Source organism: Hevea brasiliensis, unplaced genomic scaffold, assembly GCF_030052815.1.
Source record: "Hevea brasiliensis isolate MT/VB/25A 57/8 unplaced genomic scaffold, ASM3005281v1 Scaf212, whole genome shotgun sequence".
NCBI classification, from domain to species: Eukaryota; Viridiplantae; Streptophyta; class Magnoliopsida; order Malpighiales; family Euphorbiaceae; genus Hevea; species Hevea brasiliensis.
In genome coordinates this window covers 1-72089 of record NW_026614710.1, presented here as the reverse complement: position 1 = coordinate 72089, position 72089 = coordinate 1, and the positions used below count along the sequence as shown (strand labels likewise).

General features: G+C 27.5%; 3 protein-coding genes, 1 non-coding gene and 5 pseudogenes across 4 annotated transcripts in view; all 9 read left to right on the top strand.

The window, feature by feature from the left end:
• Window positions 1–226, top strand: part of LOC131176652 (thaumatin-like protein) — a 492-nt gene extending 266 nt beyond the window's left edge. Inside the window, exon 1 of the mRNA XM_058141726.1 lies at window positions 1–226. This exon is cut by the window's left edge and continues 266 nt beyond it. Within this exon, the coding sequence (XP_057997709.1) occupies window positions 1–226 (226 nt within the window).
• A 5676-nt stretch (window positions 227–5902) lies between these two features.
• Window positions 5903–7664, top strand: LOC131176649 (elicitor-responsive protein 3-like; annotated as a pseudogene).
• A 7186-nt stretch (window positions 7665–14850) lies between these two features.
• Window positions 14851–16696, top strand: LOC131176659 (elicitor-responsive protein 3-like; annotated as a pseudogene).
• A 6067-nt stretch (window positions 16697–22763) lies between these two features.
• On the top strand, window positions 22764–24536 carry LOC131176661 (elicitor-responsive protein 3-like; annotated as a pseudogene).
• A 6116-nt stretch (window positions 24537–30652) lies between these two features.
• LOC131176658 (elicitor-responsive protein 3-like) lies at window positions 30653–32380 on the top strand (annotated as a pseudogene).
• A 14049-nt stretch (window positions 32381–46429) lies between these two features.
• Window positions 46430–46536, top strand: LOC131176662 (small nucleolar RNA R71). Its single transcript, XR_009146622.1, has one exon. It is a non-coding gene; the product is annotated as a small nucleolar RNA R71 (small nucleolar RNA).
• A 6539-nt stretch (window positions 46537–53075) lies between these two features.
• LOC131176660 (elicitor-responsive protein 3-like) lies at window positions 53076–54699 on the top strand (annotated as a pseudogene).
• Window positions 54700–60798: 6099 nt separating this feature from the next.
• On the top strand, window positions 60799–62527 carry LOC110652246 (elicitor-responsive protein 3). The gene is made up of 5 exons (XM_058141728.1): window positions 60799–61016; window positions 61341–61406; window positions 61670–61796; window positions 61914–62028; window positions 62279–62527. The coding sequence occupies exons 1-5, from the start codon at window positions 60950–60952 to the stop codon at window positions 62324–62326; spliced, it is 423 nt and encodes a 140-aa protein (XP_057997711.1). The 5' UTR covers window positions 60799–60949; the 3' UTR covers window positions 62327–62527.
• An 8009-nt stretch (window positions 62528–70536) lies between these two features.
• Window positions 70537–71492, top strand: LOC131176657 (elicitor-responsive protein 3-like). Its single transcript, XM_058141732.1, has 3 exons — window positions 70537–70826; window positions 70944–71058; window positions 71309–71492. Exons 1-3 carry the CDS (start codon window positions 70552–70554, stop codon window positions 71354–71356), a joined length of 438 nt encoding a protein of 145 aa, XP_057997715.1. The 5' UTR covers window positions 70537–70551; the 3' UTR covers window positions 71357–71492.
• Window positions 71493–72089: the final 597 nt, after the last annotated feature.

Sequence of the window (72089 nt, the reverse complement as noted above, 5' to 3'; positions counted from 1 at the left end):
TGATTGTAACAAGGCTCTAGAATGCCAAGGCTGGGGTTCACCACCAAATACCTTGGCCGAGTTTGCACTCAATCAGGCCAACAACTTGGACTATCTAGACATATCTCTTGTTGATGGCTTTAACATCCCAATTGATTTCAGCCCCACTACCGGTGACTGTCGTGGAATCCGATGTGCAGCTGATATTAATGGACAGTGCCCAGCTTATCATAAATTTAATATATAATATGCATCATAAAATTTATATAAAATAAATAAAATTTATATAATTATATTTTAAATTCATGATTGCCCAAATCAAAATAAATTTTCCTCAAAAGTTATTATTATATTTCTATTTTGATAATCACTATACGTGTTTGCTTCTTTCAAATAATGATTAATAGGAAAATTTTTTCTTTCAAAAAAAAAAAAGAAAAATATATTTTGGATTTTGTAACATCTTGATAAAAAAAGTCTTAGTTATTTTAATTTTAGAGAAACTTTGATATATTGTTATTATTTTTAAATATATCCATTTCGCTAGTTTATTATTATTATAATTAATTTATATTTATAAAATGTATTTTAATTTTTATCTTTCTAATTTAATGAGACTTTACAAAAACAAATTCTCCGTGCTTTCGTAGCAAAGTTTCGTGTATCATATCTTTAAAACAAATTTTAATTCAAGAGCAAAACTACTCGGAGATAAAAGGTCATCCCCCCCCTAGACAATTTTTAAATTACTATTTACCCTAGACAATTTTTAAAATTAAAATTTTAGTTTTTTTTACAAAATTATTATTTGTCCCTCCAATATTTTTATCTTTGTACAAATTTCATATAGTTTAATTTTGAAATCTTAATATTTTATATTTTTATTTTAGTCCATATATTTTTATAAAAATTATTTATTCTCTTGTCACGACCCAACCTATGGGCCGGACCGGCACTAGGACCTGGGTCAGCCTAAAGCCCCCGAGGCTCGTAGTAAGCCTAACTGTTCATTTACCCAATTCTAAGGCCCATTGGGCCCAAATTCAAGAAATCAAACGGACAGAGTCCGGTCATAAAATGGACTTTCCAACGGGGAGTTTTCGACTCACCCGACCTGTAAACACAATAAATACTCAATTGGGGAGCTCAGCTCACCCTCCACATACTCATCAGCATAAAAATAAATGAGAGCTCAGCTCCCTCATCCAATCCATCAAACATGCATAGAATATTAAGTTTACAGGTCCAAAATAATAATTTAGTTTACAGACCCACATCAAATAAACATTTCTAACACATGCGGAAATTCTAAGATTTAACCAGCTTATACAAACATTAGTAATCGACCTGCGAGGGAGAAAGCAGGTTAACCTCAAAAAATATCCTCCTGTGGCCTGTAAAAATTTTTGAACAGGAGTGAGCGTTCGACTCAGAGAGTAAAATATCAATTTTAACCATAATCTCTATAACTATCTAGTACTAATGCAACCTGTGGAGTGAAATGTAACAGCAACAACATTTTCACATCATAACATCAAAAAGGTAATTTGGAGCACTCACGCACCCTGTAGCATCAATCATAATATATGGGAGTGATCCCTATCTGACTCTCTTAAATCCAACTTTGGTGCGTGAAGAACTCAAGCGGACTTTCGCAATAAACCAAATCGAGGTCAATGAAGAACTCAAGCGTGACTACCCCAGAAGGATCGGGTTCCCAATGAAGAACTCAAGCGTGACTACGTCATCTGTCCATAGTCCACACCACATCACACGCACACCAACGCGCTGCTGCTCCAAATTACCACAACAACATCATGGCACTTTATGATTATCAATGCAACATAAATAGTGCCTAGAGTTTAACTACATAAATATATGCATATAAGTTATGCATGGGCATGATGAACATATAATAATATCGAAATTACAATTAAAATTAATATTTTACTCACAGACTTGGCGACAATCCTTTGTGGCGGTGGGCGGAGGAAGAAGGCATCTGACTCACGACAATTTTATTATAATCATTTAATAAATTTGACCCTATACAAACAAGGAAAAAGACCAAATACGTCCTAAGTCGTGCCGAAAATCCGGCAGAGTCTCCCCTATACCTAGGACCTACCCAACCTGCAAAATGGCTCAAAACACACTTCTATATTTACAATCCATATATCCACAGCTCAATCATATCACACAGCCCCTCCTGGGCCCATCAAATCAATCATCCATCAGAGTATGTAATATTTCAATTTAGTCCTTATAATTGACCATTTTTGCAAAAACTGCCCAAATAAGCTCTAAAAATTCTAAAACTTTGCCCCACGGTCCTTAGCAATATTACTAAGCTATTGCAAAAAGAATCATAATTTTCTAAGCTACCACGAATATTTTATGGATTTTCAATCCTATTTAAGCACTAGAAAATTATGAAAAAGCAAGGTTCGGGTTTACCTTTGCCGATTCCGACTTTGGGAACGCGCTCGGGACGTCTGACAATGGGGGGCTAGCCAAAACCTCGGTCCAATTTGGAGACTTTTCCGTGCAGTGCATGCGGCGAATTTCAGACTTGGTCAGCGTCGAATTTCCGCAAATCGAGGATACCTACACGAAGCCCATAACACGGGGGTTAGTACATAAATTTTTTCATAATTTTCTAAGCTTATTAAATGCTCGAAAAAACACTGCAAAGTTCCGTGAGACCCACCGAAAAACGGTGTCGGAAAAATTTGAAATTTATGTCGCCGCGAAGCTCTCGACGAGTGGAGCGTCTTTGGTACCTCGATTTCTCGTGTGATTCACGGTTTTCGTGAAATCTAGCCCTAAAGTCGAAATGGGCTAAAAACTTCGAGCAAAAATTGGACAAACATTGGATGGATTTGGCGTTCTTGGTGTCTATGGAAAGCTCTCGTAGAGTAGATGATTTTAGACACAAGACCGGTCCAATTGGTGGCGGATCGGCCGGATTTTGGCGAGAAGCCAAGCGCTTGCGCGAGGAGAGTGTGATTCCGGCCGTTAGGCGGCGGCCAGGTGGGGGAGGTGGGTGGCGGCCGTCGGTGGGTGGCGAGGAGGTGGTGGCCGTGGCGGGAGGAGGAGAGAGAGAAGAAAGAGAAAAGGAAGAGGAGCAGCGTGGGGAGGAAGAAAAAGGAAGGAGCCGGTCCGATTCGATCGGTCCGATCCGGTCGATTCGATCGGCGGTCGATTCAATATACAAATTTTGAATTTTTACTCTGCCTCGGGACCAGCGAGGTCAAAAATTTCGAAAAATTTGAAAACTTCGAGAAAAATACGTAGACTCCAAATATATTTTTAGTTTTGCCACGTGGTCTTTAAATTAATTTTTAAAAATCATCAAAGTTTATATTTTCGGAAAATCGAACCCGATTTTTAAAATCCGAAAAATCTCAAAAAAATTCCTAAAATTTAAATAAAATTAAAATACCAAAAATGCTCATAAAATTTAAAATTTTGGGGTGTTACATCTCTCCTCTCAAATGATAGATTTCTAGTTCTCCTAAAATTTAAAATTAAGTAAATATTTTTTTTCTGAGATTTTGCAAACATTTTAGCTAGAAAATTTTTATATATACTTAATTTATCATGAATTTAATAAATAATAAATATCATGAGATTTATATAAAAAATAAATAAATTTTATATAATTATATTTCAAATTCATGATTGATCAAATTAAAATAAATTTTCCTCAAAAGTTATTATTATATTTCAATTCTGATAATGACTCTACGAGTGTGGGTCTTTCAAATAATGACTAACCGTAAAATCTTTTTCTTCAAAAAAAAAAAAAAGAAAAATATATTTTAAATTTTGTGGCATCCTGATAAAAAAGTCTTAGTTATTTTAATTTTAGAGAAACTTTAATATATTATTATTTTTTAAAAAATATATCAATTTTGCTAATTTATTTTCATTATAATAATTAATTTATATTTATAAAATGTATTTTAATTTTTATCTTTCTAATTCAAAGAGACTTTAAAAAACAATTTCTCCATGCTTCGCAGCTCAACAGTTTTTCTTGAAATATTCCCCATTAGATTCTCATATTTTATTAAATTTAATTATTTAATCACTACTTTTTTAAAATTGAATTAAAATGTCAATGTATTTTGTAAAATAAATCTCTTTAATTTTTTTTATTATATTTTTAATAAAGAAAATATTAATCAATTTATTTTAATCTAAATCATAAAGACAGTTAAAATTAAGTGATTAAATAATATAAATAATTAAAACTATGGAAATTAAACAGTATAAATATCTAAGGCTAAATAGATAAAATTATTTTAATTGAATTTTAAAAAAATAACTAAATAATTGATCTTAGCCAATTATAAACCTAATAGTAATTTATTTATTTATTTATTTATTTTAGGTCTTTCAACTGTTCCCACTTTCATTTTCTTGCTTTTTCCTATCCCCCATGTCTTTATAGACTATTTAGATTTTATCATATCAGTATATAAAAAATTTAAAGTCACTTTTGAACGATTAAATTAAATTGAGTTTATGTGATGCCAATTTTCATATAGCAAAGAACCTTTTGAACAATTTATTCAAAAGTTATGTTTGTTTCATGAAAAATAATTTTTATATGAAAAATATTTTTTATCATGAAAATATTTTTTATTATTTTATTATAATATTAAATTAATGATATGTATTTATTATATATATATATATATATATATATATATATATATATATATATATATATATATATATATAAAAGTATGTCTACATTTTAATAAATTTATCAAAATTTAAAAAATAAAAAATAACTTTCTCTCTTTAAAAATAAAAGTCATTTTTTTTAAATATAAATTAATTTTCTCTTTGATTAGAAAAATATTTTCTGTTAATTAATTTTTTTGAGTATTCCAAATACTAAAAATATATAAAAAATATTTTAAAAAAATATTTTCTGTGAAACAAATGGAGCCAAAAATCAATTTTTCATACTTAATAAAATAAATTTTATTATTAAAAATAATAATTTTAACATTAAATAATTTTTATCTATATATTTTTAATTATTTTTATTTTAAAAAATAATATTTTATTATTAAACTTTCAATATAAAATAGCATTTGCTCAAAAATGTTTTTATTATTAATTACAATAAATATTATGTGTGAATTTTATAATGATTAAAAATAAAAATATTTATTATGAATATTGAGGATGAATAAAAATAGCTGTCTAAATAATGAAGAAAATCTCACAAAATTCACCTCTCTTATAGACTGATACTAGTGATGAATATTGAGGAGCTGTTCTTCTAAAAAAAAAAAAAGAAGGTAAAAGACATATATGCGATCATACTAGCGGATAGTTCTCTAAAAAATGATGAGTTATCCATGATGATAAAAAAATAATACTCTATGAAATGAAATTTAAATTTTTTTGATTCTATTTTTTATTGTCAGAGTGAACAGAGAATTGATTTAAAGCAGAAAAAATTATTATCTCTCAAAAAATAATTTATTATAAATTTAAATATATTATGCACTTGATCAAAGAAATTAGTGTGAATTCGACTGCAATTAAGCTTTTTATTTATCAAATTTTAAATAAAAGTGAGTCGAAATATAAAATAATTTTTTTTTATAAATTTTCCTACAAACAAATATTGAAAAAAAAATGTCTCATTAAGCTTAAAATCAATTTTTCATCACATAAGCCCTTATACTTTCCTAATTAAGTCTAACCAAATTTATACTTAATAAAATAATAATTTTTTATTAAAAATAATAATTTTAACATTAAATAATTTTTATCTATATATTTTAAATTTTTTTAATTTAAAAAATAATATTTTATTATTAAAAAAATTATATTTTATTAAATATAAATTTATTCGATCTTATCAAAAATTATAATTACTTATTTAACTCTAAACTTAATTTTTAAAAACATTATTAGCCTTCCTCGTTAATCATTCACTCTCCCTATAAGATGCACAGATACCCAAAGGGCAGAGATCCAAGAACTCATTTCAATCTAAATTCCTGTTGAGTTTTAAGTCTTTTCTTTTTCGCTTTTTGGATTCAATTCTGGTCCAAAAATGCCTCTAGGAACTGTTGAAGTCCTACTTGTTGGTGCTAAGGGTCTTGAAAACACTGATTTTCTCAGTAAGTTCAAATATATCTCGAAAAAATTTTTCGTTGTTTATTTGTTTGTTGATTATAAAATTGAGATGTGGGTTTTCAATAATGAGATCATTATGTCCATAATGAGTGATGTTAATAGATATTCATAAGCCTCTCTCTCTTTTATTTGTTCTACCTTTTTGTGTGTTGTTCTTGATCTGTAATTTTCTTTACATCGACCATTTTCCTTGTAGCTGAATCAATCGCTTTGGCCTACCAGTGGAATGTTGTTTAGGTGTTTTTCCCCCCCTAATAATAATAATTCTGGATTGATTTTTGACGAGGTTAAAATTCTTATGTGAGCAGATGGCGTGGACCCTTATGTCGTCCTCGCTTGCCGTACCCAGGAGCAGAAAAGCAGTGTTGCTTCAGGTATTTATGTCTCTAATCGCTCTGAATTCTTAGCTGCATTTCTAATTTTTACTTATCAGATTAGATTAGAAAAGATCAAGTAATATGTTAATACTTGCTTTGGTGTGGTAAGCACAAGAGATTATTGGCAAAACTATGCCTTCAATATGTATGCAATTGGCCTTGCAGTCAAGTGGAGCGTTTGTACCCAAGATGGAGATCATACCCTTCTCCTTAAAATTTCTGTTGTGCAAAAGAAAAGTTATACAATTTTGTGCAATATTGACAAATATAAAATCCTACAGGGAAAGGGAGTGAACCAGAATGGAATGAGAAATTCTCATTTGAGGTATCAGATGGTGACACAGAACTCACATTGAAAATCATGGACAGTGATGTTGGTGCTGCAGATGATTTTGTTGGAGAAGCAACGTGAGTGCAAGTTCCCCATCTATATGTAACAAATTAGAATCTTCATAAATTCAGTTGAATTTTCTATGCAACACTGAAAATATAAAATATTGATTACAGGTTCTGTGATCCATTCAGCATTCCCCTTGAGCCATTGTTTTGGAAGGAAACCTCCCATCTACGGCGTACAAAGTTGTCAAAGAACAAGAATACAAGGGAGAGATTACAGTGGGCCTCACCTTCACCCCAGAGGTAATTACTGTGTTTCTACCTAAGCATAAGGAAAAGGGAAGAGTGTAGGATTATTGAAGATGATTCAGTTGTCGATTACTTTACTCCAAGTTAGCAAATCATGTTAAGTCACTTCTTCTTAGTTTATGTCTTCGTGGACAAACATTGAATCGATAGATAAATATAGTTTTTCTAGTTTTTCCAGGCCGTAATGATAATAGTGTTGTTTCTTATTCCTCATAATAGTATTGTGAAAACATTGGTTTCCAGGTAGAGATGGACAACGTCAGGTGGATGGATACGATTTTCGGTTATAATGTTAACTAGCATCTTGGTGTGGAAATGGCAAGGACTGCTTTTGGTTTGGAGATGGCAAAGAGACTCTGTTTTTAACGTCGATGTGTTGTGAGAACTTGTTTTGATGTTGCAAATAATACCGATGTGTTTTAAGAACCTTTTGGTGTTGATTGATTTGGATTTGTGTTTGGCATTAATAATAGTAATTGTTTTTTTTTATATGTCTCAACAATTTTAATCAGAAAGTGTTAAAAATTTAAATCATATTTTAATTATAAAAACTCTAAAATAATAAAATAATTTTATTTTTCGTTCCCATGCCATGTTTTCCCTTCAAAATAATATGGTCTACGAAATCGTTTTCAGTGCAAGCCTTGCTGCTGGCTATATTGAACAATATGGAAAACTTAAGCGAGACAAAGGCATAGGAGTCCTCCATTTTCATGAAGACTGTACAAATGTGTGTAAAAATACTAAACAATACAAAACTATATAAACTACAAGACTAATAGATTAAGAAAATTATGGTCAAATGCTTCCTGCAAAATCATGAATCCTCTGTTCATTACACACATGGGGAAAATAAATCGTTTGGATCCTTGATGCTTCACTTTAAGAAAAGCCAAAAAAAAAAAAAAAAAAAAAAAGAACTTCGTTTTCTATTCATTGCCGTGAAAATGGAAGAAAGTACAACATGAACATATTGCATTTGGGAAAACTTTCGCACAGTTGTCGCCCCTACATCTTCTGAACAAACTACCAAAGTTGAAAGACTATTTTACAACGGTTCAAATTATAGTCAATATCATATTACAAAAGCTAAAATACAACCACAAAGGTTATTGTTGAAAAAGGCTGCGTATTATCACAGATAATTATAATACCTAAACTGGTAACAATTACCTTGACTCTAGGAGTTCACCCTCCCACGCAGTCCCTTATTCTCCTTCAAGTGTGGCGGTTGTTGAGAACCAACGCTACTGCAACTTGGTAAGCTCACACTTCCTGACGGCACGAAGGAAGGACTATTCAAGGGTACTTGTGTCTGGGAAGCAAGTTGCTTCTCCGGAGCATCAAAGTGAACTGATATATCAGTTTGAAAAAAGCTGGGTAAGCCAAAATCAGGAAGTGCCAAACTACCATCCTTCAGGGTCTGAGAAGCGTCAACTGGTTGCTGAAAGTAACTTTCCCTCAGGGTTTGAGAAGTGTCAACTTGTTGCTGGAAGTAATCCTCCCTCTGGTTTTGAGATTTTGCAAACATTTTAGCTAGAAAATTTTTATACATACTTAATTTATCATGAATTTAATAAATAATAAATATCATGAGATTTATATAAAAAATAAATAAATTTTATATAATTATATTTCAAATTCATGATTGATTAAATTAAAATAAATTTTCCTCAAAAGTTATTATTATATTTCAATTCTGATAATGACTATACGTGTGTGGGTCTTACAAATAATGACAAACCGTAAAATCTTTTTCTTCAAAAAAAAAAAAGAAAAATATATTTTAAATTTTGTGGCATCCTGATAAAAAAGTCTTAGTTATTTTAATTTTAGAGAAATTTTAATATATTATTATTTTTTTTAAATATATCAATTTTGCTAATTTATTATCATTATAATAATTAATTTATATTTATAAAATGTATTTTAATTTTTATCTTTCTAATTCAAAGAGACTTTAAAAAACAAATTCTCCATGCTTCGTAGCTCAACAGTTTTTCTTGAAATATTCCCCATTAGATTCTCATATTTTATTAAATTTAATTATTTAATCACTACTTTTTTAAAATTGAATTAAAATGTCAATGTATTTTGTAAAATAAAACTCTTTAATTTTTTTTATTATATTTTTAATAAAAAAAATTAATCAATTTATTTTAATCTAAATCATAAAGACAGTTAAAATTAAGTGATTAAATAATATAAATAATTAAAACTATGGAAATTAAACAGTATAAATATATAAGGCTAAATAGATAAAATTATTTTAATTGAATTTTAAAGAAATAACTAAATAATTGATCTTAGCCAATTATAAACCTAATAGTAATTTATTTATTTATTTTATGTCTTCCAACTGTTCCCACTTTCATTTTCTTGCTTTTCCTATCCCTATGTCTTTCTAGACTATTTAGATTTTATCATATCAGTATATAAAAAATTTAAAGTCACTTTTGAACGATTAAATTAAATTGAGTTTATGTGATACCAATTTTCATATAGCAAAGAACCTTTTGAACGATTTATTCAAAAGTTATGTTTGTTTCAAGAAAAATAATTTTTATATGAAAAATATTTTTTATCATGAAAATATTTTTTATTATTTTATTATAATATTAAATTAATGATATATATATTTATTATATATATATATATATATATAAATAAAAGTATGTCTACATTTTAATAAAATTATCAAAATTTAAAAAATAAAAAATAACTTTCTCTTTTTAAAAATAAAAGTCATTTTCTTTAAATATAACTTAATTTTCTCTTTGATTAGAAAAAATATTTTCCGTGAAACAAATGGAGCCAAAAATCAATTTTTCATACTTAATAAAATAAATTTTATTATTAAAAATAATAATTTTAACATTAAATAATTTTTATCTATATATTTTTATTTTTTTTTATTTTCAAAAATAATATTTTATTATTAAACTTTCAATATAAAATAGCATTTGCTTAAAAATGTTTTTATTATTAATTACAATAAATATTATGTGTGAATTTTATCATGATTAAAAATAAAAATATTTATTATATGTATAATGGTTATATTAAAAAATAATAATTTTTTGTGTAATCATGAAAAAATCGTGTAAGTAGTGTATCATTTTGCTTGAATCTTACATTATAAATAATGAAAAAGCAAAAGAAAGAAAGATTATTTTTAAATATAATTAAATAGAGTCTTATGATTTATATTTGGTAAATTAATATTTTGATTAAATTTGTTAATAAAAGTGTATTAGTAATGTCGATAGTCGTGACCCCACATTGCTCGGAGTTATTAAAATTTCCAAAAAAGGATTTGATAATTAAATAAATTCCACAAATTCTTGTAATTATCAACTATCTGAGTGACTTTATTCTACGTATGTATAGATATACTTTTTTTTTTTGTTAAAAATGCTAAAAAAATAAGCCCTTCATTGGAGTACCGCACAAATAAAATCTGTCTAAATAATGAAGAAAAACTCACAAAATTAACCTCTCTTATAGACTGATACTAGTGATGAATATCGAGAAGTTATTCTTCTCAAAAAAAATAGAAGAAGAAAAGACATATATGTGATCATGCTAACGGGTAATTTTCTAAGAAATGATGAGTTATCTATGATGATAAAAAACAGTGCTCTATGAAATGAAATTTAGATTTTTTGATTCTATTTTTTATTGTCAGAGTGAATAGAGAATTGATTTAAAGCAGAAAAAAATTTATCATCTCTTAAAAAATAATTTATTATAAAATTAAATATATTATGCATATGATCTAAGAAATTAATGTAAATTCAACTGTAGTTAAGCTTTTTATTTATCAAATTTTAAATAAAAGTGAGTCAAAATATAAAATAATTTTAAAGTTCTAAAAATAAAAAGTAATTGAATTGCTAATAAACATCTATCGCACTTATTTTGCATTAAAATTTTAAGACTAAAGCTATTTTTTAAGGAAAAAATATTATTTTAAATATTGTTAAAAAAATAATTTTAAAAAATATTTTACTATTTTAGAATTTTAATAATTAAAATTTATTAAATTTATTTTTAAATTAATTTTTAATTAATATTTAAAAAAATACTTTTTAAAACAACAATTTTAATAGTATTGCCAAACAAATCTTTAAACTTTCAATATAAAATAGCATTTACTTAAAATATTTTTATTATTAATTATAATAAATATTATGTGTGAATTTTATCATGATTAAAAATAAAAAATATTTATTATATGTATAATGGTTATATTAAAAAAAAAATAATTTTTTGTGTAATCATGAAAAAATCGTGCAAGGTGGGTATCATTTTCTTCTTGAATCTTCCATTATAAATAGTGAAAAAAGAAAAAAAAAGAAAAATTATTTTTAAATAAAATTAAATAGTCTTATGATTTATATTTGATAAATTAATATTTTGGTTAAATTTGTTAATAAAAGGTGTATTAGTAATCGATAGTCGTGACCTCGCATTGCTCAGGAGTTATTAAAATTCTCAGACAAGGATTTGACTATCAAATAAATTCAACAGCTTCTTGTAATTATCAACTATCTGAGAGACTTTATTTCACGTATGTATAAATATACTTTTCTTTCGTCAAAAATACTGAAAAAATAAGCCCTTCATTGGAGTACTGCACAAAGCGGCAATTTGTCAAAATAATGAAGAAAATCTCACAAAATTCACCTCTCTTATAGACTGATACTAGTGATGAATATTGAGGAGCTATTATTCTAAAAAAAAAATAGAAGAAAAAAGACATATATGTGATCATGCTAGCAGACTTCCTAAGAAATGATGAGTTATCTATGATGATAAAAATCATTGCTCTATGAAATGAAATTTAGATTTTTTAATTTTATTTTTTATTGTCAGAGTGAACAGAGAATTGATTTAAAGCAGAAAAAATTTATCATTTCTCAAAAAATAATTTATTATAAATTTAAATATATTATGCACCTGATCTAAGAAATTAGTGTAAATTCAACTGCAATTAAGCTTTTTATTTATCAAATTTTAAATAAAAGTGTGTCGAAATATAAAATATTTTTAATGTTCTAAAAATAAAAAGTAATTGTATTGCTAATAAATATCTATCGCACTTATTTTGCATTAAAATTTTAAGACTAAAGCTATTTTTTAAGGAAAAAATATTATTTTAAATATTGTTAAAAAAATAATTTTAAAAAATATTTTACTATTTTAGAATTTTAATAATTAAAATTTATTAAATTTATTTTTAAATTAATTTTTAATTAATATTTAAAAAAATACTTTTTAAAACAACAATTTTAATAGTATTGCCAAACAAATCTTTAAACTTTCAATATAAAATAGCATTTACTTAAAATATTTTTATTATTAATTATAATAAATATTATGTGTGAATTTTATCATGATTAAAAATAAAAAATATTTATTATATGTATAATGGTTATATTAAAAAAAAATAATTTTTTGTGTAATCATGAAAAAATCGTGCAAAGTGGGTATCATTTTCTTCTTGAATCTTCCATTATAAATAGTGAAAAAAGAAAAAAAAAGAAAAATTATTTTTAAATAAAATTAAATAGAGTCTTATGATTTATATTTGATAAATTAATATTTTGGTTAAATTTGTTAATAAAATGTGTATTAGTAATCGATAGTCGTGACCTCGCATTGCTCAGGAGTTATTAAAATTCTCAGACAAGGATTTGACTATCAAATAAATTCAACAGCTTCTTGTAATTATCAACTATCTGAGAGACTTTATTTCACGTATGTATAAATATACTTTTCTTTCGTCAAAAATACTGAAAAAATAAGCCCTTCATTGAGTCTTGCACAAGCGCAATTTGTCTAAATAATGAAGAAAATCTCACAAAATTCACCTCTCTTATAGACTGATACTAGTGATGAATATTGAGGAGCTATTATTCTAAAAAAAAAATAGAAGAAAAAAGACATATATGTGATCATGCTAGCAAACTTCCTAAGAAATGATGAGTTATCTATGATGATAAAAATCATTGCTCTATGAAATGAAATTTAGATTTTTTAATTTTATTTTTTATTGTCAGAGTGAACAGAGAATTGATTTAAAGCAGAAAAAATTTATCATTTCTCAAAAAATAATTTATTATAAATTTAAATATATTATGCACCTGATCTAAGAAATTAGTGTAAATTCAACTGCAATTAAGCTTTTTATTTATCAAATTTTAAATAAAAGTGTGTCGAAATATAAAATATTTTTAATGTTCTAAAAATAAAAAGTAATTGTATTGCTAATAAATATCTATCGCACTTATTTTGCATTAAAATTTTAAGACTAAAGCTATTTTTTAAGGAAAAAATATTATTTTAAATATTGTTAAAAAAATAATTTAAAAAAATATTTTACTATTTTAGTATTTTAATAATTAAAATTTATTAAATTTAATTTTAAATTAATTTTTAATTAACATTTTTTAAAAAAATTCTTTTCAAAACAACAATTTTAATAGTATTGCCAAACAAATCTTTAAACTTTCAATATAAAATAGCATTTGTTTAAAAATATTTTTATTATTAATTATAATAAATATTGTGTGTGAATTTTATCATGATTAAAAACAAAAAATATTTATTATATGTATAATGTTTATATTAAAAAAAAATAATTTTTTGTGTAATCATGAAAAAATCGTGCAAGGTGGGTATCATTTTCTGCTTGAATCTTACATTATAATTAGTGAAAAAGCAAAAAAAAAAGAAAGATTATTTTTAAATAGAATTAAATAGAGTAAGATTATTTTTAAATAGAATTAAATAGAGTCTTATGATTTATATTTGATAAATTAATATTTTGGTTAAATTTATTAATAAAATGTGTATTAGTAATCGATAGTTGTGATCCCACATTGCTCAGGAGTTGTTAAAATTTCCAGATAATGATTTTACTATTAAATAAATTCAACAGCTTCTTGTAATTATCAACTATTTGAGAGATTTTATTCCACGTATGTATAAATACACTTTCATTTCGTTAAAAATGCTGAAAAGATAAGCTCTTCATTGGAGTACTGCACAAATAATAGCTGTCTAAATAATGAAGAAAATCTCACAAAATTCACCTCTCTTATAGACTGATACTAGTGATGAATATTGAGGAGTTATTCTTCTAAAAAAAAAATAGAAGGTAAAAGACATATATGCGGTCATGCTAGCGGATAGTTCCCTAAAAAATGATGAGTTATCTATGATGATAAAAAAAAATACTCTATGAAATGAAATTTAGATTTTTTTTATTCTATTTTTTATTGTCAGAGTGAACAGAGAATTGATTTAAAGCAGAAAAAATTATTATCTCTCAAAAAATAATTTATTATAAATTTAAATATATTATGCACTTGATCAAAGAAATTAGTGTGAATTCGACTGCAATTAAGCTTTTTATTTATCAAATTTTAAATAAAAGTGAGTCGAAATATAAAATAATTTTTTTTTATAAATTTTCCTACAAACAAATATTGAAAAAAAAATGTCTCATTAAGCTTAAAATCAATTTTTCATCACATAAGCCCTTATACTTTCCTAATTAAGTCTAACCAAATTTATACTTAATAAAATAATAATTTTTTATTAAAAATAATAATTTTAACATTAAATAATTTTTATCTATATATTTTAAATTTTTTTAATTTAAAAAATAATATTTTATTATTAAAAAAATTATATTTTATTAAATATAAATTTATTCGATCTTATCAAAAATTATAATTACTTATTTAACTCTAAACTTAATTTTTAAAAACATTATTAGCCTTCCTCGTTAATCATTCACTCTCCCTATAAGATGCACAGATACCCAAAGGGCAGAGATCCAAGAACTCATTTCAATCTAAATTCCTGTTGAGTTTTAAGTCTTTTCTTTTTCGCTTTTGGATTCAATTCTGGTCCAAAAATGCCTCTAGGAACTGTTGAAGTCCTACTTGTTGGTGCTAAGGGTCTTGAAAACACTGATTTTCTCAGTAAGTTCAAATATATCTCGAAAAAATTTTTCGTTGTTTATTTGTTTGTTGATTATAAAATTGAGATGTGGGTTTTCAATAATGAGATCATTATGTCCATAATGAGTGATGTTAATAGATATTCATAAGCCTCTCTCTCTTTTATTTGTTCTACCTTTTTGTGTGTTGTTCTTGATCTGTAATTTTCTTTACATCGACCATTTTCCTTGTAGCTGAATCAATCGCTTTGGCCTACCAGTGGAATGTTGTTTAGGTGTTTTCCCCTAATAATAATAATTCTGGATTGATTTTTGACGAGTTAAAATTCTTATGTGAGCAGATGGCGTGGACCCTTATGTCGTCCTCGCTTGCCGTACCAGGAGCAGAAAAGCAGTGTTGCTTCAGGTATTTATGTCTCTAATCGCTCTGAATTCTTAGCTGCATTTCTAATTTTTACTTATCAGATTAGATTAGAAAAGATCAAGTAATATGTTAATACTTGCTTTGGTGTGGTAAGCACAAGAGATTATTGGCAAAACTATGCCTTCAATATGTATGCAATTGGCCTTGCAGTCAAGTGGAGCGTTTGTACCCAAGATGGAGATCATACCCTTCTACTTAAAATTTCTGTTGTGCAAAAGAAAAGTTATACAATTTTGTGCAATATTGACAAATATAAAATCCTACAGGGAAAGGGAGTGAACCAGAATGGAATGAGAAATTCTCATTTGAGGTATCAGATGGTGACACAGAACTCACATTGAAAATCATGGACAGTGATGTTGGTGCTGCAGATGATTTTGTTGGAGAAGCAACGTGAGTGCAAGTTCCCCATCTATATGTAACAAATTAGAATCTTCATAAATTCGGTTGAATTTTCTATGCAACACTGAAAATATAAAATATTGATTACTGGTTCTGTGATCCATTCAGCATTCCCCTTGAGCCATTGTTTTGGAAGGAAACCTCCCATCTACGGCGTACAAAGTTGTCAAAGAACAAGAATACAAGGGAGAGATTACAGTGGGCCTCACCTTCACCCCAGAGGTAATTACTGTGTTTCTACCTAAGCATAAGGAAAAGGGGAAGAGTGTAGGATTATTGAAGATGATTCAGTTGTCGATTACTTTACTCCAAGTTAGCAAATCATGTTAAGTCACTTCTTCTTAGTTTATGTCTTCGTGGACAAACATTGAATCGATAGATAAATATAGATTTTCTAGTTTTCCAGGCCGTAATGATAATAGTGTTGTTTCTTATTCCTCATTCTAGTATTGTGAAAACCGTGGTTTCCAGGTAGAGATGGACAACGTCAGGTGGATGGATACGATTTTCGGTTATAATATTAACTAGCATCTTGGTGTGGAAATGGCAAGGACTGCTTTTGGTTTGGAGATGGCAAAGAGACTCTGTTTTTAACGTCGATGTGTTGTGAGAACTTGTTTTGATGTTGCAAATAATACCGATGTGTTTTAAGAACCTTTTGGTGTTGATTGATTTGGATTTGTGTTTGGCATTAATAATAGTAATTGTTTTTTTTTTTTATATGTCTCAACAATTTTAATCAGAAAGTGTTAAAAAATTTAAATCATATTTTAATTATAAAAACTCTAAAATAATAAAATAATTTTATTTTTCGTTCCCATGCCATGTTTTCCCTTCAAAATAATATGGTCTACGAAATCGTTTTCAGTGCAAGCCTTGCTGCTGGCTATATTGAACAATATGGAAAACTTAAGCGAGACAAAGGCATAGGAGTCCTCCATTTTCATGAAGACTGTACAAATGTGTGTAAAAATACTAAACAATACAAAACTATATAAACTACAAGACTAATAGATTAAGAAAATTATGGTCAAATGCTTCCTGCAAAATCATGAATCCTCTGTTCATTACACACATGGGGAAAATAAATCGTTTGGATCCTTGATGCTTCACTTTAAGAAAAGCCAAAAAAAAAAAAAAAAAAAAAAAAAAGAACTTCGTTTTCTATTCATTGCCGTGAAAATGGAAGAAAGTACAACATGAACATATTGCATTTGGGAAAACTTTCGCACAGTTGTCGCCCCTACATCTTCTGAACAAACTACCAAAGTTGAAAGACTATTTTACAACGGTTCAAATTATAGTCAATATCATATTACAAAAGCTAAAATACAACCACAAAGGTTATTGTTGAAAAAGGCTGCGTATTATCACAGATAATTATAATACCTAAACTGGTAACAATTACCTTGACTCTAGGAGTTCACCCTCCCACGCAGTCCCTTATTCTCCTTCAAGTGTGGCGGTTGTTGAGAACCAACGCTACTGCAACTTGGTAAGCTCACACTTCCTGACGGCACGAAGGAAGGACTATTCAAAGTACTTGTGTCTGGGAAGCAAGTTGCTTCTCCGGAGCATCAAAGTGAACTGATATATCAGTTTGAAAAAAGCTGGGTAAGCCAAAATCAGGAAGTGCCAAACTACCATCCTTCAGGGTCTGAGAAGCGTCAACTGGTTGCTGAAAGTAACTTTCCCTCAGGGTTTGAGAAGTGTCAACTTGTTGCTGGAAGTAATCCTCCCTCTGGTTTTGAGATTTTGCAAACATTTTAGCTAGAAAATTTTTATACATACTTAATTTATCATGAATTTAATAAATAATAAATATCATGAGATTTATATAAAAAATAAATAAATTTTATATAATTATATTTCAAATTCATGATTGATTAAATTAAAATAAATTTTCCTCAAAAGTTATTATTATATTTCAATTCTGATAATGACTATACGTGTGTGGGTCTTGCAAATAATGACAAACCGTAAAATCTTTTTCTTCAAAAAAAAAAAAGAAAAATATATTTTAAATTTTGTGGCATCCTGATAAAAAAGTCTTAGTTATTTTAATTTTAGAGAAATTTTAATATATTATTATTTTTTTTAAATATATCAATTTTGCTAATTTATTATCATTATAATAATTAATTTATATTTATAAAATGTATTTTAATTTTTATCTTTCTAATTCAAAGAGACTTTAAAAAACAAATTCTCCATGCTTCGTAGCTCAACAGTTTTTCTTGAAATATTCCCCATTAGATTCTCATATTTTATTAAATTTAATTATTTAATCACTACTTTTTTAAAATTGAATTAAAATGTCAATGTATTTTGTAAAATAAAACTCTTTAATTTTTTTTATTATATTTTTAATAAAAAAAATTAATAAAAATATTTTAATCTAAATCATAAAGACAGTTAAAATTAAGTGATTAAATAATATAAATAATTAAAACTATGGAAATTAAACAGTATAAATATATAAGGCTAAATAGATAAAATTATTTTAATTGAATTTTAAAGAAATAACTAAATAATTGATCTTAGCCAATTATAAACCTAATAGTAATTTATTTATTTATTTTATGTCTTCCAACTGTTCCCACTTTCATTTTCTTGCTTTTTCCTATCCCCTATGTCTTTCTAGACTATTTAGATTTTATCATATCAGTATATAAAAAATTTAAAGTCACTTTTGAACGATTAAATTAAATTGAGTTTATGTGATACCAATTTTCATATAGCAAAGAACCTTTTGAACGATTTATTCAAAAGTTATGTTTGTTTCAAGAAAAATAATTTTTATATGAAAAATATTTTTTATCATGAAAATATTTTTTATTATTTTATTATAATATTAAATTAATGATATATATATTTATTATATATATATATATATATAAATAAAAGTATGTCTACATTTTAATAAAATTATCAAAATTTAAAAAATAAAAAATAACTTTCTCTTTTTAAAAATAAAAGTCATTTTCTTTAAATATAACTTAATTTTCTCTTTGATTAGAAAAAATATTTTCCGTGAAACAAATGGAGCCAAAAATCAATTTTTCATACTTAATAAAATAAATTTTATTATTAAAAATAATAATTTTAACATTAAATAATTTTTATCTATATATTTTTATTTTTTTTTATTTTCAAAAATAATATTTTATTATTAAACTTTCAATATAAAATAGCATTTGCTTAAAAATGTTTTTATTATTAATTACAATAAATATTATGTGTGAATTTTATCATGATTAAAAATAAAAATATTTATTATATGTATAATGGTTATATTAAAAAATAATAATTTTTTGTGTAATCATGAAAAAATCGTGTAAGTTGTGTATCATTTTCTGCTTGAATCTTACATTATAAATAATGAAAAAGCAAAAAGAAAGAAAGATTATTTTTAAATATAATTAAATAGAGTCTTATGATTTATATTTGGTAAATTAATATTTTGATTAAATTTGTTAATAAAAAGTGTATTAGTAATCGATAGTCGTGACCCCACATTGCTCAGGAGTTATTAAAATTTCCAAACAAGGATTTGATAATTAAATAAATTCCACAGCTTCTTGTAATTATCAACTATCTGAGTGACTTTATTCTACGTATGTATAGATATACTTTTTTTTTTTGTTAAAAATGCTAAAAAAATAAGCCCTTCATTGGAGTACCGCACAAATAAAAACTGTCTAAATAATGAAGAAAATCTCACAAAATTAACCTCTCTTATAGACTGATACTAGTGATGAATATCGAGAAGTTATTCTTCTCAAAAAAAATAGAAGAAGAAAAGACATATATGTGATCATGCTAGCGGGTAATTTTCTAAGAAATGATGAGTTATCTATGATGATAAAAAACAGTGCTCTATGAAATGAAATTTAGATTTTTTGATTCTATTTTTTATTGTCAGAGTGAATAGAGAATTGATTTAAAGCAGAAAAAAATTTATCATCTCTTAAAAAATAATTTATTATAAAATTAAATATATTATGCATATGATCTAAGAAATTAATGTAAATTCAACTGTAGTTAAGCTTTTTATTTATCAAATTTTAAATAAAAGTGAGTCAAAATATAAAATAATTTTAAAGTTCTAAAAATAAAAAGTAATTGAATTGCTAATAAACATCTATCGCACTTATTTTGCATTAAAATTTTAAGACTAAAGCTATTTTTTAAGGAAAAAATATTATTTTAAATATTGTTAAAAAAATAATTTTAAAAAATATTTTACTATTTTAGAATTTTAATAATTAAAATTTATTAAATTTATTTTTAAATTAATTTTTAATTAATATTTAAAAAAATACTTTTTAAAACAACAATTTTAATAGTATTGCCAAACAAATCTTTAAACTTTCAATATAAAATAGCATTTACTTAAAATATTTTTATTATTAATTACAATAAATATTATGTGTGAATTTTATCATGATTAAAAATAAAAAATATTTATTATATGTATAATGGTTATATTAAAAAATAATAATTTTTTGTGTAATCATGAAAAAATCGTGCAAGGTGGGTATCATTTTCTTCTTGAATCTTCCATTATAAATAGTGAAAAAAGAAAAAAAAAAGAAAAATTATTTTTAAATAGAATTAAATAGAGTCTTATGATTTATATTTGATAAATTAATATTTTGGTTAAATTTGTTAATAAAAGGTGTATTAGTAATCGATAGTCGTGACCTCGCATTGCTCAGGAGTTATTAAAATTCTCAGACAAGGATTTGACTATCAAATAAATTCAACAGCTTCTTGTAATTATCAACTATCTGAGAGACTTTATTTCACGTATGTATAAATATACTTTTCTTTCGTCAAAAATACTGAAAAAATAAGCCCTTCATTGGAGTACTGCACAAACGACAGCTGTCTAAATAATGAAGAAAATCTCACAAAATTCACCTCTCTTATAGTGATACTAGTGATGAATATTGAGGAGCTATTATTCTAAAAAAATAGAAGAAAAAAGACATATATGTGATCATGCTAGCAGACTTCCTAAGAAATGATGAGTTATCTATGATGATAAAAATCATTGCTCTATGAAATGAAATTTAGATTTTTTAATTTTATTTTTATTGTCGAGTGAGCAGAGAATTGATTTAAAGCGAAAAATTTATCATTTCTCAAAAAATAATTTATTATAAATTTAAATATATTATGCACCTGATCTAAGAAATTAGTGTAAATTCAACTGCAATTAAGCTTTTTATTTATCAAATTTTAAATAAAAGTGTGTCGAAATATAAAATATTTTTAATGTTCTAAAAATAAAAAGTAATTGTATTGCTAATAAATATCTATCGCACTTATTTTGCATTAAAATTTTAAGACTAAAGCTATTTTTTAAGGAAAAAATATTATTTTAAATATTGTTAAAAAAATAATTTAAAAAAATATTTTACTATTTTAGTATTTTAATAATTAAAATTTATTAAATTTAATTTTAAATTAATTTTTAATTAACATTTTTAAAAAAAATTCTTTTCAAAACAACAATTTTAATAGTATTGCCAAACAAATCTTTAAACTTTCAATATAAAATAGCATTTGTTTAAAAATATTTTTATTATTAATTATAATAAATATTGTGTGTGAATTTTATCATGATTAAAAACAAAAAATATTTATTATATGTATAATGTTTATATTAAAAAAAAATAATTTTTTGTGTAATCATGAAAAAATCGTGCAAGGTGGGTATCATTTTCTGCTTGAATCTTACATTATAATTAGTGAAAAAGCAAAAAAAAAAGAAAGATTATTTTTAAATAGAATTAAATAGAGTAAGATTATTTTTAAATAGAATTAAATAGAGTCTTATGATTTATATTTGATAAATTAATATTTTGGTTAAATTTATTAATAAAATGTGTATTAGTAATCGATAGTTGTGATCCCACATTGCTCAGGAGTTGTTAAAATTTCCAGATAAGGATTTGACTATTAAATAAATTCAACAGCTTCTTGTAATTATCAACTATTTGAGAGATTTTATTTCACTTATGAATAAATAAACTTTAATTTCGTTAAAAATGCTCAAAAGATAAGCTCTTCATTGGAGTAATTCACAAACAATAGCTTTCTAAATAATGAAGAAAATCTCACAAAATTCACCTCTCTTATAGTGATACTAGTGATGAATATTGAGGAGCTATTCTTCTAAAAAAAAAAAAGAAGAAAAAGACATATATGCGATCATACTAGCGGATAGTTCTCTAAAAAATGATGAGTTATCCATGATGATAAAAAAATAATACTCTATGAAATGAAATTTAAATTTTTTTGATTCTATTTTTTATTGTCAGAGTGAACAGAGAATTGATTTAAAGCAGAAAAAATTATTATCTCTCAAAAAATAATTTATTATAAATTTAAATATATTATGCACTTGATCAAAGAAATTAGTGTGAATTCGACTGCAATTAAGCTTTTTATTTATCAAATTTTAAATAAAAGTGAGTCGAAATATAAAATAATTTTTTTTTATAAATTTTCCTACAAACAAATATTGAAAAAAAAATGTCTCATTAAGCTTAAAATCAATTTTTCATCACATAAGCCCTTATACTTTCCTAATTAAGTCTAACCAAATTTATACTTAATAAAATAATAATTTTTTATTAAAAATAATAATTTTAACATTAAATAATTTTTATCTATATATTTTAAATTTTTTTAATTTAAAAAATAATATTTTATTATTAAAAAAAATTATATTTTATTAAATATAAATTTATTCGATCTTATCAAAAATTATAATTACTTATTTAACTCTAAACTTAATTTTTAAAAACATTATTAGCCTTCCTCGTTAATCATTCACTCTCCCTATAAGATGCACAGATACCCAAAGGGCAGAGATCCAAGAACTCATTTCAATCTAAATTCCTGTTGAGTTTTAAGTCTTTTCTTTTTCGCTTTTTGGATTCAATTCTGGTCCAAAAATGCCTCTAGGAACTGTTGAAGTCCTACTTGTTGGTGCTAAGGGTCTTGAAAACACTGATTTTCTCAGTAAGTTCAAATATATCTCGAAAAAATTTTTCGTTGTTTATTTGTTTGTTGATTATAAAATTGAGATGTGGGTTTTCAATAATGAGATCATTATGTCCATAATGAGTGATGTTAATAGATATTCATAAGCCTCTCTCTCTTTTATTTGTTCTACCTTTTTGTGTGTTGTTCTTGATCTGTAATTTTCTTTACATCGACCATTTTCCTTGTAGCTGAATCAATCGCTTTGGCCTACCAGTGGAATGTTGTTTAGGTGTTTTCCCCTAATAATAATAATTCTGGATTGATTTTTGACGAGGTTAAAATTCTTATGTGAGCAGATGGCGTGGACCCTTATGTCGTCCTCGCTTGCCGTACCAGGAGCAGAAAAGCAGTGTTGCTTCAGGTATTTATGTCTCTAATCGCTCTGAATTCTTAGCTGCATTTCTAATTTTTACTTATCAGATTAGATTAGAAAAGATCAAGTAATATGTTAATACTTGCTTTGGTGTAGTAAGCACAAGAGATTATTAGCAAAACTATGCCTTCAATATGTATGCAATTGGCCTTGCAGTCAAGTGGAGCGTTTGTACCCAAGATGGAGATCATACCCTTCTCCTTAAAATTTCTGTTGTGCAAAAGAAAAGTTATACAATTTTGTGCAATATTGACAAATATAAAATCCTACAGGAAAGGGAGTGAACCAGAATGGAATGAGAAATTCTCATTTGAGGTATCAGATGGTGACACAGAACTCACATTGAAAATCATGGACAGTGATGTTGGTGCTGCAGATGATCTTGTTGGAGAAGCAACGTGAGTGCAAGTTCCCCATCTATATGTAACAAATTAGAATCTTCATAAATTCAGTTGAATTTTCTATGCAACACTGAAAATATAAAATATTGATTACAGGTTCTGTGATCCATTCAGCATTCCCCTTGAGCCATTGTTTTGGAAGGAAACCTCCCATCTACGGCGTACAAAGTTGTCAAAGAACAAGAATACAAGGAGAGATTACAGTGGGCCTCACCTTCACCCCAGAGGTAATTACTGTGTTTCTACCTAAGCATAAGGAAAAGGGGAAGAGTGTAGGATTATTGAAGATGATTCAGTTGTCGATTACTTTACTCCAAGTTAGCAAATCATGTTAAGTCACTTCTTCTTAGTTTATGTCTTCGTGGACAAACATTGAATCGATAGATAAATATAGTTTTCTAGTTTTCCAGGCCGTAATGATAATAGTGTTGTTTCTTATTCCTCATTCTAGTATTGTGAAAACCGTGGTTTCCAGGTAGAGATGGACAACGTCAGGTGGATGGATACGATTTTCGGTTATAATATTAACTAGCATCTTGGTGTGGAAATGGCAAGGACTGCTTTTGGTTTGGAGATGGCAAAGAGACTCTGTTTTTAACGTCGATGTGTTGTGAGAACTTGTTTTGATGTTGCAAATAATACCGATGTGTTTTAAGAACCTTTTGGTGTTGATTGATTTGGATTTGTGTTTGGCATTAATAATAGTAATTGTTTTTTTTTTTTATATGTCTCAACAATTTTAATCAGAAAGTGTTAAAAAATTTAAATCATATTTTAATTATAAAAACTCTAAAATAATAAAATAATTTTATTTTTCGTTCCCATGCCATGTTTTCCTTCAAAATAATATGGTCTACGAAATCGTTTTCAGTGCAAGCCTTGCTGCTGGCTATATTGAACAATATGGAAAACTTAAGCGAGACAAAGGCATAGGAGTCCTCCATTTTCATGAAGACTGTACAAATGTGTGTAAAAATACTAAACAATACAAAACTATATAAACTACAAGACTAATAGATTAAGAAAATTATGGTCAAATGCTTCCTGCAAAATCATGAATCCTCTGTTCATTACACACATGGGGAAAATAAATCGTTTGGATCCTTGATGCTTCACTTTAAGAAAAGCCAAAAAAAAAAAAAAAAAAAAAAAAAGAACTTCGTTTTCTATTCATTGCCGTGAAAATGGAAGAAAGTACAACATGAACATATTGCATTTGGGAAAACTTTCGCACAGTTGTCGCCCCTACATCTTCTGAACAAACTACCAAAGTTGAAAGACTATTTTACAACGGTTCAAATTATAGTCAATATCATATTACAAAAGCTAAAATACAACCACAAAGGTTATTGTTGAAAAAGGCTGCGTATTATCACAGATAATTATAATACCTAAACTGGTAACAATTACCTTGACTCTAGGAGTTCACCCTCCCACGCAGTCCCTTATTCTCCTTCAAGTGTGGCGGTTGTTGAGAACCAACGCTACTGCAACTTGGTAAGCTCACACTTCCTGACGGCACGAAGGAAGGACTATTCAAGGGTACTTGTGTCTGGGAAGCAAGTTGCTTCTCCGGAGCATCAAAGTGAACTGATATATCAGTTTGAAAAAAGCTGGGTAAGCCAAAATCAGGAAGTGCCAAACTACCATCCTTCAGGGTCTGAGAAGCGTCAACTGGTTGCTGAAAGTAACTTTCCCTCAGGGTTTGAGAAGTGTCAACTTGTTGCTGGAAGTAATCCTCCCTCTGGTTTTGAGATTTTGCAAACATTTTAGCTAGAAAATTTTTATACATACTTAATTTATCATGAATTTAATAAATAATAAATATCATGAGATTTATATAAAAAATAAATAAATTTTATATAATTATATTTCAAATTCATGATTGATTAAATTAAAATAAATTTTCCTCAAAAGTTATTATTATATTTCAATTCTGATAATGACTATACGTGTGTGGGTCTTGCAAATAATGACAAACCGTAAAATCTTTTTCTTCAAAAAAAAAAAGAAAAATATATTTTAAATTTTGTGGCATCCTGATAAAAAAGTCTTAGTTATTTTAATTTTAGAGAAATTTTAATATATTATTATTTTTTTTAAATATATCAATTTTGCTAATTTATTATCATTATAATAATTAATTTATATTTATAAAATGTATTTTAATTTTTATCTTTCTAATTCAAAGAGACTTTAAAAAACAAATTCTCCATGCTTCGTAGCTCAACAGTTTTTCTTGAAATATTCCCCATTAGATTCTCATATTTTATTAAATTTAATTATTTAATCACTACTTTTTTAAAATTGAATTAAAATGTCAATGTATTTTGTAAAATAAAACTCTTTAATTTTTTTTATTATATTTTTAATAAAAAAATTAATCAATTTTAATCTAAATCATAAAGACAGTTAAAATTAAGTGATTAAATAATATAAATAATTAAAACTATGGAAATTAAACAGTATAAATATATAAGGCTAAATAGATAAAATTATTTTAATTGAATTTTAAAGAAATAACTAAATAATTGATCTTAGCCAATTATAAACCTAATAGTAATTTATTTATTTATTTTATGTCTTCCAACTGTTCCCACTTTCATTTTCTTGCTTTTTCATATACACTATGTCTTTATAGACTATTTATATTTTATCATATCAGTATATAAAAAATTTAAAGTCACTTTTGAACGATTAAATTAAATTGAGTTTATGTGATACCAATTTTCATATAGCAAAGAACCTTTTGAACGATTTATTCAAAAGTTATGTTTGTTTCAAGAAAAATAATTTTTATATGAAAAATATTTTTTATCATGAAAATATTTTTTATTATTTTATTATAATATTAAATTAATGATATATATATTTATTATATATATATATATATATATAAATAAAATTATGTCTACATTTTAATAAAATTATAAAAATTTAAAAAATAAAAATAACTTTCTCTTTTTAAAAATAAAGTCATTTTCTTTAAATATAACTTAATTTTCTCTTTGATTAGAAAAATATTTTCCGTGAAACAAATGGAGCCAAAAATCAATTTTCATACTTAATAAAATAAATTTTATTATTAAAAATAATAATTTTAACATTAAATAATTTTTATCTATATATTTTTATTTTTTTTTATTTTCAAAAATAATATTTTATTATTAAACTTTCAATATAAAATAGCATTTGCTTAAAAATGTTTTTATTATTAATTACAATAAATATTATGTGTGAATTTTATCATGATTAAAAATAAAAATATTTATTATATGTATAATGGTTATATTAAAAAATAATAATTTTTTGTGTAATCATGAAAAAATCGTGTAAGTTGTGTATCATTTTCTGCTTGAATCTTACATTATAAATAATGAAAAAGCAAAAAGAAAGAAAGATTATTTTTAAATATAATTAAATAGAGTCTTATGATTTATATTTGGTAAATTAATATTTTGATTAAATTTGTTAATAAAAAGTGTATTAGTAATCGATAGTCGTGACCCCACATTGCTCAGGAGTTATTAAAATTTCCAAACAAGGATTTGATAATTAAATAAATTCCACAGCTTCTTGTAATTATCAACTATCTGAGTGACTTTATTCTACGTATGTATAGATATACTTTTTTTTTTTGTTAAAAATGCTAAAAAAATAAGCCCTTCATTGGAGTACCGCACAAATAAAAATTGTCTAAATAATGAAGAAAATCTCACAAAATTAACCTCTCTTATAGACTGATACTAGTGATGAATATCGAGAAGTTATTCTTCTAAAAAAAAATAGAAGAAGAAAAGACATATATGTGATCATGCTAACGGGTAATTTTCTAAGAAATGATGAGTTATCTATGATGATAAAAAACAGTGCTCTATGAAATGAAATTTAGATTTTTTGATTCTATTTTTTATTGTCAGAGTGAATAGAGAATTGATTTAAAGCGAGAAAAAATTTATCATCTCTTAAAAATAATTTATTATAAAATTAAATATCTTATGCATATGATCTAAGAAATTAATGTAAATTCAACTGTAGTTAAGCTTTTTATTTATCAAATTTTAAATAAAAGTGAGTCAAAATATAAAATAATTTTAAAGTTCTAAAAATAAAAAGTAATTGAATTGCTAATAAACATCTATCGCACTTATTTTGCATTAAAATTTTAAGACTAAAGCTATTTTTTAAGGAAAAAAATATTATTTTAAATATTGTTAAAAAAATAATTTTAAAAAATATTTTACTATTTTAGAATTTTAATAATTAAAATTTATTAAATTTATTTTTAAATTAATTTTTAATTAATATTTAAAAAAATACTTTTTAAAACAACAATTTTAATAGTATTGCCAAACAAATCTTTAAACTTTCAATATAAAATAGCATTTACTTAAAATATTTTTATTATTAATTATAATAAATATTATGTGTGAATTTTATCATGATTAAAAATAAAAAATATTTATTATATGTATAATGGTTATATTAAAAAAAAAATAATTTTTTGTGTAATCATGAAAAAATCGTGCAAGGTGGGTATCATTTTCTTCTTGAATCTTCCATTATAAATAGTGAAAAAAGAAAAAAAAAGAAAAATTATTTTTAAATAAAATTAAATAGAGTCTTATGATTTATATTTGATAAATTAATATTTTGGTTAAATTTGTTAATAAAAGGTGTATTAGTAATCGATAGTCGTGACCTCGCATTGCTCAGGAGTTATTAAAATTCTCAGACAAGGATTTGACTATCAAATAAATTCAACAGCTTCTTGTAATTATCAACTATCTGAGAGACTTTATTTCACGTATGTATAAATATACTTTTCTTTCGTCAAAAATACTGAAAAAATAAGCCCTTCATTGGAGTACTGCACAAACGACAGCTGTCTAAATAATGAAGAAAATCTCACAAAATTCACCTCTCTTATAGTGATACTAGTGATGAATATTGAGGAGCTATTATTCTAAAAAAATAGAAGAAAAAGACATATATGTGATCATGCTGAGATAGTTTCCTAAGAAATGATGAGTTATCTATGATGATAAAAAACATTGCTTTATGAAATGAAATTTAGATTTTTTAATTTTATTTTTTATTGTCAGAGTAATCAGAGAATTGATTTAAAGCAGAAAAAATTTATCATTTCTCAAAAAATAATTTATTATAAATTTAAATATATTATGCACTGATCTAAGAAATTAGTGTAAATTAAACTTCAATTAAACTTTTTATTTATCAAATTTTATATTAAAGTGAGTAGAAATATAAAATATTTTTTATGTTCTAAAATTAAAATGTAATTGTATTGCTAATAAATATCTATCGCACTTATTTTGCATTAAAATTTTAAGACTAAAGCTATTTTTTAAGGAAAAAATATTATTTTATATATTGTTAAAAAAATAATTTAGAAAAATATTTTACTATTGTAGTATTTTAATAATTAAAATTTATTAAATTTAATTTTAAATTAATTTTTAATTAACATGTTTTTAAAAAATTCTTTTCAAAACAACAATTTTAATAGTATTGCCAAACAAATCTTTAAACTTTCAATATAAAATAGCATTTGTTTAAAAATATTTTTATTATTAATTATAATAAATATTGTGTGTGAATTTTATCATGATTAAAAACAAAAAATATTTATTATATGTATAATGTTTATATTAAAAAAAAATAATTTTTTGTGTAATCATGAAAAAATCGTGCAAGGTGGGTATCATTTTCTGCTTGAATCTTACATTATAATTAGTGAAAAAGCAAAAAAAAAAGAAAGATTATTTTTAAATAGAATTAAATAGAGTAAGATTATTTTTAAATAGAATTAAATAGAGTCTTATGATTTATATTTGATAAATTAATATTTTGGTTAAATTTATTAATAAAAAGTGTATTAGTAATCGATAGCTGTGATCCCACATTGCTCAGAGTTGTTAAAATTTCGGATAAGGATTTGACTATTAAATAAATTCAACAGCTTCTTGTAATTATCAACTATTTGAGAGATTTTATTTCACGTATGTATAAATACACTTTCATTTCGTTAAAAATGCTGAAAAGATAAGCTCTTCATTGGAGTACTGCACAAACAATAGCTGTCTAAATAATGAAGAAAATCTCACAAAATTCACCTCTCTTATAGACTGATACTAGTGATGAATATTGAGGAGCTGTTCTTCTAAAAAAAAAAAAAAGAAGGTAAAAGACATATATGCGATCATACTAGCGGATAGTTCTCTAAAAAATGATGAGTTATCCATGATGATAAAAAAATAATACTCTATGAAATGAAATTTAAATTTTTTTGATTCTATTTTTTATTGTCGAGTGAGCAGAGAATTGATTTAAGCGAGAAAAAATTATTATCTCTCAAAAAATAATTTATTATAAATTTAAATATATTATGCACTTGATCAAAGAAATTAGTGTGAATTCGACTGCAATTAAGCTTTTTATTTATCAAATTTTAAATAAAAGTGAGTCGAAATATAAAATAATTTTTTTTTATAAATTTTCCTACAAACAAATATTGAAAAAAAAATGTCTCATTAAGCTTAAAATCAATTTTTCATCACATAAGCCCTTATACTTTCCTAATTAAGTCTAACCAAATTTATACTTAATAAAATAATAATTTTTTATTAAAAATAATAATTTTAACATTAAATAATTTTTATCTATATATTTTAAATTTTTTTAATTTAAAAAATAATATTTTATTATTAAAAAAATTATATTTTATTAAATATAAATTTATTCGATCTTATCAAAAATTATAATTACTTATTTAACTCTAAACTTAATTTTTAAAAACATTATTAGCCTTCCTCGTTAATCATTCACTCTCCTATAAGATGCACAGATACCCAAAGGGCAGAGATCCAAGAACTCATTTCAATCTAAATTCCTGTTGAGTTTTAAGTCTTTTCTTTTTCGCTTTTTGGATTCAATTCTGGTCCAAAAATGCCTCTAGGAACTGTTGAAGTCCTACTTGTTGGTGCTAAGGGTCTTGAAAACACTGATTTTCTCAGTAAGTTCAAATATATCTCGAAAAAATTTTTGTGTGTTTATTTGTTTGTTGATTATAAAATTGAGATGTGGGTTTTCAATAATGAGATCATTATGTCCATAATGAGTGATGTTAATAGATATTCATAAGCCTCTCTCTCTTTTATTTGTTCTACCTTTTTGTGTGTTGTTCTTGATCTGTAATTTTCTTTACATCGACCATTTTCCTTGTAGCTGAATCAATCGCTTTGGCCTACCAGTGGAATGTTGTTTAGGTGTTTTTCCCCCCCTAATAATAATAATTCTGGATTGATTTTTGACGAGGTTAAAATTCTTATGTGAGCAGATGGCGTGGACCCTTATGTCGTCCTCGCTTGCCGTACCCAGGAGCAGAAAAGCAGTGTTGCTTCAGGTATTTATGTCTCTAATCGCTCTGAATTCTTAGCTGCATTTCTAATTTTTACTTATCAGATTAGATTAGAAAAGATCAAGTAATATGTTAATACTTGCTATGTTGTTTTAAGCACAAGAGATTATTGGCAAAACTATGCCTTCAATATGTATGCAATTGGCCTTGCAGTCAAGTGGAGCGTTTGTACCCAAGATGGAGATCATACCCTTCTCCTTAAAATTTCTGTTGTGCAAAAGAAAAGTTATACAATTTTGTGCAATATTGACAAATATAAAATCCTACAGGGAAAGGGAGTGAACCAGAATGGAATGAGAAATTCTCATTTGAGGTATCAGATGGTGACACAGAACTCACATTGAAAATCATGGACAGTGATGTTGGTGCTGCAGATGATTTTGTTGGAGAAGCAACGTGAGTGCAAGTTCCCCATCTATATGTAACAAATTAGAATCTTCATAAATTCGGTTGAATTTTCTATGCAACACTGAAAATATAAAATATTGATTACGGGTTCTGTGATCCATTCAGCATTCCCCTTGAGCCATTGTTTTGGAAGGAAACCTCCCATCTACGGCGTACAAAGTTGTCAAAGAACAAGAATACAAGGGAGAGATTACAGTGGGCCTCACCTTCACCCCAGAGGTAATTACTGTGTTTCTACCTAAGCATAAGGAAAAGGGGAAGAGTGTAGGATTATTGAAGATGATTCAGTTGTCGATTACTTTACTCCAAGTTAGCAAATCATGTTAAGTCACTTCTTCTTAGTTTATGTCTTCGTGGACAAACATTGAATCGATAGATAAATATAGTTTTTCTAGTTTTTCCAGGCCGTAATGATAATAGTGTTGTTTCTTATTCCTCATTCTAGTATTGTGAAAACCGTGGTTTCCAGGTAGAGATGGACAACGTCGGAGTGGATGGATACGATTTTCGGTTATAATATTAACCAGCATCTTGGTGTGGAAATGGCAAGGACTGCTTTTGGTTTGGAGATGGCAAAGAGACTCTGTTTTTAACGTCGATGTGTTGTGAGAACTTGTTTTGATGTTGCAAATAATACCGATGTGTTTTAAGAACCTTTTGGTGTTGATTGATTTGGATTTGTGTTTGGCATTAATAATAGTAATTGTTTTTTTTTTTTATATGTCTCAACAATTTTAATCAGAAAGTGTTAAAAAATTTAAATCATATTTTAATTATAAAAACTCTAAAATAATAAAATAATTTTATTTTTCGTTCCCATGCCATGTTTTCCCTTCAAAATAATATGGTCTACGAAATCGTTTTCAGTGCAAGCCTTGCTGCTGGCTATATTGAACAATATGGAAAACTTAAGCGAGACAAAGGCATAGGAGTCCTCCATTTTCATGAAGACTGTACAAATGTGTGTAAAAATACTAAACAATACAAAACTATATAAACTACAAGACTAATAGATTAAGAAAATTATGGTCAAATGCTTCCTGCAAAATCATGAATCCTCTGTTCATTACACACATGGGGAAAATAAATCGTTTGGATCCTTGATGCTTCACTTTAAGAAAAGCCAAAAAAAAAAAAAAAAAAAAAGAACTTCGTTTTCTATTCATTGCCGTGAAAATGGAAGAAAGTACAACATGAACATATTGCATTTGGGAAAACTTTCGCACAGTTGTCGCCCCTACATCTTCTGAACAAACTACCAAAGTTGAAAGACTATTTTACAACGGTTCAAATTATAGTCAATATCATATTACAAAAGCTAAAATACAACCACAAAGGTTATTGTTGAAAAAGGCTGCGTATTATCACAGATAATTATAATACCTAAACTGGTAACAATTACCTTGACTCTAGGAGTTCACCCTCCCACGCAGTCCCTTATTCTCCTTCAAGTGTGGCGGTTGTTGAGAACCAACGCTACTGCAACTTGGTAAGCTCACACTTCCTGACGGCACGAAGGAAGGACTATTCAAGGGTACTTGTGTCTGGGAAGCAAGTTGCTTCTCCGGAGCATCAAAGTGAACTGATATATCAGTTTGAAAAAAGCTGGGTAAGCCAAAATCAGGAAGTGCCAAACTACCATCCTTCAGGGTCTGAGAAGCGTCAACTGGTTGCTGAAAGTAACTTTCCCTCAGGGTTTGAGAAGTGTCAACTTGTTGCTGGAAGTAATCCTCCCTCTGGTTTTGAGATTTTGCAAACATTTTAGCTAGAAAATTTTTATACATACTTAATTTATCATGAATTTAATAAATAATAAATATCATGAGATTTATATAAAAAATAAATAAATTTTATATAATTATATTTCAAATTCATGATTGATTAAATTAAAATAAATTTTTCTCAAAAGTTATTATTATATTTCAATTCTGATAATGACTATACGTGTGTGGGTCTTGCAAATAATGACAAACCGTAAAATCTTTTTCTTCAAAAAAAAAAAGAAAAATATATTTTAAATTTTGTGGCATCCTGATAAAAAAGTCTTAGTTATTTTAATTTTAGAGAAATTTTAATATATTATTATTTTTTTTAAATATATCAATTTTGCTAATTTATTATCATTATAATAATTAATTTATATTTATAAAATGTATTTTAATTTTTATCTTTCTAATTCAAAGAGACTTTAAAAAACAAATTCTCCATGCTTCGTAGCTCAACAGTTTTTCTTGAAATATTCCCATTAGATTCTCATATTTTATTAAATTTAATTATTTAATCACTACTTTTTAAAATTGAATTAAAATGTCAATGTATTTTGTAAAATAAAACTCTTTAATTTTTTATTATATATTTAATAAAAAAAATTAATCAATTTATTTTAATCTAAATCATAAAGACAGTTAAAATTAAGTGATTAAATAATATAAATAATTAAAACTATGGAAATTAAACAGTATAAATATATAAGGCTAAATAGATAAAATTATTTTAATTGAATTTTAAAGAAATAACTAAATAATTGATCTTAGCCAATTATAAACCTAATAGTAATTTATTTATTTATTTTATGTCTTCCAACTGTTCCCACTTTCATTTTCTTGCTTTTTCCTATCCCCTATGTCTTTCTAGACTATTTAGATTTTATCATATCAGTATATAAAAAATTTAAAGTCACTTTTGAACGATTAAATTAAATTGAGTTTATGTGATGCGTCCCAACCGCAAGTGCACGGGTCGTACAAGTAGTATAGAAAAATATCGATCCCACGAGGAGTTGTGTTAATGATTGAATTTTCGATATAAAAGTTGACTAAATTGAAGTATTTATGAGATTAAAATGATGAATTAATGGGTAATGGAGTGTGAAATCTAATTGTGCAAAATTAATATTCTATTCAACAATGTATTAATTAAACTAAAATTGCATCAAATAGAAATAAGCAAGTTCAAATATGGCAATATTTAAATTGGCAAATGATTAAATTCGATTAGAAATTAACAATGGTAAAAAGGCGATTAGGAGTTCGGATTTCATATTCGAGCTATTTTGGGATTTTAAATTGGTTATCCAATCTTGTGAAACTAATGGGTTTTAAGGAGATTAATTCTTAAATCCTTTGAATTCCCTTTCGAGTGAGACAAAGAGTGCCTTAATCAAACTAATCCTACTTTCGTGGAGTTAGAATTAATTAAGACCCATTAAGTTCTTTAATTAATCTATGAATCCTCTTAATCCTTAGCCTATTTCTAGGTCTAAGTTAATTAAGTCCAATTTCCTGATTATCTATCACAAGGCCTTCTCCTTTCGGTGCTTCAACCATGGATTAAGAACATTACTCAATGGGATCCTACATTAAGCATGTCATTAAGCATACAAGAAATGAATAAAACTCATTAAGACCACAAAATATGGATTACCCAATCAAAATCTTCAAAATATCTTAAATATTACAACCCTTACTCCAGAATCAAAAGTAAACTACTCACTATCCATAATGCTTACAAGATATGATGAGTTTAAATGGAAATAAAGCTTTAATCTAAGCTAAGAAGTAAGAAATTAAACACTAGAAATGTAGAAAAATGTAAAGGAAGGAAGAAATCTGCAAATCTTGGTTAAAAATGGTGTGGAAGGTGAAAATGACTCCTCAAATTCTGCCTCTCTTCTCCTCTTCTTCTTTTCTCCTTGCCTCTTCCTTCTAAAATGAGAAAATAGGACTATTTATATCATTTTTCTGACATGGAGCCCTAAAATAGTATGTTCTAGGAGGAATACATTAAGGGAATCTTCTGCCAGCTCATTAATGAGCTCTTTTTGGGACTGCATAAGTGGACTGCATAAGTTATGCAGTCCCTTATGCACATTTCAGCGATTAGGTTACTTATGCGAAGTCGCGCATGACTTAGTGCATAGGTTATGCACAATTTCGTGAATCTGCATAAGGAGGTGAGAATGTGCATAAGTCGTGCGATCTCCTTATGCACATTTCGGCTGGTTCGAGCAGTGTTCTTCCTCCTTATGCGAAGCGCATAGCTTATGCGGCAAGTTATGCCTGCTTGTTCAATGCATATTTCAGCTTGAAAACTTGTTTTTGGCATCTTTTTGCTGTAGAAGACACTCCTCAATGGCAAAATTCCCTTTAGTCCTTCAAAAACACCATTTTTCCTACAATACAAAGCAAAAATTACAAATTAATCCAAAGTTGACAATTATGGAAAACTAACTAAATAACTAATGAAATTAGCTAAAAATGACTAATAACCAAATAAAATGATTGTGAAATTAGACCTAAATGACTATGCAAAATATGTGCATCAAATACACACAAAATCAAGCTTTTGCTTGTCCTCAAGCAAACTTTAAAATGTGATGCAAAGTTTTTAGGGGTGCCTTATCCAAAGAGTTATGAAAATCACTCATTAAGGTAACTTAACACACCTTTAGCCATACCAACAATCCATATACCCATCCTTCAAAATGCAAAGAATTTAATGCTTATCCAAGCTTTCACCGCTTAGCCATCAAGTCAATTATCATTCAAATCCCCAAACCAACTAGTCAAAAGAGAGAGTCATGCTCAAAAGGAATTCTAGGACAATTGATAACCAAAGTATCTCAACATGGAATGATAGAATTGAATGAATAGATGAATAGTTTTCCAATCCCATAGGCAAATTCCCTACTCCTATCTCCACTAATGTAGCAAGTACTATCAAGAGATCAAAGGTCTTTTAGGGATGTAGTGGGGCCATGGGGTTCAAAAATGAGACTAAGAAGAAAGATAGGTAAAAGGATTCAAAGCATGAGAATATTTTCAATTTTGAAACATAAGGTACGCTTTATTATATATATATATATTTTATTATATGTGAGAGAAGTATACACAATGAGGATTTTCCATTGCTCGCATAGTTTACAAAAAACATAAAATTGAGTGAAATTTTGATACTTTAACTTTTATTTTTTATTTTCTTTTGATGATTGTCCCTAAAATTGCCACCCCAAACTTATTTATTTTGATACTTTTGGTTGTTTTATTTCATTTTTAATGGCAATAGTGAAAAGCACATATACTGGCACTTTTACAAGGTGACAAGTATTTCTTCTCCCTTTTATTGTATTTTTTTTTTTTTATTTTTTTTTATTTTTTTTTTATCTTATTTTATGTACCTAATATTATGAATAATTATTCTCATGAAAAGGGTTGGAGTGTTTGGTTCATTGGCTAGGTAGTAATAAGGGTTTCAAGAAAAATTAGAGGTAAAAAGGCTCAAACGGGTTTGCAAGGATAAATTTTAATTAGAAAAGGGCCAAAGGTTTAAAATGAGAAGGTTTAAATCAATGAATGCCTAATCATCTCTCTTTTCAAGTACAAGTGGTATTTCGCCTTGAAAGGTTTAGAAAATTTGTTCTAGGATTGGTGAGACATCATTTGACTACCTTATATCCAATAATTCCTCTAAACACTTCCATCTCCAAATGACTAGTTGGGTGGCTTTTGGCTAAGAAGATATAGGCAAGGGATAGACACTTCAAAACCTTGCACCTTTTAGGAAACTTTCAATCCACAAACCCAACTAAAAGGTGAGTCAAATCACTTTCATAGGCACATTTTCAATACTCAAGGGATTTGGCAAAAGATTTTAATGCATGGTGTATGATTCCTAAAATGAGTAATGCATGAACTAAATGGAGGAAGTCTATTTGTATGCAATTTGTACAATTTCTAAGTGATGTATAATGTGTGTGTAAATGTGTAATGAATATGTATGGATGGATGTATATGTAAAATATTTACAATATATGTAAATGAAATGGGATGAGATGCTCTTATACTCAAAATGTAAAAAAATAAAGCTAAAAATCAAAATGTGCACCCCAAACTCAAAATTGGACATTGTCCTCAATGTCTCAAATGAGATATCCAAAACTCAAAGCAAATAATATTGTAAAAATAAGAACAAAAAGAAAGAGTTACCTGGTATGAGAATTCAAGGTAAAGGGATGCATAAGAAGCTGCACAGGTTATGCGGAGTTAAGTGCTGTCCAGAACATGTGCATAGGTAAGGTGCATAAGCCATGCAGTGCTGCATAAGAGGCAATAGATGTGGCATAGGCTATGCAGATTGCATAAGGGAAATACAACTGTGCGCTGTATAGCAGTAAAGGGTTGCACAGGCTATGCAAAGGTTATGCATGAGGAAATTCATAGCTGTGCAGGGTATACAAAAACTGCTGCATGGGAATTGGCAAGGGGAAATGTACAACCAGCAGTAAAAGTATGGGAATATAGACAGAGTATGGGCAAATATGTACAAAAAGGCAATAAGTGCAATAAAAATCAAAGAAGACGAATGTAATAGCTATTCAATAAAACTTCAAAGGAAACAGAATTTAAAAGAAACTAATTCAGAGCAAATCAACAAAATCCAAAGCAAAGTATAAATGTTTGAACATATTTACAAAGAAAAGGTCCTACAAGATTGAACAAAAGTAAACTAAACACTAATCTATGTCTATTGTTTTTCCTTTGTCCAAGGATGTTGCTAAGGTGGTAGCTCTACCATTGTCGAAATGATGGTGCAGGAGGAGGTGATGGAGGTGGGGGTGGCATGCCCAGAAAATCATGAGTTGCTTCACCATTTCCTTGATTCTTTCTGTTTGTCCCCGGTTTCCATGACAAGGTCAAACATTTGCTCATGACGATCCTTTAGTGTATCAAGACCATCAAGCTTCCTATCCACAAAGTAGATATCATCACTAAGCTGTCGAGGTAGGTGAATAAGGCTTTAGTGTTGAATGGAGGAGGTCTGTGGATGAGGTAGGTTCATTGTAGGAGGAATGGGCCGAGCAGGTAGGCTGGAGTGTCCCGAGTAGGGTGAGGGGTGGGGTAGGGGTAGTAGGGTGTGGGGCTGGTGTGAAAGGTTGGGTTCTGGTTGTGCAATAGGCTCGATTTATTTGCGCAGGTGGCAGTGTCATCAAAATATGATAAATGGAACCTGCTTTGGTTAAGTGTGCAAGATCAAAATAGGAAGTGTCCTCAAGTCTTTGGGATTGAGTGCTCTGCAGATTAAAGCCAAAATGTTTGGCTATGACGGTGATGAGTCCACCCAAAACAATATCACCAATGGATTTGGTGGCAATATGCAAAGACATGTTCGCAAAGAAGTAACACAGGAGACACCTTAACTTTGTGAAATGCACACCATAACATAAAAGTTCAGATTTGCCCACAAAGACCGAACTAGTCCTCCGCCCAATATGGTGCTAGCCATCAACCTATGAATAAACCTAAGTGCAGGGTCAAGGATTTGGGATGTTTTGGACCTACCAGCAGAGAAGGTTTGGGGTTGATTTGTTATGATTCTCCAAAATTGGGCAGGATTCCAGATGCCTTTATTGGCTACCTCTACTCCAGTATGTGGTACTCTAAAGAACCCATCAATTGCAAAACCAAAAATGCTATGAAATTGATCCAATGACAGCTCTCTATTTTGCCCCAAGCATCTAAATGTCATAATTGGCTTATGGTCTACATCATGCAAGTTGAGGGTAGCAGAGAATGAAGAAATAAACTCCAAAACTAGAATTGGATAAACTACCTCTTGCTTATGCACAAATTCTGTCCAACCCATACCGTCAAGAAATGCAACTACATTATCAAATAAACCCAGAGATTGTAGAGCATCAGCAGATATATACCTAGTAGGTTGTACTTTCCTATCCTTGAGTCTTTTGAAAGCGGCTTTTTGAATTGTATCAGGGAGAGGCCAAGGCAGTTTGGATACAAATGGGGTTGCTGAAACTGTCCTTCTACTGGAAGAAGGTGTAGAGGCTGGAGCCTTTGGTTTTTTAGGAGGTGGTTCCGAAAATGGGGTGGGTGGGTCTTTGCGTTTGGACAGAGGAGGAGCAGAGGGCATGGGTCGCACGGATTTGGACCTAATTTTGCGTTTGTATGTGGTTGATGGAGGTGGTGGTGGTGTCGTTTGTGGTGGAGGATTGGAAGGGGGATGTATCGAAGACAATGGAGTGACTTCAAGAGGAGAGGCGGGAATGGGGAGGGGAATCCATGGTCGATTGGAGAAGAGATGGAAATGTAGGGGGATTTAGGGTTTTTGTGATTAGAGCGCTGGAGAAGATGGGAGAGAGACGGCGAGAATGCCGGAAAGAAATGGAGGATGAAGGGCGGTCGTGGGGTTCAAGAGTCGGGAAGTGGAGGTGGTGGGAATGGCTTTTGCTGAAAATGAATTTGAATCGGGTTGTAGGAGATTGCATAAGGAGAAAATGATTTATGCATAACTTGTGCGTGTTTCAAAAAGGATTTATATTTCAGAAAAGTGCTTATGCACAAGTGCATAGGTTATGCACTGTCCTTATGCATGTTTCGGTGACCCTGAAATGGTGAGGAGCGAAGTCATGCGGGAGTGCATAAGTTATGCACTCCCCTTATGCATCTCTCGGCAATAATTGTTTTTCAGAAACTTGGGTCATGCAGATGTGCATAAGCTATGCACTCTGCTTATGCACTCTGCGGCAATTTTTGGGATTCAGAAATTTTGGTTATGCAGAAGTGCATAGGCTATGCACATTCCTTATGCAGTCTCGAACTTTGGGATTTTCTGTTTTCTGGTTATGCAGGAGTGCATAGGCTATGCACTCTGCTTATGCACTCTTCGGCTGAATTGGAGCTGTGGGATTTTGGTTATGCAGAAGTGCATAGCTTATGCACTCTGCTTATGCAACCTTCGGCTGAATTGGAGCTGTGGGATTTTGGTTATGCAGAAGTGCATAGCTTATGCACTCTGCTTATGCAACCTTCGGCTGAATTGGAGCTGTGGGATTTTGGTTATGCGTATGCATAGCTTATGCACCTTCCTTATGCAAACTTCAGAGAGAGAGAATATGAAGGATTTGAAGTTATGCAATTGTGCATAGGTCATGCACTCACCTTATGCAAGTTTTGACAGATATGAATTTTGACAAAATGAGGTTATGCAGGGTTGCATAAGCTATGCACTCTCCTTATGCACTTGCAATAAAGGTGAAAAATGGCAAGAATTTTGGTCATGCAGGATTGCATAAGCTATGCAGTTGCTTATGCACAAGTTTAACAAGATCAAGAATGCAATAGAACATGGATTGCAAGTGTGAAAGATACCCTGGAATGATGAAATATAATTCTATGAAGCACAAACCATGAGAAATTTTCACCAAAAACACATCAATATATTCAAAATTCATCAAAAGTGCATCACATAAGCATGTAAAAATGGATCCTACATAAAAGACCTTTGAGAGCTATGCCATTTTGACTCAAATTCTGCAAATCAACATTTAGCACATAAAACTCCATAAAAATCTGTATAAAGTTGCATCAAACCACAAATGAGAAATGAAATCTCCAAGATTTGCCAAGAAAATTCAACATTTCTACTTTGAATCCTACAACCCAAAGAAGCTCAAAACTGCAAAAATGACTCACTTACCACCATAATATCATTATAAGCACAAATATTAGAAAATTACCCACCCAACCTCACCAAAAACATGTAATCTGCAGATTTTATTGTTCTCGCTCTGCATAAACCGGATAGCAATTTCAGCGCTTCACCAACCTTTCTCCATTGATATACATCCAACCTCATCAAAAATACAAGTCATTGGCTCACAGACACCCTTTGCTGCAGATTTTATTTTTCCTCTGCATGAACTAGATTGCAGCTCTGCAGATTATGCAAAGAAAAGCTTATCGATTCTTTTGAAGGACTAAATTTGTCAAGTTAAGAATTACTTCCCAATAGTTCACCTTTCTTCTTCATTGAATTACATCTACAAGAGACAAAATTTAACAATGTCAAAAATTGAATTTGGGGAGATTTAAGATAAAAAACAAAATTAATGAAAATGAAAGTAAATCAACAAAAGCAAAATAAAAGGACTTGGGATGCCTCCCAAGAGGGCTAATTATAGTCCTTAATGGACTTTTCATGAATTTCACTAAAAGAGGTGAGGGATTGGAGAGCTTGTAACACTTGCTCCTAGTATTGGGTCTCGGTTATGTAATGCTTCAATCTATGCCCATTTACCTAAAAATTCCCAGATTTTTCAATCAAAATTACTATTGATCCATAAGGGAAAACCTTAGAAACTCTATATGGACCACCTTGACTTGAGTTTTCCAGGAACAATTTCAATCTTGAGTTGAACAACAAACTGAATCACCTTCTTTGAATTCCTTTTTCCTCAGATGCTTATCATGCCAAACCTTAGTTCTTTCTTTGTAAATACGGGCACTTTCATAAGCATCCATCCTCAATTCCTCAAGCTCATTAAGTTGTAACAACCTTTTCTCACCAGCTTGCTTAAGATCAAAATTCAAGGTCTGAATGGCCCAATATGCTCTATGTTCTAGCTCCACAGGTAAATGACAAGACTTACCATACACCAACCTAAAGGGAGTAGTTCCTATAGGTGTTTTGTAGGCAGTCCTATATGCCCATAAAGCATCATCTAGTTTGATAGACCAATCTTTCCTAGAATTGTTCACGCTTTCTCCAAAATATGCTTGAGCTCTGTTAGAAATTTCAACTTGTCCTGAAGTTTGAGGATGGTATGGGGTAGCTATCTTGTGCACTACACCATACTTCCTCATTAAGCTCTCAAATTGCTTATTACAAAAATGGGAACCCCCATCACTAATTATAGCCCTAGGAGCTCCAAATCTGCTCAAGACAAATTTTTTCAAAAATTTTACTACCACTCTAGCATCATTAGTTGGAGTTGCAATAGCTTCCACCCACTTCGACACATAGTCAACCCCAACTAAGATGTATCTATTACCATATGAAGGAGGGAATGGCCCCATAAAATCTATTCCCCAAACATCAAATAATTCCACTTCAAGAATATTATTTAGGGCATTTGATCTCTTTTGACAAATTTCCACTCCTTTGACATTTATCACAATCCAACACAAATTTCCTCACATCCTTAAAAAGATTTGGCCAAAAGAAACCAGCTTGCAAAATTTTACTAGCTGTCTTAGAGATGCCAAAATGTCCTCCATAATCAGAAGCATGGCAATGATGCAAAATACTCTGGATTTCCCCTTCAGGAATACATCTTCTAATTAGACCATCACAACATCTCCTAAAGAGTAAAGGATCATCCCATCTATAAAACTTCACTTCATGCAAGAACTTTTTCTTTTGTTGCCATGTCATACCTAGAGGTAAAACTCCACAAGATAGATAATTCACAAAGTCTGCATACCAAGGTAGTTTAGCAACAAGAGAGAAAAGTTGTTCATCCAAGAAAAACTCATCAATAGGGATTTCATCCAATTCTTCACCATCCAATTTCAACCTACTAAGATTGTCAGCAACTACATTTTCAACTCCTTTCTTATCTCTAATCTCCAAATCAAATTCTTGTAGCATCAGAATCCACCTAATGAGCCTTGGTTTGGCCTCCTTTTTACGGAGCAAATACCTGATGGCTGCATGATCTGAAAATATAACCACCTTTGAGTCAATAATGTAAGGTCTGAACTTTTCCAATGCAAAGACAATTGCCAAAAATTCCTTTTCAGTTGTTGCATAATTTGTTTGAGCCTCATCCAGTGTTCTACTAGCATAATAAATAGCATAAGCCTTTTGTCCTTTCTTTGACCAAGAACAGCCCCAATTGCATAGTTGCTAGCATCACACATAATTTCAAAGGTAGGCTCAATCAGGTGGTTGCATGATTGGTGCAGTGATGAGAGCTTGCTTCAACCTGCAAAAGGCATCCAAACACTCTTGGTCAAATTCAAATGGTGTGTCATTACTTAACAAATTAGACAAAGGTTTAGCTATTTTAGAAAAATCCTTAATAAAGCGTCTCAGAGAACCCGGCATGTCCTAGGAAACTCGAATTCCTTGACATTGGTAGGAGGAGCCATCTTCTCTATCACTTCAACTTTGGCTTTATCAACCTCTATTCCTCTGTTAGACACCAAATGTCCAAGCACTATCCCTTCTGAACCATGAAATGACACTTTTCCCGCTTTAACACAAGGTCGATTCGCACATCGCAAAATTTTAGAAAGGTTAGCCAAGCATATATCAAAAGAAGATCCATAAATAAAAATCGTCCATAAAACCTCCATTATGTCTTCAATGAAATCGAGAAGATTGCCATCATGCACCTCAAAAGTGGTGTGCATTACACAACCCAAATGGCATCCTTCTATAAGCAAAGGTTCCATATGGACAAGTAAAAGTGGTTTTCTTGATCATTTGGATGGATAGGGATTTGAAAAAAACCTGAATATCCATCTAAATAGCAAAAGTAAGAATGCCTAGCTAGTCTTTCCAACATTTGATCAATGAAGGGAAGTGGAAAATGATCTTTTCTAGTGGCAACATTTAATTTTCTGTAATCTATGCACATTCGCCAACTAGTCACCGTTCTAGTGGGAATTAATTCATTATTTTCATTGTTGACCACCGCTATTCCACCCTTCTTTGGGACAACATGTACTGGGCTTACAAATCTTATGCGAGATGGGATATATGATCCCTGCATCAAGCAACTTCAAAATTTCCTTTTTAACAACTTCTTTCATATTTGGGTTCAACCTCCTTTGATGTTCAATAGATGGTTTACAATTTTCTTCCAAACTGATTCTATGCATGCAAAAATGTGGGCTTATTCCTTTAATGTCATCTATGGTGTATCCCAAAACTTTCCTAAATTTTCTCAACACTCTTAACAACTTATCAGCCTCTAAAGTACTCAAGTTTGCATTTACAATTACTGGATAAGTGTTATTAGTGCCAAGAAATTCATACCTGAGCTGAGAAGGAAGTTGCTTAAGTTCTACCTTAGGTGCATCTTCTTCCTTGAATGATGATTGCTTAAATTCAGCTTTTTCCTTTTGTGTGAGTTGAAAAACTGGAGCAGAAATGAATGGTGGACTTCCCTCTAAGTGTTGAGTATATGCGGCTACATGAGGGTTGTCATAGTCTATGCCTCCTCCATGAACCAAACAATTTTCAAGTGGATCTTCTGGATATTTCTTTCTGAAGTGTTCTTCAACCAGCTCATCAATAATATCAACTCTCAAGCAAGTATCAGCTTCAGAATGATGCTTTTTCATAGTGTTATTGATATTGAAAATTAACTGCTCTTCACCAACTCTAAGAGTAAGCTTTTCTCCTTTCACATCAATCAATGCTCCTGCTGTAGCTAGAAAGGGTCTCCCAAGATAATTGGAATATTAGAATCTTCCTCCATGTCCAAGATGACAAAGTCGAGTGTATATAGAACTTTCCAACCTTCAGGGCACATTCTCCAAAATCCCTTCAGATACTTGATTGTTCTCACTAATCAAGAGAAATGTGGGTTGGCTTTAGATCTCCCATGTTGAGCTTTTCATAGATAGAAAGGGGCATAAGGCTAACGCTGGCCCCTAAATCACATAGAGCTTTTGTAGAACAAGACTCTCCAATGTGGCATGGAATTGAAAAACTCCCTGGATCCTTAAGCTTTGGAGGAAGTTTCTCCGAGGATAGCACTACATTCTTACTCACAAGCTACGGTTTCATCATCTTCAAGTTTTCTCTTATTTGAGAGAATTTCTTTCAAGAATTTTGCATAAGAGGGCATTTGTGAAAGAGCATCAACAAAAGGCACATTTATGTAAAGTTTCTTCAAAACCTCTAAGAACTTCCCAAATTGCCTATCAAGCTTGGCTTTGTGAAATCTTTGAGGAAAGGGAAGTTGTGGCTTGTAGGGCTCAGGAGGTATATACTTCTCTTCTTTTTCTTCAAATTTCTCCTTACATTTTTCTGCACTCTCTTGTTTTTCACTCCCATGCCTTCCTTTCTCATTTTCTCTTCTCACTGTTTCACTCTTCTCATCATTTATAACTTTACCACTTCTTAAAGTAATAGCTTGACAATGCTCTCTTGGATTTTCTGGTTGACTTGGAAGCTTTCAAAAGATTTGGCACTTGAGGAAGATGCTTGTTGTGCGATCCGGTTTTCCAAAGATGTTGTGTGTTTGCATTTGTTCCAGCCTTGCTTTCACCTCTCTCATCTCTTCATCATGCTTATTTTGGTTGGCAAGAATCTGTTGTAATAAAGCTTCAGTGGTGGAAGTTCGTTCTTGCTGTTTTGGTGGGGGGTTCATATTTTTCTGCTGAAAATTGGTCATTGGTTGACTATTTTTTGATATGGAACTTGACTTTCTTTGTTGTGGTTGAAAATTCTGATTTTGAACTTGATTTTGCTGATTGCCCCATGAAAAGTTGGGATGATTCCTCCAATTTGGATTGTAAGTTTGAGAATAAGGATTCCCCATTTGCTTGTTTCCATAATTACCAACATATGCCGCTTGTTCTCCATAATCTACTCCACAGCTGGTAGTTTCCTCTGCATAAGCCACTTGTTGTGAACTTCCAGCTGATGATGTTGAACTAACCAACATACTCAAATCTTCCATCTTCTTAGCAAGGACATTTGTAAGTGCATCAAACTTTGCATTAATCATGTTGAATGGATCAAGATCATACATCCCAGCAGCTTGCCTTTTCTGAGTTGGAGCTGGTCCTCTTGGACTACTCCAAAGATGAGTATTCTTTGCAATTTTCTCTAATAACTCATAAGCTTCATCTTCATGCTTTATAATAAATTCTCCTCCTGTTTGAGCATCAATAATTCCTCTGATTGCAGGAGTGACATTTGTGTAGAAATTCTGATTTATCATCCATTTTGGAATGGCATGATGTGGGCACAATCTTTCCAATTCCTTCCATCTCATCCATGATTCATAGAGAGTTTCATCTTCTCTTGGTCTGAAAGATGTCATTTGATTCCTCAGCTCTTGAGTTTTTCCAGGTGGAAAATATTGTGCAAGAAATGCATCAGTTAGTTGCTCCCAATTTGTAATGGAGTTGTGAGGTAAAGAATCAAGCCAATCCAATGCTCTATCTTTCAAAGAGAATGGAAATAGCTTCAATCTTGCTGCATCATCAGACACTCCAGGTTGTTTTTGCATGTCGCAAATCATAGCAAATTTCTTCAAGTGTGTGTGGATTTTGGAAGGATGTCCTCCAAATTGAGAGTTTTGGATCATTTGAAGAACTCCAAAATCCATCTTGTAGCTGTTTGCATCAATCCTTGGTCTTGCTATGCTCTCTCTCAAGTCATCAAAACGAGGAAAAGCATGATCCATCATACTTCCCCTAGGCACGTTAGCATTAACAACTTCTTCACCATGGGCTGCATTTTCATTATTTTGACCATTTCCAGCATTACCAACACCAATTCTAATTCTTTCATCACCATGTCCGCTTCTAATTCGATTTCTCTCAAGCTTCCTTCCTTCTTCGGTTTCTTTCTTGTTGGCCTTACAAAATTTCTCAATTTGTGGTTGAATAATAAGGATGTGTCACTTGTGCTTCTAGCTCTTCTCATAAAAGATTAAAGTACCTGAAAAAGAACAAACAAACACAAAATGAAAAGATAACAAAGATAAAACTAAAAACAACTAAAATAATCAAGAATTCAATCTTAAACAAACAACTCCAAGACTGGCGCTAAAAACTTGATGCGTCCCAACCGCAAGTGCACGGTCGCAAGTAGTATAGAAAAATATCGATCCCACGAGGAGTTGTGTTAATGATTGAATTTTCGATATAAAAGTTGACTAAATTGAAGTATTTATGAGATTAAAATGATGAATTAATGGGTAATGGAGTGTGAAATCTAATTGTGCAAAATTAATATTCTATTCAACAATGTATTAATTAAACTAAAATTGCATCAAATAGAAATAAGCAAGTTCAAATATGGCAATATTTAAATTGGCAAATGATTAAATTCGATTAGAAATTAACAATGGTAAAAAGGCGATTCGAGTTAGGGATTTCATATTCGAGCTATTTTGGGATTTTAAATTGGTTATCCAATCTTGTGAAACTAATGGGTTTTAAGGAGATTAATTCTTAAATCCTTTGAATTCCCTTTCGAGTGAGACAAAGAGTGCCTTAATCAAACTAATCCTACTTTCGTGGAGTTAGAATTAATTAAGACCCATTAAGTTCTTTAATTAATCTATGAATCCTCTTAATCCTTAGCCTATTTCTAGGTCTAAGTTAATTAAGTCCAATTTCACGATTATCTATCACAAGGCCTTCTCCTTTCGATTGCTTCAACCATGGATTAAGAACATTACTCAATGGGATCCTAAATTAAGCATGTCATTAATCATACAAGAAATGAATAAAACTCATTAAGACCACAAAATATGGATTACCCCATCAAAATCTTCAAAATATCTTAAATATTACAACCCTTACTCCAGAATCAAAAGTAAAGTACTCACTATCCATAATGCTTACAAGATATGATGAGTTTAAATGGAAATAAAGCTTTAATCTAAGCTAAGAAGTAAGAATTTATACAGTAGAAATGTAGAAAAATGTAAAGGAAGGAAGAAATCTGCAAATCTTGGTTAAAAATGGTGTGGAAGGTGAAAATGACTCCTCAAATTCTCCTCTCTTCTCCTCTTCTTCTTTTCTCCTTGCCTCTTCCTTCTAAAATGAGAAAATGGGACTATTTATATCATTTTTCGACATGGAGCCCTAAAATAGTATGTTCTAGGAGGAATACATTAAGGAATCTTACACATTTCATTAATGAGCTCTTTTTGGGATCGCATAAGTGGATCGCATAAGTTATGCAGTCCCTTATGCACATTTCTACTGATTCAGGTTACTTATGCAAGTTGCATGACTTGGTGCATAGGTTATGCACAATTTCGTGAATCTGCATAAGGAGGTGAGAATGTGCATAAGCGTGCGCTCCTTATGCACATTTCTGGTTCTGAACAGTGTTCTTCCTCCTTATGCAGAATCGCATAGCTTATGCGCAAGTTATGCACGCTTGGTCAATGCATATTTCAAATTGAAAACTTGTTTTTGGCATCTTTTGTCAGAAGACACTCCTCAATGGCAAAATTCTCTTTAGTCCTTCAAAAACACCATTTTTCCTACAATACAAAGCAAAAATTACAAATTAATCCAAAGTTGACAATTATGGAAAACTAACTAAATAACTAATGAAATTAGCTAAAAATGACTAATAACCAAATAAAATGATTGTGAAATTAGACCTAAATGACTATGCAAAATATGTGCATCATTATGTGATACCAATTTTCATATAGCAAAGAACCTTTTGAACGATTTATTCAAAAGTTATGTTTGTTTCAAGAAAAATAATTTTTATATGAAAAATATTTTTTATCATGAAAATATTTTTTATTATTTTATTATAATATTAAATTAATGATATATATATTTATTATATATATATATATATATATAAATAAAAGTATGTCTACATTTTAATAAAATTATCAAAATTTAAAAAATAAAAAATAACTTGCTCTTTTTAAAAATAAAAGTCATTTTCTTTAAATATAACTTAATTTTCTCTTTGATTAGAAAAAATATTTTCCGTGAAACAAATGGAGCCAAAAATCAATTTTTCATACTTAATAAAATAAATTTTATTATTAAAAATAATAATTTTAACATTAAATAATTTTTATCTATATATTTTTATTTTTTTTTATTTTCAAAAATAATATTTTATTATTAAATTTTCAATATAAAATAGCATTTGCTTAAAAATGTTTTTATTATTAATTATAATAAATATTATGTGTGAATTTTATCATGATTAAAAATAAAAATATTTATTATATGTATAATGGTTATATTAAAAAATAATAATTTTTTGTGTAATCATGAAAAAATCGTGTAAGTTGTGTATCATTTTCTGCTTGAATCTTACATTACAAATAATGAAAAAGCAAAAAGAAAGAAAGATTATTTTTAAATATAATTAAATAGAGTCTTATGATTTATATTTGGTAAATTAATATTTTGATTAAATTTGTTAATAAAAAGTGTATTAGTAATCGATAGTCGTGACCCCACATTGCTCAGGAGTTATTAAAATTTCCAAATAAGGATTTGATAATTAAATAAATTCCATGACTTCTTGTAATTATCAACTATCCGAGTGACTTTATTCTACGTATGTATAGATATACTTTTTTTTTGTTAAAAATGCTAAAAAAATAAGCCCTTCATTGGAGTACCGCACAAATAAAAACTGTCTAAATAATGAAGAAAATCTCACAAAATTAACCTCCCTTATAGACTGATACTAGTGATGAATATCGAGAAGTTATTCTTCTCAAAAAAAATAGAAGAAGAAAAGACATATATGTGATCATGCTAGCGGGTAATTTTCTAAGAAATGATGAGTTATCTATGATGATAAAAAACAGTGCTCTGTGAAATGAAATTTAGATTTTTTGATTCTATTTTTTATTGTCAGAGTGAATAGAGAATTGATTTAAAGCAGAAAAAAATTTATCATCTCTTAAAAAATAATTTATTATAAAATTAAATATATTATGCATATGATCTAAGAAATTAATGTAAATTCAACTGTAGTTAAGCTTTTTATTTATCAAATTTTAAATAAAAGTGAGTCAAAATATAAAATAATTTTAAAGTTCTAAAAATAAAAAGTAATTGAATTGCTAATAAACATCTATCGCACTTATTTTGCATTAAAATTTTAAGACTAAAGCTATTTTTTAAGGAAAAATATTATTTTAAATATTGTTAAAAATAATTTTAAAAATATTTTACTATTTTAGAATTTTAATAATTAAAATTTATTAAATTTATTTTTAAATTAATTTTTAATTAATATTTAAAAAAATACTTTTTAAAACAACAATTTTAATAGTATTGCCAAACAAATCTTTAAACTTTCAATATAAAATAGCATTTACTTAAAATATTTTTATTATTAATTACAATAAATATTATGTGTGAATTTTATCATGATTAAAAATAAAAAATATTTATTATATGTATAATGGTTATATTAAAAAATAATAATTTTTTGTGTAATCATGAAAAAATCGTGCAAGGTGGGTATCATTTTCTTCTTGAATCTTCCATTATAAATAGTGAAAAAAGAAAAAAAAAGAAAAATTATTTTTAAATAGAATTAAATAGAGTCTTATGATTTATATTTGATAAATTAATATTTTGGTTAAATTTGTTAATAAAAGGTGTATTAGTAATCGATAGTCGTGACCTCGCATTGCTCAGGAGTTATTAAAATTCTCAGACAAGGATTTGACTATCAAATAAATTCAACAGCTTCTTGTAATTATCAACTATCTGAGAGACTTTATTTCACGTATGTATAAATATACTTTTCTTTCGTCAAAAATACTGAAAAAATAAGCCCTTCATTGGAGTACTGCACAAACGACAGCTGTCTAAATAATGAAGAAAATCTCACAAAATTCACCTCTCTTATAGACTGATACTAGTGATGAATATTGAGGAGCTATTATTCTAAAAAAAAAATAGAAGAAAAAAGACATATATGTGATCATGCTAGCAGATAGTTTCCTAAGAAATGATGAGTTATCTATGATGATAAAAATCATTGCTCTATGAAATGAAATTTAGATTTTTTAATTTTATTTTTTATTGTCAGAGTGAACAGAGAATTGATTTAAAGCAGAAAAAATTTATCATTTCTCAAAAAATAATTTATTATAAATTTAAATATATTATGCACTGATCTAAGAAATTAGTGTAAATTCAACTGCAATTAAGCTTTTATTTATCAAATTTTAAATAAAAGTGTGTATAAATATAAAATATTTTTAATGTTCTAAAAATAAAAAGTAATTGTATTGCTAATAAATATCTATCGCACTTATTTTGCATTAAAATTTTAAGACTAAAGCTATTTTTTAAGGAAAAAATATTATTTTAAATATTGTTAAAAAAATAATTTAAAAAAATATTTTACTATTTTAGTATTTTAATAATTAAAATTTATTAAATTTAATTTTAAATTAATTTTTTATTAACATTTTTAAAAAATTCTTTTCAAAACAACAATTTTAATAGTATTGCCAAACAAATCTTTAAACTTTCAATATAAAATAGCATTTGTTTAAAAATATTTTTATTATTAATTATAATAAATATTGTGTGTGAATTTTATCATGATTAAAAACAAAAAATATTTATTATATGTATAATGTTTATATTAAAAAATAATAATTTTTTGTGTAATCATGAAAAAATCGTGCAAGGTGGGTATCATTTTCTGCTTGAATCTTACATTATAATTAGTGAAAAAGCAAAAAAAAAAGAAAGATTATTTTTAAATAGAATTAAATAGAGTAAGATTATTTTTAAATAGAATTAAATAGAGTCTTATGATTTATATTTGATAAATTAATATTTTGGTTAAATTTATTAATAAAAAGTGTATTAGTAATCGATAGCTGTGATCCCACATTGCTCAGGAGTTGTTAAAATTTCAGATAAGGATTTGACTATTAAATAAATTCAACAAATTCTTGTAATTATCAACTATTTGAGATTTTATTTCACGTATGTATAAATACACTTTCATTTCGTTAAAAATGCTGAAAAGATAAGCTCTTCATTGGAGTCTCGCACAAACAATAGCTGTCTAAATAATGAAGAAAATCTCACAAAATTCACCTCTTATAGATCGATACTAGTGATGAATATTGAGGAGTCGTTCTTATAAAAAAAAAAAAGAAGGTAAAAGACATATATGCGATCATACTAGCGGATAGTTCTCTAAAAAATGATGAGTTATCCATGATGATAAAAAAATAATAATATATTAAATTAATTTTAAATTTTTTTTATTATATTTTTTATTGTCAGAGTGAACAGAGAATTGATTTAAAGCTGAAAAAATTATTATCTCTCAAAAATAATTTATTATAAATTTAAATATATTATGCACTTGATCAAAGAAATTAGTGTGAATTGACTGCAATTAAGCTTTTTATTTATCAAATTTTAAATAATAGTTAGTCGAAATATAAAATAATTTTTTTTTATATATTTTCATACAAACAAATATTGAAAATAAAATTTCTAATTAAGCTTAAAATCAATTTTTCATCACATAAGCCCTTATACTTTCCTAATTAAGTCTAACCAAATTTATACTTAATAAAATAATAATTTTTTATTAAAAATAATAATTTTAACATTAAATAATTTTTATCTATATATTTTAAATTTTTTTAATTTAAAAATAATATTTTATTATTAAAAATTATATTTTATTAAATATAAATTTATTCGATCTTATCAAAAATTATAATTACTTATTTAACTCTAAACTTAATTTTTAAAAACATTATTAGCCTTCCTCGTTAATCATTCACTCTCCTATAAGATGCACAGATACCCAAAGGGCAGAGATCCAAGAACTCATTTCAATCTAAATTCCTGTTGAGTTTTAAGTCTTTTCTTTTCGCTTTTTGGATTCAATTCTGGTCCAAAAATGCCTCTAGGAACTGTTGAAGTCCTACTTGTTGGTGCTAAGGGTCTTGAAAACACTGATTTTCTCAGTAAGTTCAAATATATCTCGAAAAAATTTTTCGTTGTTTATTTGTTTGTTGATTATAAAATTGAGATGTGGGTTTTCAATAATGAGATCATTATGTCCATAATGAGTGATGTTAATAGATATTCATAAGCCTCTCTCTTTTATTTGTTCTACCTTTTTGTGTGTTGTTCTTGATCTGTAATTTTCTTTACATCGACCATTTTCCTTGTAGCTGAATCAATCGCTTTGGCCTACCAGTGGAATGTTGTTTAGGTGTTTTTCCCTAATAATAATAAGTCTGGATTGATTTTTGACGAGGTTAAAAGTCTTATGTGAGCAGATGGCGTGGACCCTTATGTCGTCCTCGCTTGCCGTACCCAGGAGCAGAAAAGCAGTGTTGCTTCAGGTATTTATGTCTCTAATCGCTCTGAATTCTTAGCTGCATTTCTAATTTTTACTTATCAGATTAGATTAGAAAAGATCAAGTAATATGTTAATACTTGCTTTGGTGTGGTAAGCACAAGAGATTATTGGCAAAACTATGCCTTCAATATGTATGCAATTGGCCTTGCAGTCAAGTGGAGCGTTTGTACCCAAGATGGAGATCATACCCTTTCTCCTTAAAATTTCTGTTGTGCAAAAGAAAAGTTATACAATTTTGTGCAATATTGACAAATATAAAATCCTACAGCTAAAGCCAGAGAACCAGAATGGAATGAGAAAATCTAATAAGAGGTATCATATGGTGACACAGAAATCACAATGAAAAACATAGAAAGTGATGATGGTGCTGCAGATGAAATTGTTCGATAAGCAACGTGAGTGCAAGTTCCCATCTATATGTAACAAATTAGAATCATCAAAAAATCGGTTGAATATTCTATGCAACAATGAAAATATAAAATATTGATTACTGGTTCTGTGATCAATTAAGCATTCACCTTGAGCCATTGTTTTTGGAAGGAAACCTCCCATCTACGGCGTACAAAGTTGTCAAAGAACAAGAATACAAGGGAGAGATTACAGTGGGCCTCACCTTCACCCCAGAGGTAATTACTGTGTTTCTACCTAAGCATAAGGAAAAGGGGAAGAGTGTAGGATTATTGAAGATGATTCAGTTGTCGATTACTTTACTCCAAGTTAGCAAATCATGTTAAGTCACTTCTTCTTAGTTTATGTCTTCGTGGACAAACATTGAATCGATAGATAAATATAGTTTTTCTAGTTTTTCCAGGCCGTAATGATAATAGTGTTGTTTCTTATTCCTCATTCTAGTATTGTGAAAACCGTGGTTTCCAGGTAGAGATGGACAACGTCGGAGTGGATGGATACGATTTTCGGTTATAATATTAACTAGCATCTTGGTGTGGAAATGGCAAGGACTGCTTTTGGTTTGGAGATGGCAAAGAGACTCTGTTTTTAACGTCGATGTGTTGTGAGAACTTGTTTTGATGTTGCAAATAATACCGATGTGTTTTAAGAACCTTTTGGTGTTGATTGATTTGGATTTGTGTTTGGCATTAATAATAGTAATTGTTTTTTTTTTTTATATGTCTCAACAATTTTAATCAGAAAGTGTTAAAAAATTTAAATCATATTTTAATTATAAAAACTCTAAAATAATAAAATAATTTTATTTTTCGTTCCCATGCCATGTTTTCCCTTCAAAATAATATGGTCTACGAAATCGTTTTCAGTGCAAGCCTTGCTGCTGGCTATATTGAACAATATGGAAAACTTAAGCGAGACAAAGGCATAGGAGTCCTCCATTTTCATGAAGACTGTACAAATGTGTGTAAAAATACTAAACAATACAAAACTATATAAACTACAAGACTAATAGATTAAGAAAATTATGGTCAAATGCTTCCTGCAAAATCATGAATCCTCTGTTCATTACACACATGGGGAAAATAAATCGTTTGGATCCTTGATGCTTCACTTTAACAAAACCCAAAAAAAAAAAAAAAAAAAAAAAAAAGAACTTCGTTTTCTATTCATTGCCGTGAAAATGGAAGAAAGTACAACATGAACATATTGCATTTGGGAAAACTTTCGCACAGTTGTCGCCCCTACATCTTCTGAACAAACTACCAAAGTTGAAAGACTATTTTACAACGGTTCAAATTATAGTCAATATCATATTACAAAAGCTAAAATACAACCACAAAGGTTATTGTTGAAAAAGGCTGCGTATTATCACAGATAATTATAATACCTAAACTGGTAACAATTACCTTGACTCTAGGAGTTCACCCTCCCACGCAGTCCCTTATTCTCCTTCAAGTGTGGCGGTTGTTGAGAACCAACGCTACTGCAACTTGGTAAGCTCACACTTTCTGACGGCACGAAGGAAGGACTATTCAAGGGTACTTGTGTCTGGGAAGCAAGTTGCTTCTCCGGAGCATCAAAGTGAACTGATATATCAGTTTGAAAAAAGCTGGGTAAGCCAAAATCAGGAAGTGCCAAACTACCATCCTTCAGGGTCTGAGAAGCGTCAACTGGTAGCTGAAAGTAACTTTCCCTCAGGGTTTGAGAAGTGTCAACTTGTTGCTGGAAGTAATCCTCCCTCTGGTTTTGAGATTTTGCAAACATTTTAGCTAGAAAATTTTTATACATACTTAATTTATCATGAATTTAATAAATAATAAATATCATGAGATTTATATAAAAAATAAATAAATTTTATATAATTATATTTCAAATTCATGATTGATTAAATTAAAATAAATTTTCCTCAAAAGTTATTATTATATTTCAATTCGATAATGACTATACGTGTGTGGGTCTTGCAAATAATGACAAACCGTGAAAATCTTTTTCTTCAAAAAAAAAAGAAAAATATATTTTAAATTTTGTGGCATCCTGATAAAAAAGTCTTAGTTATTTTAATTTTAGAGAAATTTTAATATATTATTATTTTTTTAAAATATATCAATTTTGCTAATTTATTATCATTATAATAATTAATTTATATTTATAAAATGTATTTTAATTTTTATCTTTCTAATTCAAAGAGACTTTAAAAAACAAATTCTCCATGCTTCGTAGCTCAACAGTTTTTCTTGAAATATTCCCATTAGTTTCTATTATTTTTTTAAATTTAATTATTTAATCACTACTTTTTTAAAATTGAATTAAAATGTCAATGTATTTTGTAAAATAAAACTCTTTAATTTTTTTTATTATATTTTTAATAAAAAAAATTAATCAATTTATTTTAATCTAAATCATAAAGACAGTTAAAATTAAGTGATTAAATAATATAAATAATTAAAACTATGGAAATTAAACAGTATAAATATCTAAGGCTAAATAGATAAAATTATTTTAATTGAATTTTAAAGAAATAACTAAATAATTGATCTTAGCCAATTATAAACCTAATAGTAATTTATTTATTTATTTTATGTCTTCCAACTGTTCCCACTTTCATTTTCTTGCTTTTTCCTATCCCCTATGTCTTTCTAGACTATTTAGATTTTATCATATCAGTATATAAAAAATTTAAAGTCACTTTTGAACGATTAAATTAAATTGAGTTTATGTGATACCAATTTTTATATAGCAAAGAACCTTTTGAACGATTTATTCAAAAGTTATGTTTGTTTCAAGAAAAATAATTTTTATATGAAAAATATTTTTTATCATGAAAATATTTTTTATTATTTTATTATAATATTAAATTAATGATATATATTTATTATATATATACATATATATATATATAAATAAAAGTATGTCTACATTTTAATAAAATTATCAAAATTTAAAAAATAAAAAATAACTTTCTCTTTTTAAAAATAAAAGTCATTTTCTTTAAATATAACTTAATTTTCTCTTTGATTAGAAAAAATATTTTCCGTGAAACAAATGGAGCCAAAAATCAATTTTTCATACTTAATAAAATAAATTTTATTATTAAAAATAATAATTTTAACATTAAATAATTTTTATCTATATATTTTTATTTTTTTTATTTTCAAAAATAATATTTTATTATTAAACTTTCAATATAAAATAGCATTTGCTTAAAAATGTTTTTATTATTAATTACAATAAATATTATGTGTGAATTTTATCATGATTAAAAATAAAAATATTTATTATATGTATAATGGTTATATTAAAAAATAATAATTTTTTGTGTAATCATGAAAAGATCGTGTAAGTTGTGTATCATTTTCTGCTTGAATCTTACATTATAAATAATGAAAAAGCAAAAAGAAAGAAAGATTATTTTTAAATATAATTAAATAGAGTCTTATGATTTATATTTGGTAAATTAATATTTTGATTAAATTTGTTAATAAAAAGTGTATTAGTAATCGATAGTCGTGACCCCACATTGCTCAGGAGTTATTAAAATTTCCAAACAAGGATTTGATAATTAAATAAATTCCACAGCTTCTTGTAATTATCAACTATCTGAGTGACTTTATTCTACGTATGTATAGATATACTTTTTTTTTTTGTTAAAAATGCTAAAAAAATAAGCCCTTCATTGGAGTACCGCACAAATAAAAACTGTCTAAATAATGAAGAAAATCTCACAAAATTAACCTCTCTTATAGACTGATACTAGTGATGAATATCGAGAAGTTATTCTTCTCAAAAAAAATAGAAGAAGAAAAGACATATATGTGATCATGCTAACGGGTAATTTTCTAAGAAATGATGAGTTATCTATGATGATAAAAAACAGTGCTCTATGAAATGAAATTTAGATTTTTTGATTCTATTTTTTATTGTCAGAGTGAATAGAGAATTGATTTAAAGCAGAAAAAAATTTATCATCTCTTAAAAAATAATTTATTATAAAATTAAATATATTATGCATATGATCTAAGAAATTAATGTAAATTCAACTGTAGTTAAGCTTTTTATTTATCAAATTTTAAATAAAAGTGAGTCAAAATATAAAATAATTTTAAAGTTCTAAAAATAAAAAGTAATTGAATTGCTAATAAACATCTATCGCACTTATTTTGCATTAAAATTTTAAGACTAAAGCTATTTTTTAAGGAAAAAATATTATTTTAAATATTGTTAAAAAAATAATTTTAAAAAATATTTTACTATTTTAGAATTTTAATAATTAAAATTTATTAAATTTATTTTTAAATTAATTTTTAATTAATATTTAAAAAAATACTTTTTAAAACAACAATTTTAATAGTATTGCCAAACAAATCTTTAAACTTTCAATATAAAATAGCATTTACTTAAAATATTTTTATTATTAATTATAATAAATATTATGTGTGAATTTTATCATGATTAAAAATAAAAAATATTTATTATATGTATAATGGTTATATTAAAAAAATAATAATTTTTTGTGTAATCATGAAAAAATCGTGCAAGGTGGGTATCATTTTCTTCTTGAATCTTCCATTATAAATAGTGAAAAAAGAAAAAAAAAGAAAAATTATTTTTAAATAAAATTAAATAGAGTCTTATGATTTATATTTGATAAATTAATATTTTGGTTAAATTTGTTAATAAAAGGTGTATTAGTAATCGATAGTCGTGACCTCGCATTGCTCAGGAGTTATTAAAATTCTCAGACAAGGATTTGACTATCAAATAAATTCAACAGCTTCTTGTAATTATCAACTATCTGAGAGACTTTATTTCACGTATGTATAAATATACTTTTCTTTCACAAAAATACTGAAAAAATAAGCCCTTCATTGAGTATCGCACAAACGATACTGTCTAAATAATGAAGAAAATCTCACAAAATTCACCTCTTATAGACTGATACTAGTGATGAATATTGAGGAGCTATTATTCTAAAAAAAAAATAGAAGAAAAAAGACATATATGTGATCATGCTAGCAGACTTCCTAAGAAATGATGAGTTATCTATGATGATAAAAATCATTGCTCTATGAAATGAAATTTAGATTTTTTAATTTTATTTTTTATTGTCAGAGTGAACAGAATTGATTTAAAAGAAAAAATTTATCATTTCTCAAAAATAATTTATTATAAATTTAAATATATTATGCACCTGATCTAAGAAATTAGTGTAAATTCAACTGCAATTAAGCTTTTTATTTATCAAATTTTAAATAAAAGTGTGTTTAAATATAAAATATTTTTAATGTTCTAAAATAAAAAGTAATTGTATTGCTAATAAATATCTATCGCACTTATTTTGCATTAAAATTTTAAGACTAAAGCTATTTTTTAAGGAAAAAATATTATTTTAAATATTGTTAAAAAAATAATTTAAAAAAATATTTTACTATTTTAGTATTTTAATAATTAAAATTTATTAAATTTAATTTTAAATTAATTTTTAATTAACATTTTTAAAAATTCTTTTCAAAACAACAATTTTAATAGTATTGCCAAACAAATCTTTAAAATTTCAATATAAAATAGCATTTGTTTAAAAATATTTTTATTATTAATTATAATAAATATTGTGTGTGAATTTTATCATGATTAAAAACAAAAAATATTTATTATATGTATAATGTTTATATTAAAAAAAAATAATTTTTTGTGTAATCATGAAAAAATCGTGCAAGGTGGGTATCATTTTCTGCTTGAATCTTACATTATAATTAGTGAAAAAGCAAAAAAAAAAGAAAGATTATTTTTAAATAGAATTAAATAGAGTAAGATTATTTTTAAATAGAATTAAATAGAGTCTTATGATTTATATTTGATAAATTAATATTTTGGTTAAATTTATTAATAAAAAGTGTATTAGTAATCGATAGTTGTGATCCCACATTGCTCAGGAGTTGTTAAAATTTCCAGATAAGGATTTGACTATTAAATAAATTCAACAGCTTCTTGTAATTATCAACTATTTGAGAGATTTTATTTCACGTATGTATAAATACACTTTCATTTCGTTAAAAATGCTGAAAAGATAAGCTCTTCATTGGAGTACTGCACAAACAATAGCTGTCTAAATAATGAAGAAAATCTCACAAAATTCACCTCTCTTATAGACTGATACTAGTGATGAATATTGAGGAGCTGTTCTTCTAAAAAAAAAAAAAGAAGGTAAAAGACATATATGCGATCATACTAGCGGATAGTTCTCTAAAAAATGATGAGTTATCCATGATGATAAAAAAATAATACTCTATGAAATGAAATTTAAATTTTTTTGATTCTATTTTTTATTGTCAGAGTGAACAGAGAATTGATTTAAAGCAGAAAAAATTATTATCTCTCAAAAAATAATTTATTATAAATTTAAATATATTATGCACTTGATCAAAGAAATTAGTGTGAATTCGACTGCAATTAAGCTTTTTATTTATCAAATTTTAAATAAAAGTGAGTCGAAATATAAAATAATTTTTTTTTATAAATTTTCCTACAAACAAATATTGAAAAAAAAATGTCTCATTAAGCTTAAAATCAATTTTTCATCACATAAGCCCTTATACTTTCCTAATTAAGTCTAACCAAATTTATACTTAATAAAATAATAATTTTTTATTAAAAATAATAATTTTAACATTAAATAATTTTTATCTATATATTTTAAATTTTTTTAATTTAAAAAATAATATTTTATTATTAAAAAAATTATATTTTATTAAATATAAATTTATTCGATCTTATCAAAAATTATAATTACTTATTTAACTCTAAACTTAATTTTTAAAAACATTATTAGCCTTCCTCGTTAATCATTCACTCTCCCTATAAGATGCACAGATACCCAAAGGGCAGAGATCCAAGAACTCATTTCAATCTAAATTCCTGTTGAGTTTTAAGTCTTTTCTTTTTCGCTTTTTGGATTCAATTCTGGTCCAAAAATGCCTCTAGGAACTGTTGAAGTCCTACTTGTTGGTGCTAAGGGTCTTGAAAACACTGATTTTCTCAGTAAGTTCAAATATATCTCGAAAAAATTTTTCGTTGTTTATTTGTTTGTTGATTATAAAATTGAGATGTGGGTTTTCAATAATGAGATCATTATGTCCATAATGAGTGATGTTAATAGATATTCATAAGCCTCTCTCTCTTTTATTTGTTCTACCTTTTTGTGTGTTGTTCTTGATCTGTAATTTTCTTTACATCGACCATTTTCCTTGTAGCTGAATCAATCGCTTTGGCCTACCAGTGGAATGTTGTTTAGGTGTTTTTCCCCCCCTAATAATAATAATTCTGGATTGATTTTTGACGAGGTTAAAATTCTTATGTGAGCAGATGGCGTGGACCCTTATGTCGTCCTCGCTTGCCGTACCCAGGAGCAGAAAAGCAGTGTTGCTTCAGGTATTTATGTCTCTAATCGCTCTGAATTCTTAGATGCATTTCTAATTTTTACTTATCAGATTAGATTAGAAAAGATCAAGTAATATGTTAATACTTGCTTTGGTGTGGTAAGCACAAGAGATTATTGGCAAAACTATGCCTTCAATATGTATGCAATTGGCCTTGCAGTCAAGTGGAGCGTTTGTACCCAAGATGGAGATCATACCCTTCTCCTTAAAATTTCTGTTGTGCAAAAGAAAAGTTATACAATTAAAATCCTACAGGGAAAGGGAGTGAACCAGAATGGAATGAGAAATTCTCATTTGAGGTATCAGATGGTGACACAGAACTCACATTGAAAATCATGGACAGTGATGTTGGTGCTGCAGATGATTTTGTTGGAGAAGCAACGTGAGTGCAAGTTCCCCATCTATATGTAACAAATTAGAATCTTCATAAATTCGGTTGAATTTTCTATGCAACACTGAAAATATAAAATATTGATTACGGGTTCTGTGATCCATTCAGCATTCCCCTTGAGCCATTGTTTTTGGAAGGAAACCTCCCATCTACGGCGTACAAAGTTGTCAAAGAACAAGAATACAAGGGAGAGATTACAGTGGGCCTCACCTTCACCCCAGAGGTAATTACTGTGTTTCTACCTAAGCATAAGGAAAAGGGGAAGAGTGTAGGATTATTGAAGATGATTCAGTTGTCGATTACTTTACTCCAAGTTAGCAAATCATGTTAAGTCACTTCTTCTTAGTTTATGTCTTCGTGGACAAACATTGAATCGATAGATAAATATAGTTTTTCTAGTTTTTCCAGGCCGTAATGATAATAGTGTTGTTTCTTATTCCTCATTCTAGTATTGTGAAAACCGTGGTTTCCAGGTAGAGATGGACAACGTCGGAGTGGATGGATACGATTTTCGGTTATAATATTAACTAGCATCTTGGTGTGGAAATGGCAAGGACTGCTTTTGGTTTGGAGATGGCAAAGAGACTCTGTTTTTAACGTCGATGTGTTGTGAGAACTTGTTTTGATGTTGCAAATAATACCGATGTGTTTTAAGAACCTTTTGGTGTTGATTGATTTGGATTTGTGTTTGGCATTAATAATAGTAATTGTTTTTTTTTTTATATGTCTCAACAATTTTAATCAGAAAGTGTTAAAAAATTTAAATCATATTTTAATTATAAAAACTCTAAAATAATAAAATAATTTTATTTTTCGTTCCCATGCCATGTTTTCCCTTCAAAATAATATGGTCTACGAAATCGTTTTCAGTGCAAGCCTTGCTGCTGGCTATATTGAACAATATGGAAAACTTAAGCGAGACAAAGGCATAGGAGTCCTCCATTTTCATGAAGACTGTACAAATGTGTGTAAAAATACTAAACAATACAAAACTATATAAACTACAAGACTAATAGATTAAGAAAATTATGGTCAAATGCTTCCTGCAAAATCATGAATCCTCTGTTCATTACACACATGGGGAAAATAAATCGTTTGGATCCTTGATGCTTCACTTTAAGAAAAGCCAAAAAAAAAAAAAAAAAAAAAAAAGAACTTCGTTTTCTATTCATTGCCGTGAAAATGGAAGAAAGTACAACATGAACATATTGCATTTGGGAAAACTTTCGCACAGTTGTCGCCCCTACATCTTCTGAACAAACTACCAAAGTTGAAAGACTATTTTACAACGGTTCAAATTATAGTCAATATCATATTACAAAAGCTAAAATACAACCACAAAGGTTATTGTTGAAAAAGGCTGCGTATTATCACAGATAATTATAATACCTAAACTGGTAACAATTACCTTGACTCTAGGAGTTCACCCTCCCACGCAGTCCCTTATTCTCCTTCAAGTGTGGCGGTTGTTGAGAACCAACGCTACTGCAACTTGGTAAGCTCACACTTCCTGACGGCACGAAGGAAGGACTATTCAAGGGTACTTGTGTCTGGGAAGCAAGTTGCTTCTCCGGAGCATCAAAGTGAACTGATATATCAGTTTGAAAAAAGCTGGGTAAGCCAAAATCAGGAAGTGCCAAACTACCATCCTTCAGGGTCTGAGAAGCGTCAACTGGTTGCTGAAAGTAACTTTCCCTCAGGGTTTGAGAAGTGTCAACTTGTTGCTGGAAGTAATCCTCCCTCTGGTTTTGAGATTTTGCAAACATTTTAGCTAGAAAATTTTTATACATACTTAATTTATCATGAATTTAATAAATAATAAATATCATGAGATTTATATAAAAAATAAATAAATTTTATATAATTATATTTCAAATTCATGATTGATTAAATTAAAATAAATTTTCCTCAAAAGTTATTATTATATTTCAATTCTGATAATGACTATACGTGTGTGGGTCTTGCAAATAATGACAAACCGTAAAATCTTTTTCTTCAAAAAAAAAAAGAAAAATATATTTTAAATTTTGTGGCATCCTGATAAAAAAGTCTTAGTTATTTTAATTTTAGAGAAATTTTAATATATTATTATTTTTTTTAAATATATCAATTTTGCTAATTTATTATCATTATAATAATTAATTTATATTTATAAAATGTATTTTAATTTTTATCTTTCTAATTCAAAGAGACTTTAAAAAACAAATTCTCCATGCTTCGTAGCTCAACAGTTTTTCTTGAAATATTCCCATTAGATTCTAATAATTTAATAAATTAAATTATTTAATCACTACTTTTTTAAAATTGAATTAAAATGTCAATGTATTTTGTAAAATAAAACTCTTTAATTTTTTTTATTATATTTTTAATAAAAAAAATTAATCAATTTATTTTAATCTAAATCATAAAGACAGTTAAAATTAAGTGATTAAATAATATAAATAATTAAAACTATGGAAATTAAACAGTATAAATATATAAGGCTAAATAGATAAAATTATTTTAATTGAATTTTAAAGAAATAACTAAATAATTGATCTTAGCCAATTATAAACCTAATAGTAATTTATTTATTTATTTTATGTCTTCCAACTGTTCCCACTTTCATTTTCTTGCTTTTTCCTATCCCCTATGTCTTTCTAGACTATTTAGATTTTATCATATCAGTATATAAAAATTTAAAGTCACTTTTGAACGATTAAATTAAATTGAGTTTATGTGATACCAATTTTCATATAGCAAAGAACCTTTTGAACGATTTATTCAAAAGTTATGTTTGTTTCAAGAAAATAATTTTTATATGAAAAATATTTTTATCATGAAAATATTTTTATTATTTTATTATAATATTAAATTAATGATATATATATTTATTATATATATATATATATATAAATAAAAGTATGTCTACATTTTAATAAAATTATCAAAATTTAAAAATAAAAATAACTTTCTCTTTTAAAAATAAAAGTCATTTTCTTTAAATATAACTTAATTTTCTCTTTGATTAGAAAAATATTTTCAGTGAAACAAATGGAGCCAAAAATCAATTTTTCATACTTAATAAAATAAATTTTATTATTAAAAATAATAATTTTAACATTAAATAATTTTTATCTATATATTTTTATTTTTTTTTATTTTCAAAAATAATATTTTATTATTAAACTTTCAATATAAAATAGCATTTGCTTAAAAATGTTTTTATTATTAATTACAATAAATATTATGTGTGAATTTTATCATGATTAAAAATAAAAATATTTATTATATGTATAATGGTTATATTAAAAAATAATAATTTTTTGTGTAATCATGAAAAAATCGTGTAAGTTGTGTATCATTTTCTGCTTGAATCTTACATTATAAATAATGAAAAAGCAAAAAGAAAGAAAGATTATTTTTAAATATAATTAAATAGAGTCTTATGATTTATATTTGGTAAATTAATATTTTGATTAAATTTGTTAATAAAAAGTGTATTAGTAATCGATAGTCGTGACCCCACATTGCTCAGGAGTTATTAAAATTTCCAAACAAGGATTTGATAATTAAATAAATTCCACAGCTTCTTGTAATTATCAACTATCTGAGTGACTTTATTCTACGTATGTATAGATATACTTTTTTTTTTGTTAAAAATGCTAAAAAAATAAGCCCTTCATTGGAGTACCGCACAAATAAAAACTGTCTAAATAATGAAGAAAATCTCACAAAATTAACCTCTCTTATAGACTGATACTAGTGATGAATATCGAAGTTATTCTTCTCAAAAAAAATAGAAGAAGAAAAGACATATATGTGATCATGCTAACGGGTAATTTTCTAAGAAATGATGAGTTATCTATGATGATAAAAAACAGTGCTCTATGAAATGAAATTTAGATTTTTTGATTCTATTTTTTATTGTCAGAGTGAATGGAGAATTGATTTAAAGCAGAAAAAAAATTTATCATCTCTTAAAAAATAATTTATTATAAAATTAAATATATTATGCATATGATCTAAGAAATTAATGTAAATTCAACTGTAGTTAAGCTTTTTATTTATCAAATTTTAAATAAAAGTGAGTCAAAATATAAAATAATTTTAAAGTTCTAAAAATAAAAAGTAATTGAATTGCTAATAAACATCTATCGCACTTATTTTGCACTAAAATTTTAAGACTAAAGCTATTTTTTAAGGAAAAAATATTATTTTAAATATTGTTAAAAAAATAATTTTAAAAAATATTTTACTATTTTAGAATTTTAATAATTAAAATTTATTAAATTTATTTTTAAATTAATTTTTAATTAATATTTAAAAAAATACTTTTTAAAACAACAATTTTAATAGTATTGCCAAACAAATCTTTAAACTTTCAATATAAAATAGCATTTACTTAAAATATTTTTATTATTAATTATAATAAATATTATGTGTGAATTTTATCATGATTAAAAATAAAAAATATTTATTATATGTATAATGGTTATATTAAAAAAAAAAATTTTTTTGTGTAATCATGAAAAAATCGTGCAAGGTGGGTATCATTTTCTTCTTGAATCTTCCATTATAAATAGTGAAAAAAGAAAAAAAAAGAAAAATTATTTTTAAATAAAATTAAATAGTCTTATGATTTATATTTGATAAATTAATATTTTGGTTAAATTTGTTAATAAAAGGTGTATTAGTAATCGATAGTCGTGACCTCGCATTGCTCAGGAGTTATTAAAATTCTCAGACAAGGATTTGACTATCAAATAAATTCAACAGCTTCTTGTAATTATCAACTATCTGAGAGACTTTATTTCACGTATGTATAAATATACTTTTCTTTCGTCAAAAATACTGAAAAAATAAGCCCTTCATTGGAGTACTGCACAAACGACAGCTGTCTAAATAATGAAGAAAATCTCACAAAATTCACCTCTCTTATAGACTGATACTAGTGATGAATATTGAGGAGCTATTATTCTAAAAAAAAAATAGAAGAAAAAAGACATATATGTGATCATGCTAGCAGACTTCCTAAGAAATGATGAGTTATCTATGATGATAAAAATCATTGCTCTATGAAATGAAATTTAGATTTTTTAATTTTATTTTTTATTGTCAGAGTGAACAGAGAATTGATTTAAAGCAGAAAAAATTTATCATTTCTCAAAAAATAATTTATTATAAATTTAAATATATTATGCACCTGATCTAAGAAATTAGTGTAAATTCAACTGCAATTAAGCTTTTTATTTATCAAATTTTAAATAAAAGTGTGTCGAAATATAAAATATTTTTAATGTTCTAAAAATAAAAAGTAATTGTATTGCTAATAAATATCTATCGCACTTATTTTGCATTAAAATTTTAAGACTAAAGCTATTTTTTAAGGAAAAAATATTATTTTAAATATTGTTAAAAAAATAATTTTAAAAAATATTTTACTATTTTAGAATTTTAAAAATTAAAATTTATTAAATTTATTTTTAAATTAATTTTTAATTAATATTTAAAAAAATACTTTTTAAAACAACAATTTTAATAGTATTGCCAAACAAATCTTTAAACTTTCAATATAAAATAGCATTTACTTAAAATATTTTTATTATTAATTATAATAAATATTATGTGTGAATTTTATCATGATTAAAAATAAAAAATATTTATTATATGTATAATGGTTATATTAAAAAAAAATAATTTTTTGTGTAATCATGAAAAAATCGTGCAAAGTGGGTATCATTTTCTTCTTGAATCTTCCATTATAAATAGTGAAAAAAGAAAAAAAAAGAAAAATTATTTTTAAATAAAATTAAATAGAGTCTTATGATTTATATTTGATAAATTAATATTTTGGTTAAATTTGTTAATAAAATGTGTATTAGTAATCGATAGTCGTGACCTCGCATTGCTCAGGAGTTATTAAAATTCTCAGACAAGGATTTGACTATCAAATAAATTCAACAGCTTCTTGTAATTATCAACTATCTGAGAGACTTTATTTCACGTATGTATAAATATACTTTTCTTTCGTCAAAAATACTGAAAAAATAAGCCCTTCATTGGAGTACTGCACAAACGACAGCTGTCTAAATAATGAAGAAAATCTCACAAAATTCACCTCTCTTATAGACTGATACTAGTGATGAATATTGAGGAGCTATTATTCTAAAAAAAAAATAGAAGAAAAAAGACATATATGTGATCATGCTAGCAGACTTCCTAAGAAACGATGAGTTATCTATGATGATAAAAATCATTGCTCTATGAAATGAAATTTAGATTTTTTAATTTTATTTTTTATTGTCAGAGTGAACAGAGAATTGATTTAAAGCAGAAAAAATTTATCATTTCTCAAAAATAATTTATTATAAATTTAAATATATTATGCACTGATCTAAGAAATTAGTGTAAATTCAACTGCAATTAAGCTTTTTATTTATCAAATTTTAAATAAAAGTGTGTCGAAATATAAAATATTTTTAATGTTCTAAAAATAAAAAGTAATTGTATTGCTAATAAATATCTATCGCACTTATTTTGCATTAAAATTTTAAGACTAAAGCTATTTTTTAAGGAAAAAATATTATTTTAAATATTGTTAAAAAAATAATTTAAAAAAATATTTTACTATTTTAGTATTTTAATAATTAAAATTTATTAAATTTAATTTTAAATTAATTTTTAATTAACATTTTTTAAAAAAATTCTTTTCAAAACAACAATTTTAATAGTATTGCCAAACAAATCTTTAAAATTTCAATATAAAATAGCATTTGTTTAAAAATATTTTTATTATTAATTATAATAAATATTGTGTGTGAATTTTATCATGATTAAAAACAAAAAATATTTATTATATGTATAATGTTTATATTAAAAAAAAATAATTTTTTGTGTAATCATGAAAAAATCGTGCAAGGTGGGTATCATTTTCTGCTTGAATCTTACATTATAATTAGTGAAAAAGCAAAAAAAAAAGAAAGATTATTTTTAAATAGAATTAAATAGAGTAAGATTATTTTTAAATAGAATTAAATAGAGTCTTATGATTTATATTTGATAAATTAATATTTTGGTTAAATTTATTAATAAAAAGTGTATTAGTAATCGATAGTTGTGATCCCACATTGCTCAGGAGTTGTTAAAATTTCCAGATAAGGATTTGACTATTAAATAAATTCAACAGCTTCTTGTAATTATCAACTATTTGAGAGATTTTATTTCACGTATGTATAAATACACTTTCATTTCGTTAAAAATGCTGAAAAGATAAGCTCTTCATTGGAGTACTGCACAAACAATAGCTGTCTAAATAATGAAGAAAATCTCACAAAATTCACCTCTCTTATAGACTGATACTAGTGATGAATATTGAGGAATTTGTTCTTCTAAAAAAAAAATAGAAGGTAAAAGACATATATGCGATCATACTAGCGGATAGTTCTCTAAAAAATGATGAGTTATCCATGATGATAAAAAAATAATACTCTATGAAATGAAATTTAAATTTTTTTGATTCTATTTTTTATTGTCAGAGTGAACAGAGAATTGATTTAAAGCAGAAAAAATTATTATCTCTCAAAAAATAATTTATTATAAATTTAAATATATTATGCACTTGATCAAAGAAATTAGTGTGAATTGACTGCAATTAAGCTTTTTATTTATCAAATTTTAAATAAAAGTGAGTCGAAATATAAAATAATTTTTTTTTATAAATTTTCCTACAAACAAATATTGAAAAAAAAATGTCTCATTAAGCTTAAAATCAATTTTTCATCACATAAGCCCTTATACTTTCCTAATTAAGTCTAACCAAATTTATACTTAATAAAATAATAATTTTTTATTAAAAATAATAATTTTAACATTAAATAATTTTTATCTATATATTTTAAATTTTTTTAATTTAAAAAATAATATTTTATTATTAAAAAAATTATATTTTATTAAATATAAATTTATTCGATCTTATCAAAAATTATAATTACTTATTTAACTCTAAACTTAATTTTTAAAAACATTATTAGCCTTCCTCGTTAATCATTCACTCTCCCTATAAGATGCACAGATACCCAAAGGGCAGAGATCCAAGAACTCATTTCAATCTAAATTCCTGTTGAGTTTTAAGTCTTTTCTTTTTCGCTTTTTGGATTCAATTCTGGTCCAAAAATGCCTCTAGGAACTGTTGAAGTCCTACTTGTTGGTGCTAAGGGTCTTGAAAACACTGATTTTCTCAGTAAGTTCAAATATATCTCGAAAAAATTTTTCGTTGTTTATTTGTTTGTTGATTATAAAATTGAGATGTGGGTTTTCAATAATGAGATCATTATGTCCATAATGAGTGATGTTAATAGATATTCATAAGCCTCTCTCTCTTTTATTTGTTCTACCTTTTTGTGTGTTGTTCTTGATCTGTAATTTTCTTTACATCGACCATTTTCCTTGTAGCTGAATCAATCGCTTTGGCCTACCAGTGGAATGTTGTTTAGGTGTTTTTCCCCCCCTAATAATAATAATTCTGGATTGATTTTTGACGAGGTTAAAATTCTTATGTGAGCAGATGGCGTGGACCCTTATGTCGTCCTCGCTTGCCGTACCCAGGAGCAGAAAAGCAGTGTTGCTTCAGGTATTTATGTCTCTAATCGCTCTGAATTCTTAGCTGCATTTCTAATTTTTACTTATCAGATTAGATTAGAAAAGATCAAGTAATATGTTAATACTTGCTTTGGTGTGGTAAGCACAAGAGATTATTGGCAAAACTATGCCTTCAATATGTATGCAATTGGCCTTGCAGTCAAGTGGAGCGTTTGTACCCAAGATGGAGATCATACCCTTCTCCTTAAAATTTCTGTTGTGCAAAAGAAAAGTTATACAATTTTGTGCAATATTGACAAATATAAAATCCTACAGGGAAAGGAGTGAACCAGAATGGAATGAGAAATTCTCATTTGAGGTATCAGATGGTGACACAGAACTCACATTGAAAATCATGGACAGTGATGTTGGTGCTGCAGATGATTTTGTTGGAGAAGCAACGTGAGTGCAAGTTCCCCATCTATATGTAACAAATTAGAATCTTCATAAATTCGGTTGAATTTTCTATGCAACACTGAAAATATAAAATATTGATTACGGGTTCTGTGATCCATTCAGCATTCCCCTTGAGCCATTGTTTTTGGAAGGAAACCTCCCATCTACGGCGTACAAAGTTGTCAAAGAACAAGAATACAAGGGAGAGATTACAGTGGGCCTCACCTTCACCCCAGAGGTAATTACTGTGTTTCTACCTAAGCATAAGGAAAAGGGGAAGAGTGTAGGATTATTGAAGATGATTCAGTTGTCGATTACTTTACTCCAAGTTAGCAAATCATGTTAAGTCACTTCTTCTTAGTTTATGTCTTCGTGGACAAACATTGAATCGATAGATAAATATAGTTTTTCTAGTTTTTCCAGGCCGTAATGATAATAGTGTTGTTTCTTATTCCTCATTCTAGTATTGTGAAAACCGTGGTTTCCAGGTAGAGATGGACAACGTCGGAGTGGATGGATACGATTTTCGGTTATAATATTAACTAGCATCTTGGTGTGGAAATGGCAAGGACTGCTTTTGGTTTGGAGATGGCAAAGAGACTCTGTTTTTAACGTCGATGTGTTGTGAGAACTTGTTTTGATGTTGCAAATAATACCGATGTGTTTTAAGAACCTTTTGGTGTTGATTGATTTGGATTTGTGTTTGGCATTAATAATAGTAATTGTTTTTTTATATGTCTCAACAATTTTAATCAGAAAGTGTTAAAAAATTTAAATCATATTTTAATTATAAAAACTCTAAAATAATAAAATAATTTTATTTTTCGTTCCCATGCCATGTTTTCCCTTCAAAATAATATGGTCTACGAAATCGTTTTCAGTGCAAGCCTTGCTGCTGGCTATATTGAACAATATGGAAAACTTAAGCGAGACAAAGGCATAGGAGTCCTCCATTTTCATGAAGACTGTACAAATGTGTGTAAAAATACTAAACAATACAAAACTATATAAACTACAAGACTAATAGATTAATAAAATTATGGTAAAATTCTTCCTTCAAAATAATGAAACCTCTTTTAATTACACACATGGTTAAAATAAATCGTTTTGATCCTTTTTGCTTCACTTTAATAAAACCCAAAAAAAAAAAAAAAAAAAAAAGAACTTCGTTTTCTATTCATTGCCGTGAAAATGGAAGAAAGTACAACATGAACATATTGCATTTGGGAAAACTTTCGCACAGTTGTCGCCCCTACATCTTCTGAACAA

What these genes read in the sequence shown, in the direction of transcription:
- LOC110652246 (XM_058141728.1), top strand. Translation starts at nt 60,950, where the DNA reads ATGCCTCTAGGAACTGTTGAAGTCCTACTTGTTGGTGCTAAGGGTCTT. An exon ending in GAAAAGCAGTGTTGCTTCAG is followed by an intron (nt 61,407 to 61,669) that starts GTATTTATGTCT and finishes AAAATCCTACAG; the next exon opens with GGAAAGGGAGTGAACCAGAA. An exon ending in GATTTTGTTGGAGAAGCAAC is followed by an intron (nt 61,797 to 61,913) that starts GTGAGTGCAAGT and finishes TGATCCATTCAG; the next exon opens with CATTCCCCTTGAGCCATTGT.
- LOC131176657 (XM_058141732.1), top strand. Translation starts at nt 70,552, where the DNA reads ATGCCTTCAATATGTATGCAATTGGCCTTGCAGTCAAGTGGAGCGTTT. An exon ending in GATTTTGTTGGAGAAGCAAC is followed by an intron (nt 70,827 to 70,943) that starts GTGAGTGCAAGT and finishes TGATCCATTCAG; the next exon opens with CATTCCCCTTGAGCCATTGT. An exon ending in GCCTCACCTTCACCCCAGAG is followed by an intron (nt 71,059 to 71,308) that starts GTAATTACTGTG and finishes CGTGGTTTCCAG; the next exon opens with GTAGAGATGGACAACGTCGG.